The sequence below is a fragment of the Aythya fuligula genome, chromosome 20 (assembly GCF_009819795.1).
Source record: "Aythya fuligula isolate bAytFul2 chromosome 20, bAytFul2.pri, whole genome shotgun sequence".
Lineage (NCBI taxonomy): Eukaryota > Metazoa > Chordata > Aves > Anseriformes > Anatidae > Aythya > Aythya fuligula.
The window spans coordinates 6,337,147-6,403,042 of record NC_045578.1 but is presented as its reverse complement, the minus strand read 5'-3'; the positions used below and the strand labels follow the sequence as shown (position 1 = coordinate 6,403,042).

The 65,896-nt window shown below is 54.4% G+C and overlaps 7 protein-coding genes and 1 long non-coding RNA gene across 8 annotated transcripts in view; 3 read left to right on the top strand and 5 right to left on the bottom strand.

Moving 5' to 3' along the window:
- Positions 1-1,179, bottom strand: part of RPA1 (replication protein A1) — a 22,720-nt gene extending 21,541 nt beyond the window's left edge. The window contains exons 1-3 of the mRNA XM_032200908.1: positions 1,107-1,179; positions 726-773; positions 189-267 (exon numbers count right to left, since the gene is read on the bottom strand). Coding sequence (XP_032056799.1) covers positions 189-267; positions 726-773; positions 1,107-1,139 — 160 coding nt within the window. The 5' untranslated portion in view covers positions 1,140-1,179. The remainder of the gene's footprint in view (positions 1-188; positions 268-725; positions 774-1,106) is intronic.
- A 158-nt stretch (positions 1,180-1,337) lies between these two features.
- Positions 1,338-7,918, top strand: SMYD4 (SET and MYND domain containing 4). Its single transcript, XM_032200941.1, has 10 exons — positions 1,338-1,468; positions 1,550-1,700; positions 2,360-2,449; positions 2,861-4,019; positions 4,338-4,520; positions 4,821-4,987; positions 5,439-5,571; positions 6,010-6,126; positions 6,476-6,599; positions 7,283-7,918. The coding sequence occupies exons 1-10, from the start codon at positions 1,338-1,340 to the stop codon at positions 7,431-7,433; spliced, it is 2,406 nt and encodes an 801-aa protein (XP_032056832.1). The 3' UTR covers positions 7,434-7,918.
- A 46-nt stretch (positions 7,919-7,964) lies between these two features.
- Positions 7,965-15,142, bottom strand: SERPINF1 (serpin family F member 1). Its single transcript, XM_032200942.1, has 8 exons — positions 15,062-15,142; positions 12,406-12,491; positions 11,801-12,002; positions 11,566-11,721; positions 10,567-10,770; positions 9,595-9,737; positions 8,755-8,965; positions 7,965-8,374 (listed from the first exon to the last, which is right to left on the bottom strand). The coding sequence occupies exons 2-8, from the start codon at positions 12,481-12,483 to the stop codon at positions 8,115-8,117; spliced, it is 1,254 nt and encodes a 417-aa protein (XP_032056833.1). The 5' UTR covers positions 12,484-12,491; positions 15,062-15,142; the 3' UTR covers positions 7,965-8,114.
- Positions 15,143-19,460: 4,318 nt separating this feature from the next.
- On the bottom strand, positions 19,461-25,362 carry SERPINF2 (serpin family F member 2). The gene is made up of 8 exons (XM_032201049.1): positions 25,303-25,362; positions 24,561-24,623; positions 23,212-23,620; positions 22,776-22,919; positions 22,377-22,580; positions 21,398-21,540; positions 20,602-20,806; positions 19,461-19,786 (listed from the first exon to the last, which is right to left on the bottom strand). Exons 1-8 carry the CDS (start codon positions 25,360-25,362, stop codon positions 19,461-19,463), a joined length of 1,554 nt encoding a protein of 517 aa, XP_032056940.1.
- A 1,883-nt stretch (positions 25,363-27,245) lies between these two features.
- Positions 27,246-40,170, bottom strand: WDR81 (WD repeat domain 81). The gene is made up of 11 exons (XM_032200974.1): positions 40,075-40,170; positions 35,326-38,916; positions 34,855-34,962; positions 34,557-34,747; positions 32,463-32,653; positions 32,019-32,184; positions 31,681-31,846; positions 30,661-31,359; positions 30,336-30,481; positions 29,954-30,133; positions 27,246-29,037 (listed from the first exon to the last, which is right to left on the bottom strand). The coding sequence occupies exons 2-11, from the start codon at positions 38,903-38,905 to the stop codon at positions 28,711-28,713; spliced, it is 5,754 nt and encodes a 1,917-aa protein (XP_032056865.1). The 5' UTR covers positions 38,906-38,916; positions 40,075-40,170; the 3' UTR covers positions 27,246-28,710.
- Positions 40,171-41,876: 1,706 nt separating this feature from the next.
- LOC116497347 lies at positions 41,877-44,053 on the top strand. The gene is made up of 4 exons (XR_004254099.1): positions 41,877-41,944; positions 42,679-42,801; positions 43,230-43,285; positions 44,027-44,053. It is a non-coding gene; the product is annotated as an uncharacterized LOC116497347 (long non-coding RNA).
- Positions 44,054-46,922: 2,869 nt separating this feature from the next.
- Positions 46,923-54,138, bottom strand: LOC116497411 (apoptosis-inducing factor 3-like). The gene is made up of 17 exons (XM_032201148.1): positions 54,065-54,138; positions 53,769-53,878; positions 53,574-53,683; positions 52,858-52,902; positions 52,695-52,776; positions 52,449-52,561; positions 51,937-52,023; positions 51,486-51,577; positions 51,127-51,257; positions 50,440-50,555; positions 49,947-50,018; positions 49,549-49,612; positions 49,018-49,094; positions 48,816-48,933; positions 48,058-48,156; positions 47,552-47,627; positions 46,923-47,031 (listed from the first exon to the last, which is right to left on the bottom strand). Exons 1-17 carry the CDS (start codon positions 54,136-54,138, stop codon positions 46,923-46,925), a joined length of 1,575 nt encoding a protein of 524 aa, XP_032057039.1.
- A 7,043-nt stretch (positions 54,139-61,181) lies between these two features.
- TLCD2 (TLC domain containing 2) lies at positions 61,182-65,280 on the top strand. The gene is made up of 4 exons (XM_032200890.1): positions 61,182-61,400; positions 61,840-61,922; positions 62,564-62,646; positions 64,026-65,280. Exons 1-4 carry the CDS (start codon positions 61,219-61,221, stop codon positions 64,401-64,403), a joined length of 726 nt encoding a protein of 241 aa, XP_032056781.1. The 5' UTR covers positions 61,182-61,218; the 3' UTR covers positions 64,404-65,280.
- Positions 65,281-65,896: the final 616 nt, after the last annotated feature.

The window sequence follows — 65,896 nt, the reverse complement described above, 5'->3', positions numbered from 1 at the left end:
TTCCAGAGAAGGAATTTTTCTGAGTGTTAAAATGCAGCTGCACACTTCAGAGCCTGCAGTCCACGTTTACACCGCATTCTCATCCAATACTTCTTTCATCACTATGCAACGTGACGTTAAACCTGAAACTTCAGCATCATCAGTACTGCCCCGCTTATAAAAATCTCACGGCAGCTTTTCATACTTACAGGACAGCGTGTTAACCCCATCGCTCATCAGCACTCGGTAACGAGGAGGCCCATTTCCTGTAGCAATAGCCCGTGTATTCTATGGAGAAAACAGCAGGTCATTACTTCCTGCTCATTTCCTCAGAAGCCTGTCAAAAGCATGAATCGAAACCTTCTAGATATTAGGAGGAAATGCTTTGCTGTCAGAGTACTGAGGCACCGCAACAGGCTGCCCAGGGAAGATGTGCATGTCTCATTCCTGGAGGTGTCCAAGGCCAGGCTGGATGGGGCTTTGACAACCTGATCTAGGGGGTGGCGTCCTGCCCACGGCACGGGGTTGGAGTTAGGTGGTCTTTAAAGTCCTTTCCAACCCAAATCATTCCGTAATTAATAGCCGAAGCGAACTTGCATATCTTGAAAGCAGCTACCAACTGCACAGCTCAAGTCACGCAAAACCTATTACTCTAAACGACATCGAGGGCACGTCAGCCACACTGGGCTCCGCAACAAAGCTGACCACCAACCCGCCAGCAGCAAGAGGCAGCCAGGAGTACTCACGATGACTTGCAGCACGGGCTGTTTGATGTTCTCCCCCTGCATGATGGCCTGGAGAGGAGAAAAAGAGAACCTCAGCGAGCTGCCACCGCCACGCGTGCTTGGAGGAGACCCCGAGCGGGGGCAGGCTGGAACCAGAAGGCCCCCCGGAGGCTCTGAGGGCCGGGACCACCTCAGAGCACGGCCCCGCTCCGCTCCCCTCAGGGCCGGGGCCTGCACCGGGTCCCCGCCACCCTCACAGGGCCGCGCCCCCAGCCCCGAGCCCTCTTCCCCAGGCCTCACGCAACCTTCGCACCCCCCCCACAACCCGAACCGGGCCCAGGGGGTCCCAAACGCGTTCCCCCGCCCAGTCCCGGAGCTCGGGGCCGCCTGGGGGCCGCTCACCGCGATGGCGCCCTCGCTGAGGCGCACGCTCATGGTGCCGCCGCTCCCGCCGCGCTCCGCCACCGCCGAATCCTCCCGCCGCTCCGAGCCGCGCTCCCGCTTCCGGCGCGTCATGACGTCGCCAATCCCGGCTTTTCCTATTGGCTGTCCGGCCCTGTACGGCGGAAGCGCTCCTGTGGTTCTCCACCGGGCGCCGCCATTAAGCGGCGGTGCCGGTGCCGGTACCTCCCCATGGCATTGCCGGTGGAGGAATGGCGGCGCTGCGCCGCGCGGTGCCGGGCCGCGCTGGGACCGGCGCTGAGGGAACGGCTGGAGGCGGCGCCGCTGGGCGAGGCGCTGCGGTTGGGCTGCGGCCTCCTCAGGTGAGCCCCGGGGCTGGAGGGACCGGGACAGGGCTGTGCCGTGCCGTACGGTGCTGAGCCCTCCCCGCGTTGTCCCGGCAGGCCGGGAGCGGAGGAGGCGGTGGCCCTGCAGCGGCTGTGCCGCAGGGCGAGCACCGGTAAGGAGCCGGCGGCCGCTCGCTGGTACCGGCAGGAGGGGAACCGGCGGTTCGGCCGCGGCTGCTACGGGGATGCTGCGCTGCTCTACTCGCAGGTACGGGGCTCGGGGGGTTCCCCCCCGGTGTTTGGGGTCCCCCCCGGTATTTGGGGTCCCCTCACGTTCCGTCCCCCCCCAGTATTTGGGGTCCTGTCACGTCCCCATTGTCCTCCCCTCCGTATCTGGGGTCCCCTCACACCCCTCTCTGCCCCCCGGTATTTGGGGTCCCCTCGTGTCCCCGCTGTTCCCCCTCTGGTATTTGGGATCCCCTCACACCCCCCTCCACCCTCTGATATTTGGGGTCCCCTCACATTCTGTACACCCCCTGGTATCTGGGGTCCCCTCATGTCCCTGCTGTCCCCACATCCCCTGGTGTTTGGGGTCCCCTCACATCCCATCCTTGCCCCCCCTGGTATTTGGGGTCCCCTCACATCCCTGCTCTGTCCCTCCCCACTATCTGGGGTCCTCTCATGTCCCCCCTGTGTCCCCCTCCCCTGTATTTGGGGTCCCCTCATGTTGTGTCCCCCTGGTATTTGGGGTCCCCTCACCCCACTGTGTAGGGCATCTCCCCCTGGTGTTTGAAGGGTCCTCCCCCATCTTTGGGGGTTCCCCATGAGGTGGGATCCAGGTGAGGAGGGTCCCGCTGAGGGTGCCCCCTGTGAGGCACATCCCGTGGTGCCCCCCCGTGAGGCAGCACCCTCCGTTCTCCTCCCCAGGCAGCGTCCCACGAGCTCCCCGGCAGCCCCGAGGTGTCCCTGTGCTTCGCCAACCGCTCTGCAGCCCTCTTCCACCTCGGCCACTTTGAGGTAAGAGGTTTTGGGGTGCCCCTGAGGGGTTCCTGAGCATCCTGGAGCAGGTCTGTGTGTGCAGGGGGAAACAGGGCAAAGAAGAGCCCAAGCAGCATCTGAGGCATTGCCCTGCAATGCCTGCATGGGGGGCCTCAGGTGGCTGCTTCTGTAAAGGCCACGGTAACGACTGGTTGTTAAACAAGAGGCTGTGGATCGGGTGTGCTGCTGAAGCTGTGCTCAAAGCTTCCATCATTACTTTCGTGCTTTCCTTCTTATGCTCTTAGGAGTCTTTATCTGGACGCAGATTGGCTATGAACGGGAAATTTGCCGATTAAAAACTTGGTCTTATTAAAAAGCGATGAATCTTCCATGGAGTAAAAGCACACGTGGTTTTCAAGTACGTTTAAAAGGCCTTATCTTGGTTTCTAGGTTTGCTTGGAAGATATTGCTAGGGCTCAGAGTCATGGCTATCCGGACAGACTGCTGCCCAAGGTCTTACTGCGGAAAGTGGAATGTCTGCTGTGCTTGGGGAGGGTGCAGGATGCTGCAGACGCCCTCGCTGCAGTGGAGAATAAAATTGCTGTGGATGGGATTATGACTGGTCCTGAACACCAGACGCTGCTGAAAAAGTTAAATCAATTGAAGCTTAAAGTATGTGAGGGAGAGAGCTGTCCAGAGCCTGCACGAGAAGCGTGTGGTGATGCTCAAAGAGAGTCAGAGATCTGGGAAGAGAATGACAGTATTTCGGGTGCATCCTCATCTTTGAGTTTGAAGTTCAATGCAGAGAAAGGACGTCACTTGGTGGCCTCACAGGACATCCTGCAGGGACAGAGCCTGTTGAAAGAGGAGGCCTTTGTAAGCGTGCTCTGTCCAGAAGAAGAGGAGAGCCGCCTGCTGCAGGACAGCAGTGAAATGGTGTGGGATGCTCAAGTCACTAATGCAGATCTGTATTGCCACCGCTGTCTGAAGCAGCTTTTAGCCTCTGTGCCTTGCCGGGGGTGCAGTTATGCGAAGTACTGCAGCCAAAACTGTGCAGATACAGCATGGGAGCAATACCACCGGACAGAGTGCTCCTTGGGAGGGCTGCTCCTCACGTTAGGGGTCTTCTGCCATGTTGCTTTAAGGACTGTTCTACTGGCAGGATTTTCAGAGGTTAGCAGGCTGGTGGAGAAGTCCCACAATGATGATGAAGATCTTCCTAACACCAAGGCAAGATGTAAACATCCCAGTGAGGCACCAGCTACAAGAACTGGAACCAGAGCTATCCCTGGTTGTAATGATAATGGCCAGTACCAGAGTTCTTACCGAGCTGTGTTCAACCTCTTGCCACATGCTGAGAAGCATAGCCCTGAACACAAGTTCCTCTGCATGCTGAGTGTAGTGGCTATATGCAGAAAACTGCAAGAAGCCGGCCTGGAGGCTGCTATTCTGAATCGAGAATCATCTGAAAAGGGTTCCGGACCTAAGGCATGTGAAAAAACATCTGATGAGCTGTCTCCAGAGCTGCAGATTATGGCAGAAGCAATGCTGAGGCATGTGTTGCAGCTGCAATGCAATGCACAAGCGATCACTGTAATGCAGGAGTTGGGTAAGAAAAACTTTTAAGCTCTTCCTTGTTATCCTTGTTCATCTGGTTCATGTGAAGCAAAGAGTTGTAGAAAGCTCCTGTTGCAGATGGGAACAACTTGCTTAAAATTAATGTCCTGTGCCATGCCAGCCTGTTCTCTGGTGCATACATAGATGACATTTTGCTATTTTTTACTGTAACAATATACCAGAAATCCTTCTATTAAAGGAATCTTTCTAGGGAAATAGTCTTTCTAGGGAAAAAGTCTTTCTACTGACCAATTTGTGATGGGTCACAGAGAATTCATTCTTAACATACTTGTTTTCCCTCTTTCTTTAGGGTCTGGAGATGGTGCTGTTGTAAATCGGAAACCTGTGCGCCTGGCAACAGCCTTCTTCCCTGTCCTCAGCCTTCTGAACCATTCGTGTAGCCCCAATATCAGTGTGTCATTTAGTGGGACAGCTGCCACTGTCAGGGCCTCACAGCCAATCTCAAGCGGCCAGGAGATTTTCCATTGCTATGGTAAGCGTTAACTCTCTGTCTCAAGACACAGACATCCTTTCACCTCTACTTGGCGTGCTGACTGATAGCTAATAATATCATCGTTCCCAGTATAATGTTGCTAGAGTCTTTGTTTATGTGTGAGCCGTTATCAAAGATATTAAACCAAGTGTTTATCTCCTGAGCTTGTTATCGCGCTTTCACAGTCTCCAGTTTTGTACTCCCCAAAAGATGTTCGTTTAGTCTCTGTTTTAACAAAGATAGATTTTAAGCTAATGTACTTGTTCAGTGCTTTCTACCTTTACTATTATCTTTTTGCAGGGCCTCACCGATGTAGAATGAAGGTTGCTGAGAGACAACAGCTTCTCAGTCAGTATTTTTTTGAGTGCCGCTGTCAGGCGTGCCTTGAGGAGTTAGAGTCTGACGACAAGAGCGTGGTGTCCATGAGAAACTCATTCTGCTGTCCTAGCTGCCAGGCTTTGATGCAGGTAGTTCCTCTGTAATTATGACTGTTTAACATGATCAGGATGTGTAATGTTTGGGTCTCTGGGAACAGCGGGATTTAAAGACTGTGTCCATGACCTCTGCTTTGAAGCTAAAAGTCCCTGCAGAGTCAAGGCAATATCTCACTGTTCTGAGCAGCTTCCTTGCAAAGTTCTTGCTTGTCAATCTTCCAGCATTATAGGGAAAATACTGCCCTTAACAGGGAGTTAAAATCCCTTAGAACTTGCAGAAGGAACCTCATAATATCAGGGGGGAAATAATACTGGGTGGAGGCAGATATTTAGGAGAGAAAAAAGTTAACAGTAGTTTACAACTAAGTCACTTAGATCTTCAGCTACATTTAGCACCTCTGTAGTGTAACACAGAGATACGGATGTGGAAAGTAAGCTTTGAGTTGAATGTGAGCAGGAATGATCACAGGGATGATTTCCACAGGGAGAAGACGTGCTTTGTTGTTCAAATGAAGCTTGTGCGCACTCAGTCAGCAGAGAGAGCCTGTCACGGCATTTACGAGACCTTCAGCGACAAATCAAGCAAGCATTAGAACTGCTAAGAGACAGCAAGGCTGGTAAGGCTCAGCTTTCTGCTTTAAGGTCAGCAGCTCACGAGTACACATCAGGAGGCATGGTTCTGGCCATGAGATGGCACTGTTGCTTACGTAGTTGAGGTCCTCTGGCACGAAGCCTGGTGTCCCTGGGGACTTGAGCGTTAGGGTTTTTTATACTCCTGATCTGGGTGTTAATCTAAGTCACACGTTGTTCCATAGTGACTAAAAGAACTCGGGATAACTTTGGAGTTTGCATTCTCAGGCCTCACTTTCCTGGAGCGAGTCTGGCCAGCCCTGCATTGGAGTAAGCAGGGTTGCAGAGGAAGTAGATGTTGAATCTGAACCAAATCCAGCTCTAGTTGTGTAAAATGCAGAGATGAGAGTGGACTGGTTTCATTTCATGGACCATGGTAATCCGGAGACTGGCCAGCAAGATGAACTTTATATCCTGTTTTATAGATGAAGCTATCAAAATGCTCCTAAAGTGTCAGATGGATGCTGGAAACTTCTTGTCACCGGAGCATTTGCTGATGGGAGAGATGGAGGATCATCTGGCACAGGTCTACGCTACTCTTGGTATGGCATTGTCTTCTCACTCAAGATTGTCTTTAGTTTTCTGAACTTTGAATTTAACAAGACAAGCATTTTCCCTCACTAGTCTTTTTACTTTTCCCCTACTGCATCTCTCTAGTTTTGGAAGTAGAGCTCTCAGAAAGACTGCTTTAGCCGAAACTGTGTTCCCATCTGTCAGTGAACAGTGTGATCTCACTTTCTTCTGTTTTCCTTGTCCTGGTTCAGAGGACAGCAACCTCTCAAGATTGCTGTGTACATAGTTCATCATGCTTTGCATAATGCTGTCAAACTCTGGATGACTGTGACTCTAAACAGTATTTATTCATGGTGATTTTTTTTTTTTTTCTGTCAGGAAAGTGGCAGGAAGCAGCCAGACACCTGGAGAGGAGCATTCAGATTGTGGAAACGCATCACGGGCCATCAAGTGTAGAAATGGGTCATGAACTCTTCAAACTGGCACAAATTCTCTTCAATGGGTAAAGTTGCTTTCATTCTCCCTCCCTTCCCTGCACAACTCCTCTGTGTCTGACACATGGCAGGCAGGCCTTGGCACCTTGCAGGACCCTAGGCATGGGTACAAGAGTTGTACACTACTCAAGTGCAAGTTCGTTAATCCTAATAGGGTTTGCTTGTCCTTTATGCCTCTCTTTGGACCCATTTCTTTGCTTTGTGCCTGCCTATTCTTTTCTATGCCCTGGCTCCATTTCTCCCCATCCTATTGTTTTATTCCAATAAGTAGTCACCCTTGATGTTTACACAGTAGTAAAATGTTGCTGACATCTTTCCAAACAAGGAAATAAAATCTCCTTGCTCTGTTTTGGCCCTCTTCTGACAAGCAAATCCCCAGACTACTGCATGTCTTTTAACAACATCTCCCTTTAACTGTCTGAATTTTAGCGGGAGCTGCAGTGAGGAAGCAGTGCATGCATATACTCAGAGATAATGTTTTAGTTTTTTTTCCATCCCCTTTCATTTATCTTTTTTTAACCCATCCTCCCTCTGCAGCTGTATTTGCCTGGTGTTGAAAGGCAGTGGAGGGTAGGATCTATACCCATGAACAGGCTTAGGTTTTTTGGGCGAAGGGTTGAAGGTTGTGCAAGTCAAGGGAGCTGAGTTAAGTTACTTTATATGCTCTCTTCTTACTCACTTCCTTTTTCAGATTTGCAGTTTCGGAAGCTCTGAGCACAATTCAAAGAGCAGAGAAGATTTTGACAGTGCACTGTGGTCCTCAGAGCACTCAGATCCGGGAACTACAAGAGATGAAGACCTGTCTGTTAGAGCTTCCCAGAAGCATTCTTCAGAGGACTTAATTTCCCTATCAAAGGAAGCTGCAATGTGATCTTTCATCAAAGCTAAGTTTTGTGTGGTAAGGCAGTCATGTAGTACAAGCTGGAAAATTGTGCGTAACAACAACTTGAGTGAAATCTGAAATGCTCTTTAGTGAGACTGTTGTAAATAAAATAACCAGTTCTAACCTGAGGGGTCTGCGTGTGCTATGGTGGAAATAGATGCTGCTGTAGAGTTTCTGCATGTGGGTTTGAAGCAAATGCTTGAGATGCTTATAAGTGTGTTTCTAGAGATGTGAGTCTCCCACATGTGGTACTCTGCTGGTCATGAACGCGCAGTCATCCAGACCACGTTGCCTTTTACTTCTAATACAATTGACATGCTTTCTTGTTAGCATGACAAGTAAATGAAAATGGGATAGGGGAAAATCCAGTATATACTATACTGATGTTTGCATATAGGACAGAACTGCACTGGGGCTCAGTCTAGGGAAAATGGGAATGTGAAAACATGATGGAGACAGGAGAGTCCTTCAAGGAAGAGTACTGGGGTTGTGGAGATTAATAGCAAAAGCTCTTTTATTGCAGCATAAAGGCATAAAATTTGCAAGTTGTGTCTTTGTGCAGCAGAGCAGGGAGCGAGTATCCCTCCCAATACCACCCTTTCCATTTGAGCCCTACCATTGCAAATTACTGTGAACGGATCTAAACACTCCTGGGGTCCAGGATCTTTCCAATGAAGAGGAGGGTTCCAGTGGTATCATCTCGCAGCACAAGAAGGAAAGGTCTGTCCACGTGATATTCTATGGGGAAGGTCAGACGAGCAGCATTCACCCCAGGATTTGGTGTGGATTTTTCCCCATCTTCGCTAAGCTCCAGAATTGCCTTGTGTTGCACATGAGACAGCTTAATGGGTTTGGCAGAGATCTTGGTAAAATCAGGTGATGTGAAAAGTGATTGGAGCCCTGGAGGAAAAGAAAGAAAATTCCATTAATTAAAGGCATAGATGTCAGGTGGAGGAGGGGTGCTGCTACTGCTGTGATCCAGGAGGGCATCACATAGCTGTTCAGGCAGAGTTTAATGGGGGCAACAGGGAGAAGAAGTTTAGATCTGCTTGTACTGTGCTCCTCTGCATCTCAGAAACAGTGTATGAGCTTGATGGAAAGATATGATTAAAAAGTTGAGGAGTCCTGGACCGAGGTGGTTTAGCTGATGGCGAAATCTGTGCAGACTGAGAGCAGGGCCAAGCTAATAACCCACCAGCATCATATTTTCTGTGAGCAGGAAGCAACTTGCCTCCTGCTTTCAGACCTGGCAGTCTATAGAGGGAGTGTGATGTACGTACTTGTCTCCTTTAGAGTGCTGTCAAGTGCCTCTTCGTAGTTCAGCTTTAGTTTGGGCAAGCTTAGCACCGCGTGGACTGTCTTCAGCTCCTTGTCTACGTCGTGGACAAACTCAGAAGTGAGGCTTTCCTCAATCAGAGTCATATTCTGGGTCACCTTTGTAGGCAGGAAGAACATGGCGCTGACTCCTTCTGTCAGTGGCAGCTGGGCAATCTGGAAGGCCAGTTACAAAGAAGAAAATACAAATAAAACCTTTCTCCATACCCACAGGAGAAAGTTTTATCCTCCCTGTACCAGTCCCAGACCTGAACCCTTGACTGCCTGGTCAGCCTTTCCAGTTAACATTTTGTCTCCTTATCTGGTTGCTTTTATTGTACATGATGCTCCCTGACCTTCCTTGTGTCCAGGCTTTCATCAACCCTCTGCTTCCCCCTTTCAGCTAGTAGATGGCAGGAGTTCTTTTTCACTTGTTGAGCTCTGTAGTGAACTACAGTACTGCTTTGGGGGATTCCCAGCTGGGATACCTTCTTTGAGCTCTTTCTACAGTGAGAGATTTGTTGAAAGAAGTAGAGATTGAAAAGCTCTGTGTTCTGCCCCTCTCACCCAACTTTAAGTAGAGCAATACAGGCTAGTAGGACATTATTTAAGCTTGGGACTGCTTGTGTCACGGCCAATGTAAAAGAAAAATATTTCAAAGATAAGCATGCTGCCTTTCAAAACAGGGATTGCAGAACTAGCCTGATGGGTGGAGCGAGGCTGTCTTCTGGAATAGGTTAACAGGTAAGTGTAGCTGAGCCTGTTCCTCAGTAGGTTTAGATCTTGTGCAATATTTGCTGTCTGACCTTGCAGTTGAGCTCTGAGTCAAAACCATATCGCAGTATGGCCTTGGGGTCTGACATCATGGACACCTTCACAGTTCTGTCCTCATCCAGATGGAAGTCCTTCAGAGTGGTCCTCTTGGTGTCAAACTTGGTTGCCCAAGTCCCTATTTTTTTCAAAGACAAAAGGGAAGATTTTCTGGAATAATAGCATATGAAACTGGGCTTGTGTCTGTGGCTGAGTAATCTTGTGCTTTATATATGCAGTATTTTTGCTTTAAAAGTTGAGACATAAAGGAGTGGTAGTAGAGATGGAAATAGACGGATAGGACCTATTGATTTACTGCCACTTTTAGGCCCCTCCTTTTCATCTCAGAATTGGCTAAATGAGAAATTAAAAAAAATAAATAAATCAAGCCAGCTCATGGGTGGAGTAACTGTTGGGAAGCTGATGTCCACTTATGCAATTACAAAACTATTTTAAAGGGTAACAATTGTGTCTGTGCACATAAAGCACTTCTCTTCCCACCTTTGTTTTGCTCCTTGTCTCTAAGCGATAATTCTCCAGGACACTGGATTCTGTAGGTGCTGGCTTGGAGCATGCTCTAGAACAGCTTTCCAGCATCTCCCTCCATGCCCTCTACAGTGGTACTAAGGCTCAGTGCAGTTTTTAACCTCTGCCTTCTCTAAATGTTAATATTTTGTCTCTGCTATTGAGTTTTACTACCTTACACTTTCTCTTCTGCTCCGTTATTGCAAACAGGTCAAGATTCAGCTTCCCAGAAGCAATAATTCCTCCCTTGAGGACTACTTCTGTTTAGGTAGCATGCTTTTTTTTTTTTTTTTCTGGTTTATTAAACACGTGCTCAAACGCTCTCTTCTTATATTCATCCCTGGCAGTCTGTTTGTGCTATTGGCAGTGAGATCATTCCCTCACATCTCTTCTAACATGTACTTAATAGTCCTTCTCTGTAACAGACTATGCAGCGTTCTTACCCTTGAAGTAAGCAGCCCCAGCAAGGAGAATGCTGACATCTGTGGGCATGTCCTTCATAAACCGCAGGATCCTCCCCTTCGTCTGCTGCCGTACCCAGTTGTTGATTTCTTGAAGGTCTAATTGGGCATTGCCACTTAATGCCCTCAGACGCATTTTGTAGGACTTCTCGAGTTGGCTGTGAAAAGCAGACTTCACCCTCAGTCCTGGGGAGCAAAAAGATCAATATTGCAGTTAGCTCCCTTATCAAAACAATTTCAAGGCTGCAAACTGCAATCCAAAGCCCAGCAGCAGTTCTCTCATAAAACAGATCTGTGGCTGCGTGTATCCTGAAACCTGCTTTGAAAAAGAATGAGCGGAGGAAACTGATCCAATCCCGTAGCCAACCATGCTAGGGTATGGAATAACTCTCTCTGAGAAGTAAAGATGAGAGATAACAAAAGAAGGCTTGGACACAGCTATTCCTACATCAATCAGTCTTTTTTTTTTTTTCTCCAGCTTTTTCTATATGAGCGTAGCTTACTCAGCCTATTGGATTCTGGGAACTAGCATGTTCCAAAGGATAGCTCTTAGCTTTCTCAGCAGATGTTTGCTGCATGCTGAAAGCAGATATCTCAAATATTTCTGCAATGAATTAAACAAAGAAAACTGGCTGAATGCTGTCACAAATAGGAAAATGTGATTTGTGGTTCTTGGTAGTTAGCAGCATCTGCCAGGAAACCTAGAGTGAAGGCAAAATCCTCACAGCAAGTTTCTTCTAGGTCTTGTGCATGCTAGTTGCTCTCTCACCACTACCTTTTGGTGCATGTCTGGTCTTTTCATTTACTTATACATACACAAACATTCCAGGCTTTATCTGGAGCAGGAATGTATTCCACCCTGTTGTGGCTTCTCAGTATGTGAGAGCCAAGGCTGTTATGGTGGTGCTATTTGTTCAGTGTTTTCTACCTGCTGCTAGTTTATATAGGTAAATTTTGATAGAGGCAAAGAAGGACTTGTACTTTTCTCCAAGATGATACGGGAGGCGCTTTTCAGGCTCTTCTCTGGTCCAGTCACACTGGCCAGGAGGTCCTTGTAGGTGTTGTGGACCTCAGCTTTGTTAAGTAGATCGTAGAAGAGAGCACGAGAAATCACATCTTCTGTTCGTTCTCCAGCCCCTGCCAACAACAAGGACAACAGCATGAAGGAAGGCCCGGCAAGTCACACAGCACGTGAAAAAAGGGGGCAGGAACTCACCGAGTGAGAGACCTGAGAGTGCCGTAGCCAGGCTGAACGGAGACAGTAGCACATTGGCAGTGGCTGTCCGGCTAGATTGCTGACGGTACAGGTCATAGCCAAAGTTGGAGACTGCAGCTGCCAGCTTGTTTACAGGGCTTTTATAGAATGGATCTTCCTCCTCGACCTCGCCAGCATTAGCTCCATCGGTGGTGGCAGAGTTCTAGCAAGCACAGGGAGCACTTTGTTTAGACTTGCACTTTACAAGGGCAGGTGTAATCATAAGCATTTCAGAGGCAGGCAGTCTGCAGACACTCTCCTGTGATCTGCAGAAGCATTGGCTTAATCTTCCTGATAGCGTGTAGGAATAGTGATTTCACTTTAACGTGTCCCAATAAAGCTGAAGGCAGTGCTCAGGTTGGAATCCCCTGGATCTGCCTCGCATCAGGAGATGACTGCAACTGCTTTGGTTTTATCTACGTAAAGCAGGAGTTAATCGCATTATGTTGCTAAATAAAAGCCTAGTAACTTAGGAGGGTAGCATTTAATCCTTTTGTAAGACTTTCTAAAATTAAATTACCTGCTCCAAGTATGGCTCTCACTCTTTGCTGTTGTCTTCTACTTACCTGCCCAGTAACCGAGTTCTGGGATCTGCTTGGGACAGTTAAAAGACCCAGGAAAAGGAGAACCACTGGAATCTGCATGCCTGAACCTACAGAGTAAGAACATGATGGTTTGAGCAACTGAGAAAAATACATCTCTGCTGCTGCTGGTTGCTGTACCTGGTTGTGACAGGCACTGCAGTGACATGCTGCTGCTTGTTCTTCTTGATTGTGAAGCACACACCTGACCTTAGCTGGGTTTTCTTCTTCTCTAGCTCGCTCTAAGTATTCAGCCAGCCTGGCTCCAGTGACTTCAAAATTGGGCAAACACACATGCCTGGGTGTGTCTGAACACAAAAGCAGATGTGTGTGGCCCAAACCACACTGGTGCTGGCAGCTACTGAGTGCCATGGTCAAGGAAGGCACTAAATCGTATCTTCTGAGTTTTAGACTAAAAATTCAATACATCAGCGTTTATAAAAGGTAGCAAATTCACGTTGTTGAATGGGGCAGAAGAGAATTGTCTGTCTGCTGCTCTGGTAAACAAGTTTTCTGCCTCAGGCACTAATTTACCATGTTTCTTGTGTCTGCATGTACTTGGAAGGCTATACTGAATCCTTTCCTTCTTATTTGCAGTTTGATAACAGACCAATAGAAGATCTTTCTTAGAAGACAGAGAGGAAAAGGGCTGGGAGTAAACACCTAATGCTGGGCCAGATCTAGAGACGGAGCTTGGCTTATTCCATATTTTGAATAGAGGTGGGAGAAAAGTACCAAACTTTCCAAAGCCGATAAGCTTCCTTCTTTGGAACCCGAGTTTAATCACTCCAGCTTTGGCATATGTGGCCCTTCCAGACAGATCTGTCTGGTTCAGATCTGTCTGGTCCAAAGGGCAGTGTGTAACCCAGGCTTTCACTGCGGGTAAACCAGAGCTACTGCAGAAGTGTCATGCCCCTGAGTACAGACGCCACTGTGGCTGGTCTGAGGCAATGTTTATATAGATTCCCAGAAATTAAAGGAAGAGGGTTGTATTTAACTAACCCCTGTGATCCAAGCATCCAGCGAAGTAAGAGAAATAACATGTGTTTCGGATTAAGTGCAGCTCTAAAGGAAACATGCCTGCTGGTAGAAATACAACTTAAAGCCACGTGGCTACGATAGCCAGAGTTCAGGACCCAGTCTGCTCTGGCAGAGGTTTTCCTTCAGTGAAAGACAGCTCACCGTTTCCCTTTCCTCCCCAAGCCCTTTTCTTCTAGAGGTACTTCTGTCTTGGAGAGAATGGTGTCACGGTGGAGGTTTGAAGTCCTCATGTATGTTTAGGCAGCATAACATAAAAGTGGTACCTCTTTTCCCCATGCACTCGCATCCTGTGACCTCCTGCTATCCCAGTTGCTGAGTAGATGAGATATTCTGGGGCAGGAAATGCTCATCAAGAGGACTTACTGCACTGCAACAAACCACGTTTGGTGGTATGACAGTGGATATGATGCTGGGATGGCTTGTAGCACTGCAGAGCTTTAAAATGAATAGGCACCATGCTGAAAAAGATGACAAGCCCTGCGTGCATCTAAGCAAAGCTAGGACATGGCTAGGGCTTTATGAGGACGCCTGCACCAAGCAAGCAGTGTTCACGCATGCTGAGCAGAAGAGGTTTGGCCCAGTCTACTTTGGAGATGGTTTTCCATGGAGCGTAACCTTTTCTCTGAAAAAAAAAAGAGGTTCTGCACAATCCCTGCTTCCAACTATACTGAGCTCCTGGGAGTATAGGAGCGGAGATTGGTTTTGCAGATTTATATTGTTTTTGCCAGTACTGTCACCAGCTTCATATTTCTCGAACTTTGCCAAAAAGCAATTTCCATTTTAGAAAGACAAAGCCTTTTGCATTTGAATTGGCCTGAACATCTGGATTCTATTTGCGTGGCCTTTAGTCCGCAGCCAAAAATGCAGAGAGGGAAGAACTTGGTTGGAGAAAAGGTGTTGGATGTTTTCAGGCATGCTATTAAAATCTGTAGCTGCCTTTTAAAAAGAAGAGAAGGAGCAACAGCATGCAGCGTGTGATGTTACAGTCAGGAAGATGCAGGAAGAAACTTGAGAAATGAGCAGAGGAGGAACTCTGTGCCTTGGAGCTGTCTGTTTGTGAAGGCCTGCAGGTGCAAAGTGAAACGTTTTGCTTTCCATCTATAGTGGTACAAGTCTCAGATCGTTTATGAATGCTTCTGATTTTAGGGCTCCTATGAAACAGCACCCACGAGCTCAGACCTCTCTGTGATTGCTCCATCCCCCAGCACCACTTCCGAGGCATCCTGCGACCACCAGCCCTTGAAGAGTTGCCTATTGCCAAAATTGCTACCATTGCAAAGAAAAAGCCTCTTCCCAGCTGCAACACAGGTACCAGAAGGGCAGAAAAGGGGAAAAAATTCCCCTGTCACCAAGCACACATCAACCCCGGTGGCAAAGAGGTGCCCTGGGATGCTGCTGGCTGCCAACCCTCGCTGCGATCGCTCACCTACCTGGCGGGCGTCGCTGCGCCTTTTCACACCTGCAGCGGCACCGTTTATTTTCCATTCCCCAGCTCCCCAAGAGCTCCCCAGCATCACCCCTGCACCCTTCACACCCCTGGCACTCCCTGGCCGCTGGCAGCCGACACTGGGCAGCGCCAGCAGCCCGAGCTGCCCCTTACCTCGGGCTCCTCTCGGCCGCCGCTGCAGCAGCTTCCCAGCGGGTGCGAGCCGGGGCCAGTGTGAGCTCAACGCAGCCACATCTGCTTTTTGCTGCCTCCCCAGCCCAGCCTTCGGCTGGCTTCAGGTTACAGCTTCCCAGGGCGCTCTTAAAGTGCTCTGCTCCCATTTTCTCTTGCTGTGATCCTCTGGCTGGGCTGTGCGCGCTTGTGAACCCTCGCCTCCAAAGCAAATGTGCGTTCTGTGATAAGGGCAGTCCAGCGGTTAAAACAGGACCCAGCCAAACGTTCAGCCTTGTTCTTCCCTGCCGCGTTTGAGCAAGCCTTTTATCCCCTCAGTTCTGCCCCATGTCACATGAGAGACTTTCTCCCATCTCAGAGGTACCGTTACTGCAGCGGTGTTTGAAGATTTAATGGAGAGGCTGCTAAAGTGGAAGCAGGATCCAGTTTAAAGCAGTTAAGGGGAAGATATTCAGAAGTGGTTCTATCCATTGATAGTTACTAGTTAACAAGTTATTAACATAAGTGGCTGGAAGTTTTTTTTGGCCAAAAAAAAGGAAAAAGGAATGAAGAGAATGTTGTTGGACCTTATAGAACAATAAGTGGTCTGGAGAAGGGAAGGGGCAGAGGGTAATTGTTATTTTTCATAGTAGAAGAGTCATGGGGAACACTCATCAGCATCCACGTATCTGCCTATTTAAAACACCAGTGTGTTTTCCAGAAGTATTAAGTTGTAAAACTTACAGTAACTAGATATTGCAGAAGATGGAAGACATGGATTAAAAAAAAAATAATAATAGTGGAAGACAGGTCCACTGAATGCTGACGGCGGTCAGATATAATATCGAACTGAGCAGCTGAGAGATGCAATGAGAGAGCAGTTGTTTTTCTCTGTCCCTACTTACACGTTCTTAGTGGTTTTCTGATTTTTTTTTCCCCCAGTCATTTGTTACTGGGAGAGACAGAATACTGGGCTGAACTGACACGTAGCTGGCCCGAGCCACTCCAGCTGTTTGTCTACTTGGAAACGCTGGAAGTAAACTGTGGCCAATAATATCAGTGCCCACAGTTTAGGTTTTTACTGAGACATCTTTTGGGGCTGCCAGCCTTGCTGCAAACAGGTAATGAGGAATTACTCATGCCTGCTTGCACTGGACTTATACAATCCCTCAGATAATAGGAAAGGACAGTTTTGGAGAAGCACTGGCAGCTGTTTCTGCTTTCAGAAAAAGCAAATCAGGGAGCATTGCTTTGTGATTAGTCAGTGCTTCAAAGGTAACCCTATAACATGAAGAGCAACAGCTCTGCTCTCAGCTGTTTCTCAGCTTGTTCTGTGAGAAGTCATCTGCAGGAAGATGTTTGTACTTAATAGTCTTCCACCATCCCCTCAAAAATGAGGGTGTTAGCTGGGGAGATCTGATGGTTTTTGTCTCACTTGGTAACTTTTTTCGTACAAATATGATATTAAAATGCCCTTTATGGAAGGACTCCTAGAGAAGTTTTGTATATCTTATCTGTATTGTCAAATGAAAGCTCATCTGTTTAAATAAAGGCTTGGGTTTAAACCGTTTAAATTGGAGCGGCAGTTGTACAGAATGTTATTATAGGCTAAATCAAGCTTTATTCCTGCAGGTAGAGCATATCCCTGAAATGGTGTATAATACTCATCCGAATAGATGCAAGGGATTAAATCAGTTCTGTGAAATCAATGGAAATATTTTCCTGTTGATTTGTTTGGAGTTCAAGACAGTATGTTCTCCGAGCAGTGCTGTGGAAGTAAGTTCTGATGACGTTCACATGAATTTGCTTTAGTAAGGGGAAAAAAAAATACATCTCGTATTAAAGTTATTCAGACTTATTTGATATTCTCAGCCAGCGGTGCGGATGAGTTATAGAGCAGACGCCCAGTGCTAGTCGTGTCTCTTCAGAACAGAGCTCAGTCAAAATGAAAGCTTAGCAAAGCGAAGTGGAAGTTCCTGAGCGGAGACATTAATATTACTTTGCATTTTACAAGCTGCCTCTTTTGCAGAGTCAGTGGAGTGAAAAGAATCTTAAGGTAGGTGTAACTGCTCATTTGTTCGGCAAAGCACAGCCATGGAGTGCTGCTGTACTGACAAATAAGGTGAAATTAAGAGTTTGACAAGAATACTTTGGAGGAGGAGGGATGGCAGAAAGAAGGAAAATAGGGAATAAGAACTAATGCTGTTCAGGAATCTGAGAACAGGGGGAAAAAACTATAGAAGAGGGGGAAGTGAAAGGTAGAGGCATGAAAAGGAAGACTTGTGCTTCAAATTTTGCACAGGTTGCAGTGCAACAGAGTGGAATATAGGGAGGTTAGTGCTGAGGTTGTATTATCCAAAGCAAGACTTACCTAAGGCATGGGATGGTATTTCTGAACGTTAGGAATGAATCTGTATAAGTAAGTGAGCTAAAACGTTCCTGTGGGCTAGAGCTATGCCCATATAGTAGGGATGGATTCTTGTGGGTTTACTTGTTAGAATTATACGGCCCCATAATTACACACTCTTTTTGAAGGGTGCGTGTCACTGCATTGGTTACAGGGGTAGGCATTATCTTTAGCCATTTTTCCCCTTTTAGACGACTAGAAATGTGTAATTGCAGGTTTGAGCCAGTACTTTTTATTCCCCAAAGTCTCCCGCGTCCCTGAAATTCATGGTTAGTGAGTCAGTCCTTCTCTTATTCCAGCAGATGGTGCAGACTATTCAGGGACGGAGGCTCCCAGAAGCATTCTGCGCCTTCCTTTGAGGGAAGGCAGACTTCCCGAGTTAGGAAAACACTGCCAGAAGGATGGCCCTCATGCTCTGTAACTGCTATTTCACAAAAACAGAGCACCATACTTTCTACCCAGAAGCTGAGGGAGTTCAGAAGCGGAATCTGCTACGGCCAGCCGTGGTTTTATACAGAAATAGCTGCAGCATGGCAGGCAACGGTGAGTTAGTCTGACCTTTTTACGTAGCAGGGGATGGATTGCTGGGGTGGAGGGTTCCCAAGGATCCTTAATGATAGCGGTGCACATCTGGAGTAAGCTACATCTGAACAAGGAGCTAGGGAGTTGTGCCCATCTCAGACACTAGTGAAGCTGTGACAAGACATTGCCTTTTGCAACAGCAGGGTGAAAGCGCTGACATTCAGCTACAAGCATCACAGTCTGCCCCTTCTTTCCCTGGAAACCTTTGCAGACATTCATAGGATTGTGCTGTGGAGCCACAAGTATTCCAGCAGACCACCAATTCCCAGACAGATGCTGAATTGACATCTTCGAATCTCTTGGCAGCTGTCATCAGGGGTCAGGTTTTGCTCCAGGGAAAGGTAAAGGCCTGCCATATCTCTGCTTATCAGTGCACTGCTCTTCACAGGAAAAATACCCTCCTGATCCCAGCGCTGCTCAGCTCATGCTCTGTTCAAGGAATTCTGCTCTTTTCACAAAGGCAGCGCTGAACAAGTGAGTCAAACGCTTTTTGCAAACTAACTCTGCAAGTGAGGTGCCCAAAGCTTATTGGACTCCCCATTAGCATCTGTGACAAGGTATAGCAAGCAGCAGGTCCTTTGCAAATCCCCTCCTATTTTTGTGTCTTTAATGCCCGGAGTATTTTTTTTCTTCTAGTCTTTGCAGTTATTCAAGTTGCTTGCCCATTTCCATTCTCAGTTTGGTCTTTCAATGTAACACCTTAAGCAAACATCTTCTGCTTTACTCTTTATTATTCTGCCAACATAAAAATTACTAAAAAAAAAAATGCTTTATAAAATAAGCCATGAAAAATCTAGCATTATTCAAGAACCTAGAATTTCTCAGGAGAAGGACTGGAGGTAAGGATCCAAAGGGGTTTCCCTCGCTGTAGACCCCAACAGCCAAGGAGCGGGGAAAAGGCAATGTCTGAAAGGGCTCTGCCTCATCCCAGGGCAGACAACTGGGTGCTACTCCAGTTGATTTAGGGGTCATTTTCTAGGTGGGCACAGATAGTTTTTAGAGGAACACTTTGAGGAATGCATGTTCACAGGAACTGCGGAAGGAAGAGCCATATTAATATCCCTGGCTGCTGTCCAAGCTGCCAGATGCTAATGATAATTCCGGGCTATGGGGGACTCTAATAAGAGCTTAATAAGGACTCTAATAAGAGTCTGGGGACAAGGAAGCCTCCCTTCCAGGCCTGAGAGGCAGAGCAAGCTTTTCAGGGTCAACAGAGGGGAACCTCAGCCAGGAAAAGCTTCTCAGGGCTGGAATGGGATATCCCAGGGCCGGTCTCTAGGGATCTGTAAAGGAAAACAAGCAAGGAATTGCCTTCTGTGGCCTCGAAGGGAGGTCTCCAGTGACAGGAGGCCCCTCTTAGCAGGTCCAGAGGGCCAGGTGGCAGTCCCAGGTTGCTTAGGCTCTGCTCCTCTCTTATTTGGGCATGGGGTACTCCTTGTCATCTTTTGCAGCAGGTGAGCGCCGTGGCTCTTTTAGCTGGGGAGCAGCGTTGGGGTTAGGGTTCTGGACACTGCCTATAAAAAGCGGGATGCCCATTTCTTCTTCAAAGATGATGAAGAGAAAGGGCCGGTCCAGGTTGAAGGCTGAGAGCGAGCGTGATATCACAACGCTGGTAGCAGCAGATCCTTCCACCCCGTCTTCTTTGAGCTCCAGGCTGGACTGATGTTGGATACTGGATACAAAAAGAGACTCATCTGAGATCTTCTGGAGGTTTGGGTTTGTGAACAGCTCCTGGAGGCCTACGGAGAAATGAAACTTAAATTAGCCTTTCCCATTTGGTGCCACTGACTGCAATTTTCCTCAAAAATTGAATTCTAAAAGCAGTTCCCTGATTCCTTGTTACGCACGTTGTCCAGCATTGAGGACTGGAGAACTGGAAGGCAAACACAATAAAAGCTGCAGTCCAACCAGGTTCTCCAGTCCCTCACAGTATGAAGAGCTGAGGGTGCCAAAACCAGAGCATTTTTTACATGCTTGTCCACCTCTTTTAGAGCAGCGGTGTCAGAACTTAAGGCCTTCCTTAAAAAGCAACAGCAGGTCTGAAGTCTCCTTCCTGTTAGGCTGGAAACAGTTTTACAGAGGAGATTTTTTTTAAAGCAATTTACAAAAAAAGTAAACTTAATTTATTATCCTCTAGAGATTTAGTGGATAGTATTTAATTTCAATAAGCTCTCAATTCCAGGTTTTGTGATCTGCATTCTCTCGTCAATTTATATGTCCTGCACCATTTTAAATGACAAAGAAAGTTGCACACAGCGGGAAGCTGGTCTTGGCTACAAATTGGGGAATAGGAAGAGCTCATAAAGATTTTGAGGAAGTGAGAAAGCTGCCTTCCCTATAGCATCATCTCATTAGAGCAAAACAGTTGGTGCTAAGCAAGCAGAGAGTAAGGAAGAGGAGAGGAATAAGAAACGAAGGGATTTGGATGTTATCTGGAGCAAAGCTGTGAGGCACAGCTTTCGAAACAAGGCTGGTAGTTTTTAGTGCTAGTGAACAGATGCCATACAGATTGATCAGATTCGCTTATTCTGCCCAAATCCTGTTAGAGCCTTACCCATTTGACTGAGAACGTTGTTGAGTTCCAGCTGGTAATCCAATTTCATTTTGGGTATCTTCACCGTGGTGGGCACCTCTTCGGGGAAAAGCCTGCATAGCTGTATGTAAGGGAAGCTCTCCAGCACGTGAGTGGCGTTCCAGCTGTACTGGTTCGGTACAATGACCACAAAACTCACGTTACCCTTAAAGGGAAACTTGGCCACCTGGAAAGAAAACCAACCAGAAGAATTTATAGAAGGAAAGTCGAGAAAAACATATTTTTAGTGTATTCTTTTTCTGATTTGTCTACACAGCCAGTGTAGCTGTAGGACAAAAACAACCTGTTGGGAAGGAGCCTGAGTTCTTTTGGGGAGAAAGCTTGTTGGAATAACGGCATCGGATTTTAGTATTTAGCCACTGACTGGTAAAGATTAAACATGGCAGGGTGGAAGCTTACATGTATAAACATTGTACCCGTACTTGCAGTAGCTGGTTCCTGAAGGATTCCAATAGTGCAGTGTTTAGGGGAACTCCTTTCCACATTTTCTCATTCATTTTAACTTAGAGCTTTAAAGTTATATTAATTTATATTCATTTTCACTTACTAGGAATAGCTGTGTTTTTTTTTTCCAAGAGACTGAGAGCAAAAGTTCAACATTCTTGCTTGAAGCAAGGACAAAGGATGCTTATTAAAACTGTGTGCGCTATTCTTGTTAAAAAGCATTTGTATTTTGAAGAGAACATTTGCAGTCAGTGAAATAAAATAGTACGAAGAAATTCCAATCAAAACCTTCAGTACTTTTAGGGAGCCCTACCTGAACGTCGTGGGACTCCAGTGAAAACCAGCTCAGGGAGTACCTCTGGGCTTTCATCATCTCAACTGAGACCACAAAATCATCATCGAGGTGGAATACATCTGGTGAAGTGAAGGCAGCATCAAACTTATTCCTCCAAAACCCTATCAAAATAAAAGTTGGGAATTCAGTGAGGTTACTTTTGGGTAGGAAAACACAAACTGCCTCGCTGACGCTCCTATCGCGAGTTCTCAGACAAGGCAGATAGAGACCAGGCCAGTAGAAATGCAGTGAAATCGGTACAAAGGCTGGAGGAACCCTGACAACAGGAAGCCCTTATCTTCCAGAGAGGGACTAAGGGATAACAAAAGGACCTGGGATTAATCCTCATGCCTCAGCGTGGGAGATTACCGAAGGCTATGAAGATAAAGCCATGTATGCTTGTGAAATGCTTTGAAAAAATGAAAAGCGGTGTGTACAGTGAAACGGGTGCTCCAAAACCAAGCTAAAAATATTTGCAGATTTACCCTGGAAGCATTTGGTCTTTGATGCACAGCTCTCGGGGAGTTAAAAGAGGAAGACGTGCCTGACCACCGCGCTGTAGTCAGAAATAAAGCCACAGAAGCTGCCTGCAAGCTGTATGGTTGGTGTGCAGCGGGCTGCGTGTGACCTGCTTTGGTTAAGATGAGCAGTGATGTGCTGCTGTCTGGGATCCTGAACCAGGATGCAAAAATACCACAGGTTCCACCTGCTGTATCCTGCCTCTACAGTCAAGCAACGTTTTTAGCACATGTGAAAGAGTTGGGAATCATTACTGTAAAGAAATCAAAGCAAGAGGAACAGCAGATGCACAAGAAAAGAACAAGCAGATTGACTAGCAGGAAGCAATAAAAAGAGATGCCATTCAGCTACAGCGTTGGCAGAAAACTAGATTTCTAACTAGATTTCTAACTATTCCTCGAGATGATCAGGCTTGAAAAGTAAGACCTGTGGAGCTCACCATGGAAATGGATTGCATTGAGCAAGAGCATCACCGTGTTTCCAGGGAGCTGCTGCAGGAAGGTGGGTATTTGCCCATTAGTTGCCTCCTTTACCCACTGGTTTATGGCCTCGAGGTCATCCTCACTGCTCCCAGAAAGGCTGACAGGCTTTGCCCCATAGAATTTCTCTGAATCCTCCAGGAACTTCTCTTTCACCTCCAATCCTAGCAGAGAGGAAGAATTCCATAGGAAGTCACCATGCCTTGAAAAAACGTGCTCGGTAGGCATGACGCTCCCCAGGGGAAGCACTTAGGGAGACAGAAACACGTCCCCAGTACAGCAGCACGCTTCCATCTCTCTCTCTGTCACTCTGGGAGTTTTATCCCACCTCCCTAGGGAGCACCTGAGCCAGCTCTCACCTTTCTGCAGGTACACCCGCGACGCAAGGCTGAGCGTGGCTTCTGCCAGCCGTCGGCGAAGGGCACTCAGCAGGTGTTGGAGACAGGGCACAGATTCCAGGTGCATCACCTCCAGCAGGTGCTTCTCGGTCTGGTTTGCTGCTCCTAAAGCAAAGGCAAATTCCCATTAGTTCATGCCTGTGTAGTGGAAAAGAGGGATATTACTCTCGCTGCCTCCTTTTAGAAAAATAGGGTGCCTTACAAAAGATGCTGGAGAAATGGGAAAGGAGGAGACTCAACACAGGCCACAGAGAGCAGCTTTAATTGTAATAGTCCCTAATTAAAGCTGCAGGAGTGGGTTTAAGTGGAAAGTGCAGCGTTTTGCACACTGGCTCCTGGTGCCTTCAGGAGGGGGTGCATGGAAAGGAGAAGACTGGTTTTGTAGCAAGGAATTTACCCAGTGCCAGGTGGGACAAGGCGAGGGCGATGCTGAGGGGAGACAGGATCACGTTGCTTCTGTCGTTCTCCTGCTGGACCTCTCTCAGGAGATGGATGCTGAATTTCATCAGCCCGCTTGCTAGCCTCTGGCTCTTCTTCCAGGTTATGTCACAGCTTTGGTTGTCTTCATCCTCTCCATCCTCTTCAGAAGAGAGGACTTCCCCAGCCGGTTCCTCTCCGTGACAGTTCCCAGCCCCAGCTCTGGCCGTATCTTCAGGGCTCTCATCATTCTTGATTCCTTCTGGGGTGCTGGGGAAAGGTGGCGTGGGTCCGTAGGTCTCCTCCCAGGTGTCTGACAGCTTCGCATCCGGCAGGGCTGGGCCAGCTCCCGGCAGAGCAGACGCTACCTCTCCATCTCCTTTCAGGTCCTGGGGAGAAACGAGAAGGGTAGAGCAGTGGGAGAGCAGGAGTACTGCCTCCCTGGTGGGTTTGGGCTGAGAAAAACTCTGATTTCTCTGCTCTCGTGGTGGCCTTGCTCCGATTTATGGTTTAACCTTGAGGTTAACGGCACCTCCGTAAGATTGGAAGCCAGAATGTTTTTATGCCAGGAAAATGGCCTCGAGTCGGGGGCTTGCAGTGGTTCCCCCTCTGCCTGGTACATGACCTGCTGCAGGGCCAGGAGCCGCCACCTGCTCAGCACCTGCCCCGTGCCTTCGCTGTTCATGGATCCATCCTCCTCAACCTTGATTTCACCTCCTCCCCTCACATATTTTGGGACTGCGGATCTGCCTCGTGCATCGGTCAGCACCCTCTGCTGCTGTCACAGCCTTGATCCGTTCTGGCTCAGATCCTCCTCCAGGCATCTGTCTCCTCTTGACTCGTCTGTTTTATTCCATTGCTTTTCTTTCCAAAATCCTCATTTTCCACTTGTCTAAGCTTTAGCCTATAGCACTGCTGCTATTGTCCTTATATTTGCAGGGCCTTAAACATGTGCTTTTGCCTCAGATCTCCCTGTTCTCACCAGCATTTGGACGACATTCCCCTGCTGCTCAGCCACGAGCTTCTCTCCTTCTCACCCTCACATCTAGTTGTTTTCTTCACCCTCCCTTGGCAGTCAGAAGAGAAACAATTCACCTGCCAGTCCTTGCACAATCAGCTACTGACATTTACTCCCTGCTGCCCAGCTACCTGGGCTGGAGCATCCAACACAACGGCGGCAGCAGCAGGTGAGACAGGGAGGGAAATCAGCACGAAATGGACTTCTTGCACTGCCACTGCTAGCTTGCACTGCCTGGACTCACCCTGGAAAACTGCTGCAAGCACACGGTGTAAGAGCAAGCCCCTGGGATGGGACCAGTGGCTGCTTACCTTCAGGTTCACAATCTTGTCTAAGGACAGGCGCTGTTGCTCACTGGCCTGAGCCAAAGGGAGCTGGAAAGAAAAACAGCAAAGTCAGGTCCCAGACAAATTTCCTCTGAATTTCCAGTCGGTCTTCTCCGCCCCTACTCCTAGCACTTCCCCGTGGGGTCAGGTTAGAAGCCAGCAGTGTGGCTGTGGCAGTCACGAGGTGCTCGTGTGGCTGTAGCAGGGGCTTTAGGATGCAGAAATGGGGACAGTGGGGTCCACAGAGGGGACGTGGACATGAGCAGGAGCTGGGAGAGGCTGCAAATGCTGCTGGGTTTTTTTAGAGAGGGACTGGGTAAGAAGGGTATGAAATAATGTATTCTTTAGTCGGTTTTGCAATCTCAGATCTGAAAGGGATCCAGATTTAAAACAGAGGGGAAAAAAAAAAAGTCATAAAACAATGTCCTATTAACCCCTGAATGTCACGGTCACTAAATACAGTTGAAGCCAAGTTTCTAAAGATTTTCTACAGAAATCCCCTTGAGTAATGGGAACATCCACCAACATTTTAGATAGGGAAAGGCAGATCAGAAGCCTTCCTGCACTGGGGCACAAGCTAACGCTGTAGCAGGGGAGCAATGTCCTCCACAGCTCACACAGAAACATCAGGCAGTATTTGCCACAGAGGCTGGAGCCCAACCTCGCTGCCTTTGCCCTTTTGGCTGGCCAGGAGAGGCCCCAAAACCACGGGAGGGGAGCGACTTACCCGTAGCTGAGTGTGCAGAGCAGATAGGCAGAGCAGCAGCAGCCCCCAGAGCAACACCATATTTCTGGAACAGAAGGACCAGCTGAGAGAGGAGTTATTTCCAGCTGCCTGGCAGCAGCAAGCTGAGCTTATTCAGGTCTACAGGGAGAAAATTATCAACCTGGCCAAACAGGTTGGCGCAGGAGCTTGCAGAAAGCAGCAGGGAGATGAACAATGCTGCAAAGAAACAACACAGGACTCCTGGCTCCAACGCCAAGGCAGAGAAATCAGAGAGGAACAGGGGACCGGTGGCGGAGCAGGGCTGTGACCACAGCCAGGCTCTTGCACGACACTTTCCTGCTTGGAAACTGCATTTCTGACCCCAACACCCTCGTTCATCTGGATTGCAAATGGTGTTTCCCTAATCAGCCCTACACACATTGTGCCTCTGGAAGAAGACAAGAGCCTCTGCTCCTTCCCTGTGCACAGCACCGAGGTGTGGGCACGGCGTCCTTTTGTCAGCTGTGCCCCAGCTCTTCGGATAAGGGATACCAACCTGCCTCTGCGGGGCCACGGGCACTCAGCAAGTGCTGCCTGGGAGGGAATTTGCAGGTAGGAAGCACGATAGCAGCGCAATTTATCAGCAATTTGTCCGGGAATAGAGAGTCCTCCCCTTCCCAGCACTTGCCTTCCCCCTTTGCCGGCAAACCCGGCCTCTCCCACCCCTGAGCTTCAGTTCCAGTACAGGACAGGGGGAGCTGTCCTTTAACTCCCTGCCAGTTTACACCCTTCCCCAGGAAAGCACTATTGCTCCTTGGAAATGCCCCCGTTTCTCATCAAATCCTCTTCTGCCTGCCCCTTACCTGTTGTTGGTGTCCACGTTGGAGCTGGCACCTGCTTTGGCCCGGCCGATGGCTCTGCGTGGGGCACAGCCTCTTGCCCAGCCCTCCGACCCACCGAGAGCGACCTTCAGCACCACCCCCCTGTTTGGGAATTTGGCAAGCAAATATTGACTTACAGCATCCGGTTAAACATTTGTTTGGGGCAGAAGAGTGAGTCTGGGGTGTATCTGGAGATGGGGAGACACTTTGTGCTGCTGCACCTTCAAAACAGCAGTTTTGAACTTTGAGTTTACCAGCTCTGAAACTTTATTTCTGCCGGTGGGAGAAGTCAGCTGTCCGGGCAGGGGCTCTGCTTTCCGTGTACTCCCTGTGCTGGGAATGCACCCTTTTATTCATAACTCCAGTGACAACGTAGGGCTTGGTATTTACTGCCACGGGGCTCTCTCTGGTTTGGGAATTCTCTTTGCGGGAAGCCTCAGCTGTTTCCTCCCCGCAGCCCAGCTGCAGCGAGCACCAGGCACAGATTTTAACAGCGAGCAGGTGCCCAGGGCCCCGTGGCCATGGACCATGCAGGTTGGGCATCTGAGAGCAGCTGCTGCCTCCCCGGGGCACAGCAGGAACCAGAGCCCTGGCAGCAGCTGGCCCCACAGCGCAGGCACTGCTCAGGGATGGAGGAAAAGTCCCTGGGACAGGCAGAACTCCAGCAGTGCTGTCCCGTTTTGTGTTGCATGCAGAAATAAGTGATGCTTCCCAGCATGGGATACAGCCACGTCCTCAGCCTGACTGTTCCTAAGGATTGCAGGAGTTGCAGTCATCCTTCCCCCGTGCCAGCTCATGGTTTCCAAACTCACCCCAGGCAGTGGGAACGGAGCTGGAGCCGTGCTCTGCAACCCGAAACTCCCTCGGGATGTAGCACTGCAACACAGGGAGCTTCTTCCCCTCGGAAAGCAGATCCAAGCCCTGTGCAGCAGTCCAACCTTAGGGCCAGGGCATCTTCGCAGCATCCAAGTCCAGGACCACGAGTGGTGCCTGAGTGCAGAGCTGCAGCCAATGCACCGAGCCACCCGGGCCCCCCAGCGCACCCAGCCCGGCACCGAGCGCTCCCCCAGACACTTCTGCACATCTCTTTCAAAGAGTTTATTAGAAGTAAATATTTACATCTATTGCAAATGGTTAATAGGCAACGCGGGACTGAGAGCTCCCCTTGGGTCAGGATAGCCAGGACCAAGCGCTCAGCTCCCCAACCCTCCTGGAAGCGGAGGGCAGCCTGCCCAGCTCCCTGGCTCGGAGGGACTGGCAGCTGGGGGAAGCCCTTTCCCCTTCCAGGACAACTCACAGCAGGCTCCTCCTCTGCCCAAGAGCTTCCCATTCCCCCGATACTGGCTCTGACTTAGGCTGAAGGATAGATGGGAAAAGCGCTGGAAGAGAAGTGAGGCAACTGCTCCTGCTGCCGGGTCAAAGAGCGTTCTCCTCACCTTTGGGTTACAGAGGAGTGGGAGCAAACAGTGCTGCCCCAAAGGGGAGGCCAGAAGGGGACCGTGCTGGGTTGTGAGAAGGGGCAGAACCGAGCACCCTTCTGCTGCTCTGTCTTCCCCAGGAGTCACCAGCACAAAAGAGAGGAGAGAGGATGAGAAAGGGAATTGCTTGAGAACCTCTGCCAACGCACAGCACGCAGCACTCCTCACCCCGCTGGTAATTACGGGATGCAGTGCTGCCGGGGCAGGAACCAGCAAAAATCCGTCCCCACCTTTCTACTCCAGAAGCAAAATCCCTGCTGGAAGCACCTCGTTCTGGCCTCTCCAGAGGGTCACATCCCAAACCATCCCTCTGCAGCAGCACATTCCCAAATGAACCCGTGGAGCAGACACGAGGCTCCTGCCTTGGCTGACCTGCCTTCCTACCTGGCACTGGGACCAGTAAAGCAACAGGAGTGCTCCAGTTAACCTCTCCTCCTCCCAAACAGGCTTCCACTTGAGCAGCAGAACCTCGAGTTAACAGATTGCATCCTCTGGGCCTCGAACCCACAGACCAGAGGAGGAGGATAAGCCTAGCACCAGGCAGCAGTGCCCACCTACCCTATCCCAGTAAGACCGTTCAGTTGGTCGGGGTGGAGTGCGCAGGGTACGTGCAGATGGCAGTAGCTAAACTTCTATTCGTGTCAGCTAAACTGTTGTATTCGTGTCGAGGGCTACCTCTTACCCCCTAATGGAAGGAAGGAGGACACCCGTGGTCCACATTTCTCTGGAGGGCAACTCACAGTCCCCTGGGGATCAGGCACACGTGGTACAGAAAGCTCCAGGCCTCTCTGCAGGGGTGACAGTGACCTACAACACCCAGTACTTCTCCCAGCAGCAGTGGAGGTTTCTCAGTTATGGCTTTTTTCTTTTTTTTCTTTTTTTTTTTTTTTTTTTAAAGATAGAGAAAGAGGTTAGAGATGCTTTACCAAGTGCTCACTGACGAGTACATCTCCCCCCTGCACCGTCTGTTCAGGAACACCTAACCCTGCCTCTTCTGCGAGCGGCGCTGCCGGCTTTCAGCTCTACAAACCGGAGCTGTGGGACGGCCACGAGCTCCTGGGCTGGGGCTGCTATGCCAGGAGGCGTATCACACCGTTGTCCGAGCCCAGCAGGAGGTGGCATTTTGTGGGCAGCACCGCCAGGCTGGTCAGAGTACCCCGGAAATTCTCCGAGCTCAGCTTGGTCGTGCTGATGGGCAGGGCTGAGGACTCCAGCATGGAGTAGACACCAATCTTGTTGGCCACGGTGCCCGTGACCACTTCGTTGCCGTAGAGGTCGAACGCGTGGATGGGTTCGGATGCGGATTTGTAGTGGTGCAAAGGTTTCTGCTCCAGTTCCTTCCAGACGGTCAGGGAATGATCCGAAGAGGAGCTGATCAGCACATTGCCCTCTGCAGCCTGGTGGAGATGAAGCGCCAGTGAACCAACACTGTTGCGGTAAAGATTCCCAAACCCACCCTGGAAATGCTGGAAAAGCTACCAGCAGGTAGCTGCCAACAGTCCAACGGTCTCAGTGCAATCCCCAAGGACAGCCCCAGACATTTCCAAGCAGCTGAGAGTACTGAGCAGTATTCACAAGGTGTCCAGGTGGACACCACAAGCTACAGGACTCTCAGGTAGCTGCTGAACTCCTCCAGCATCACTCAGAGTGTCCAAGAGATGGGCTGCCTCTCTTCTTAACAAGCTGCTGATACTCAACTCATTCATCATCTCTTTCTACTGCAGTGGGTAAAAAGATTTTCATGTGGTCTCCCCTCTCTGCGAAACCACCCGCCAAGTTATTTTCCTTCTCATGGACAAGGAATTGGGGAGCTCTCAGTAGAAAACACTGCTAAGCCTGGAGAGCTTATTAGCAGAGCTAGTGAGAGGGTAAACAACCCACCCTAGTGAACTTTGCTTAACCTGCGTTTGGGTCGAGGACACTGGAGCCCCATTGCTGCTCCCTGGGGATGGGTAAATATGGACAAGAGTTACTCATTAGAGTGACACTTTCCAAGAGGGGCTGACAGCCCCGAGGAGAAGCAACATATTCGCCTCTTCACAGGACATGTGGCTACTCCCTGCCCCGTCACAGATCTTGGGAGGGCTGATCTCTGTTCAGCACAGGTTGAACTGAGAGCATCTGCCTGTGGCACAAACTACGGGGCAGGAGAGCCTGAGTAGCCCCTTAAGGACACAGCAAGGGCTGGAGGAAAGCCCGAAGGATGGAGCAGGTGAGCTGTGCCAAGCAGCACGTCAGGATGCTCCACACACCCTCCACGGACCAGCAAGGCCCACGGAGCAGCCCCCCGCTGCCCCCAGCTGAACCTCTCACCTTGATCTGCAGGATGTCTCCCTCGTGGGCAGGCCACCCCCTCATGATGAGTCCCGTCCTGGTGTCCAGCAGCACGATGAAACCAGAGGAGAAGCCAGCCATGACGCTGCGCCCGCTAGGGCTGACAGCCAAGCAGCGGATGAGCCCGGCGCTCACCCCACTGGCCAGGCGAAACTCATGCTGCAAGAGAGAGAGACCAGTTACCAAGGGGCTAAAGGTCCAGGGGATTTAGGAATTTAGGGGACAGGAGACCTTGGGGCAGAGCTGGCTTCTGTGGAGTCATCTCAGCTGGCTTTGGACCAGCAAGGAATGCTTTACTAAGCATATGGAAGCCACAGGGAAGCCTGAAGGAGGCTGGCTTGCAAAGCAACAGGCTCCCTACCTGCAGGCCTGGCTTCCTGTGGTCAATGAAACGCAGCACGGAGTCTGCACTGGCCACGGAGATGCTGTGGTAGGGAGGTGGCATGGTGGTGACAGCTGTGATGGGGACCTTGTTGTCTAACTCGTCAAAGGTCCGGAGAAGTTTGCCTGTGAAAACACGACAGGTCACTTACAGCAGTAAATGTACAGAGAAGCTGCACGGCAGATATCCAGTCTCCGGTTTTTAGCAAAATCCATCAAAATTTTTATATAATATTCAGCATATAACACGCAATAATCAATCTTCCTGTCTTTAAGGACTGGACCAGTTCACCCCCAGCCCCTACCTGTGAACTGGTCCCAGATGTGCACGGTGCCGTCGCAGCTCACCACGTGCTGCGATGCCTCCAGCTGGCTCACGTAGAAGACAGACTTCTTGTGCTCGGAGTAGGTGAACCGCGGCGGCACCTCGCTGGTGCCGTCCCCGTAGTTGTACAGGGGCCAGAGGCGGACGGTTTTGTCCTTGCTGCCGCTGAGGAAGAAGTCCTCGCTGCCCAGCGGCGCCACGCACTTGATGGCCCCCGAATGCCCTGAGAAACTCTGCAGCTTGATCTGGTGGAAGTGGAAGCGGGGGTCGTGCTGGCTCACCCCGATCTCGTACTGCCAGTAGGCCAGCCAGTTGCCGCACAGCATGTGGGTGCTGCGAGGCAGCTCGTGCTTCAGAGCGTTTTCCTCGCTGGACGAGCTCGGCATAAAGCCGTCGGCGCCAGCGCCGAGGCGAAGCAAGCCCAGACCTTCCCTCTGCGTGTCCACAGGAACCTGGATGCGGTTCCCCACCAGCACGCTGCCGAAAGTCCCGGAGTGGCTGTCCTCCTGCTGGCTGGGGGGCGGCTCGGGCCCTCGCGTGTCCTGGTCCGAGCCCGCCGCGCTCGGCGCTTGCTCGAGGCTAACCGCCTGCAGGCTCTTTGGGTTCACGTTTTCCAGGTAGAGGCTGGCCAGCTTCTCAACCAGCAAGCAGTTGGGCACAACCGTGCGGATGACATCGCCTGAAAAGAGACAGCACGGCTCCCAGGGAAGGGATTTCCTCGCCTTCATCCCCTACCATCAGCATCAGTGACAGAACGGGGAGGGCAGCACCGGGCCGCGAACACAACGCCCCCCCAGGCAGCCAACACGCCGTTCCCAGCCAAAGCAGCCTCAAGTCCCGGTGGGTTCCCGACACCACAAGCAGACCAAGCCACCACGCAGAAGCTGTGAGTTTCCCCCAGCAGCCCTCTGCCCTCTGATTTCTCTTGAACTGAGGTCGCACACGCATGCACAGAGCGAGGAGCTCTCGCAAAGCCCAGGAGGAGGGAGCCAAGCCGTACCTAGCAAGCAAGAGAAGGGGATGTAGGTGATGTAGGCCATCTCAGGGTTAAACACCTTCTGTAACTCCATCAGCACTGCCGGGTCCAGGGCCAGCAGCTTCCCATCCGAGAGGGGCACCTCCATCACTGGCACCTCGCAGCTGCTCAGCGACTCCGCCGTCAATCCCTGGACAGGAGAAGACAGCAAAATTCCCAAAATCAGACGCTCTCACCACGTAATGACACGCACACGGCCTGGGCTGGGCGCTGCTGACACCGGTGCTGGTGTAGGCAGCTGTGCCCACGTTACGGTGGCCGCACGCAGGGCTGAAGGCAGGAGCACCTCGCACATCACTGACCTGGTCCTGCAGCTCCTGCAGCAGCGAGAAGGCCCCGAAGAAGTTCCTCACCGTGTCGCTCAGATGCTGCTGCACCATCTCCTGCCCGATCCGCAGGCAGATCAAGGCAATGAGGCTGATTGTCTTAACGCACAGGACAATACGGGCCTGGGCACCGCTGGGGAAACTGAAGAGGACATCCATTTTACAAGCTTGTCCTACACATACCCCTTTTCCCCTCCTCTGCTTCCCACCTCCTGTCTTATCATGTTTTCAGGCATTATCAGCTCTCCAGCAGCACAAGCTCTATGCATACACTGCAGACCAGCACAAGGATGTGCACACCTGGGTAGGCACAGCCCCACAATCCCCAAAACTCATCAAACCATCACAGCACCACTTCCACACCCCAGATTTTGCATTGTGCAAGCTGTGGCTGAAGACACCGCTTACTGCAGCGCTTACCCGACGGCCAGTGAAGTGAGAAAGCCCAGCACCGGCAGCAGCACCTCCTGGCTGATTTTGGGGAGGATGTCCATGAGCGTGGTGTCCGACAGGCACACCACGATCTTCTGCGCCAGCGTCACCGCGGCCAGCAGCCCTGCTTCCTTCCTGCTGTTCAGCCGCCCGCCGCCGGACCCACCGCCGGGTGCAACCTGCAAAAGGAGTCCCTCCAGTGCTGGGGCCAGCAGGACACATCGAGGGTGATCCCAGGATTGCCTGAGCTCAGCCTCAAAGCCCAGCACCAGCCACAGCCTGCGGGAGAGGAACCTGAGCAGCGACGCAGTTCTGGAGCTCGAGGGGTGAGCCTGAACCAAAGGACAGGTGGAAGGAGAAAGAAGGAGCCTGGAGAGGAGCGGACAGCCCCAAATTGCACACGTCTTCTGGAGGGCATCTCCCTGCAGAACGCTCCTGGAGGCTGAGGAACTCAACAGGGGAGACAGACAACCGTGAACTGGCCCAGAGCATCACCAGCCTGGGCACCGCATCCTTCGGCAGCGCAGGAGGAGGGGGAACTTATGTCGAGCGTCTTGCAGCAAGACCCAGCGCCTTCATCTCATGCCACGTCACGCCTGGATGCGCAGGCTGCTGAGGAACTGTCCTTGCATGAAAAGATCCAAGGCACAAAGCCCGGGCAAACCTGCCAGCTTCGAGAAACCCAGCTGCTAACAGCTCCTCGAGGCAGAGGAGCGCATCCTTTTTTGCTGAGGTCGTGCCCGTGGTGGTTACAGCAACGCCAAGCAGCTCGCGGTGCCAGCAGCAAGACTAAAAGGTTTGTCTGGATTCTCTTTCCTAACTCCTAGACAAACCAAACGCCCAGGAGAAGAGAGTCAACAACAAAACCCGCAAACAATTCCCGGTTTCCACTACACTTCTTGTACACCTGCCATCTTCCAGCTCATCGCAGAGGCTCTTCCCCTCGCAAAATAGCTGCCAAATCCTCCAGGAAGGACTGACTTTATCCTAGTTGTGACCCCTCTGCTTTCAGTGCTGTTATATCGGGTTGCCAAACGCTATTCACAGGAGCGTTCATCTCCCCATCACCCCCGAGCAATAACTCGAGCACAGCAGAGCAGCACAGCTGGAGCCGCGAGCGCAGTTGGGTGGAGAGTGATTTTGCTGAAAAACACAGGATTTTTTTCCTTCTCCTCCCCCCCCCCTTAAAAATCTCCCCTTCCACGCTGGAAAAACTGACAGCGCTTTTTTTTGTTTGTTTGTTTTCTTTAACTGAGCAGCTGTGGCCTCCTTCCCTGCGAGTTGAAACGATCCGAAAGCCATTGAGGTTTTCCATTCGAACAACAAGCAGTAGCCCGAGCGTTTCTAACCGCTAAAAAGGAGCGATGCGAAAAAATAAGCCTGCTTAAACCATTCAAAAAAAAAAAAAAAAAAGGAAAAAAAGATGACAAATGGTTTGTTTTTCAAGCAGCTGCATCACACACACACACTTTCTTCTTGCTATGCAGCTAAGAATTTCAAAATGAAAAGTTTCAAAGTCTCGCCAGTGCTTTTTTATATGGATGAAAAAAACTCCTGTGACACCTCCCCTGCCTATCCCCTGTAAAACCTCTCGCCCCAGCGATCCCACCACAGTCTGCCTGCCCATTGTCACAGCTCCACCTCAGCGTGCTCGCCCCGTAAAGCAGAAGAGAATATTTTTCTCTGCAAAAGGTCTGACGGGGAAAGCCCACTGCTGAAATGGGGAAGGAAGGGCTGCGGCAGCCTGCAGCTCGGTGCAGATCCGCGGGGTCCTGGGCTCGCTGAGCAGCAAATCCCATGTGCACAGCCGTGCCCTGGGCTGGAAGCAGCCTGGAGCTCGTGGCAGGGGGTCAAGGCATTGCTCCTGGCTGCACCAGCACAGCCCCTTCCCAGCCAAGGCTCCTGCACGCTCTGACATTGAGATCTGCTCAGCCCTCGCTGCCCCAGGGGGAGTTCAGCTGAGCACAGCTCTCACGAAGGAGGCTGGAGCGCATTTTCCGTGCATCCTCTCCCCTCCTCGGCCACCTGGACAAAGCTCCCACCCCGACACAGACCAGAAGAGGAGGAGAAGGCGATACTAACCAGGTAGCTGATGTAGGGCAGGTACTGGTAGGTGAGGACAGGCTCTCCGTACAGGTACGCCACGTGCACCAGGCAGGCCAGCACCGGCTTGGACACCTGATCTCCCAGCACCGGCCGCTTCTGGTAGATATTTCCCGTGCTCAGGGGACCGTTCTCATCGCTGCTCGGTACAAATTGCTGCCTGGTGGGGCCTGCCCGGAGACAACACCACGAGCTGAAGCAGCAGGCTAAGCCCCAGCCATGAGGCACCCTGCAGAGCCCACCCCGGGGACCCCGGGCTGTGAGGAGCAGACCTTACCCACGTAGCAGGACGTGAGCAGACGGAGCAGGTTCCTGGCGATGAAGCGGGAGGTGACAGTGGGGCCCAGCTTGGCCGAGAGCCACCTCACCATCTTACAGGCCGTGTCTGCGAAACAACAAACAGTTGCAAGGCCAGAGCCCGGCCAGGCACAGATTAGTTATCACCCGGCGCTTCCCAAGCCCTGCCCGCCCCGCAGGTGGCTCCCCGGGCCTCTGGTTTGTTGGCAAACTGCAGAAAGCCGTGCTTTCACCCCAAAACGCCTCCTGCTGCAGCCCCAAAGCCGTGCCAGGTCCACATGCTTCAGCGGGATCAGACCTTTAGGGTGGCTCCGAGATGGGACAAGAGACACCCCCAAACCTGGATCCACCTCTCCACAGCGGGTCTGGCTCCCCCCTTCTCCCCCTCGCTGCTTTTCTGTTTTTTTTTTGCCACACCCAGCAGAGAGCCCAAACCCCAGCGGGGCCTTACCCAGGAGTATGCTCTGCTCTTTGTCATCCGAGTGGTCCGGCAGCTCCTCTCCCTCCCCATCCTCTGGCTCGCTGCTGTCATCAGCCAGGGTGACATCCACGGAGGCGCCAGCGTCCCCAGCGGCGCCGGCATCCACGGCCACCGCCAGCTCCGCCTCGACCGCTGCGTCCTCGTGCTCCTCGTCCTCGTGCTCCTCCTCCTCCTCCTCCGACTCCTCGCTCTGCTTCAGGTCCTGGCTGCTGTCCACGGACTTGAGGCTGCTCTTGTCCTTCTGCGAGTCCCCGTCGGCGGCTCTGTCCTCGCCCAGTGACACCTCGCTGGCGCTGCTCTTGTCGCTCAGCCTCCCCAGGCTCAGCAGCTCCTGCTCCTGCGGCTGCAGGGACTCCCCGACGTAGAGACCGCTCTGGAAATCCTCGCCCTCGGGCAGGTAGGCCTGGTCGTGGAAGCTGACGCCGGAGGTGTAGTCGAGGAGGTCGAGGGCGGCGGAGCCGTGCTCCACATCCATTTTGATCTCCTCCCCGAACACGCACGACACCGGGCTGCCCCCTCCGCTCTCGTCGTCCTCGGCCGCGCCGAGGAGGGATTTGCTCTCCTCCCGCGAGCTCTCGATGCCGACGAGGATCTGCAGGATGTGGGGCAGCAGGTTGAGGAGGAAGGACTGCAAGCCCAGGCGCACGATCAGCTGGGCCACGAAGCAGTCCGTGTAGAGGTAGAACCTGCCGTGGCGGTAGCAGGGGGTCTCGTACGCGCCGATCAGTGGCTTGAGCAGGTATTTATTGGCGTTCTTTGGGCCGAGGGATTTGGCGATAGGCTCAAAGAGATACCACGCCGCGTAGACAGCGGTGTTCTCCTCGGACATCAGGGACAATACGAAGGGCAGGAGGATCTCCAAGCCTTCGGGAGTGATTTCGGAAAGGATCCCCTCCAGCTGCTGCCACAGCTGGAAAACGAGCTCCCGGCCCTCACCTTCATCCTCCACCTTCTTCGCCTGGTAGGTGAAGATGAACTTGTGCAGGGCTGGGAAGTAGGTGGGGAAGGGGACGATGGAGCTGAAGGGACTGAGGAGCTGCGTGGGACACGGCGGGGGCAGGCCCTGGGAGATGGGTTTGTACTCAAAGAGCTGCACCGTGCCCTTGCCCAGCCTGGGCTTGAGAAGCTTCTCCACGGGCACGCTGAGCTGCAGCAGGACGTGCAGCACGTGCTGGAGCGGGGCCGGGATCTCCTTGGGGTGGTAGCGGCACAGGTTGCGCACCATCAGGAACCGCTCCAGCAGGGACGCGTCGGGCTTCGAGGGGCGAATCCTCGGCGCAAAGATGATCTCAGCCACCAGAATGCCCAGCGCCTGCATGTCCCGCTGGAAGAGGTCCGAGAGACCCAGCAGCGGCTCCTCCCAGGGCTGCTCCATCAGCTGCATCTCGCTGCTCAAGCCTTTCACTAAGAAATTGTCCAATTTCTCCAGCTCTTCCAAGGCCTGGAGAGGATTGAAGCCTTCGGGCAGGGAGATCTTCACCTCCTCCCTGTCGGCCTGATCCACAGCACCCGCCTTGCTCCGGCGGAGGGGCCGGACCCCCGAGGCTTTGCCTTCAGCAGCATAAGCAGGGAGGGCGGCGGGCTGTGCTGCAGGCACGGCGGGGCAGGGCTGATCGGGAGCCCTGCCTGGTGCAGAAATCGAATCCAGAGCCTCCGTGCCTTGCTCCAAATCATCCTCACCGCCGACGGATTTCTCGCTGGCCCAGGTGGTTTCGCTGGGAGTAGCCTCCAGGACCAGCCCGTTCACTGCGTCGGTCACCGGGCCCTGGATGTCCTCCAAAACCACGGCCTCCCTGATGTTCTGGAGCAAGGGCCGAGCGATGGCCGGAGCTTCGGCGGGCGTGTAGGCAGGTCCCACCATGCGCCTGGGGTGGGGCTGGTCGAAGAGCTGCACCACCCCGTAGGTGGTCAGGTGCGTGTGGTTGTCTACCAGGTGGAGGCAGACGTTCTTCTCCTTGACGGCGTCCTTCCCCAGCAGCTTGTACCCGAAAGTGAGGTCGATCCAGTGGTGGAGGTCCTGAGACACCTCCCGGCTCTCCAGCAGCATGCGGTGGACTTCGATGAACTCCTCGTAGGAGCTGCACCACGACGGCACGTCCAGGTCGGGCATGTCCGGGTGGATGGATCGGAAGATGGAGGGGTCGGTATAAAACTCCGGGATGCACTCGTCCGGGGTCCAGCTCTGCATGCGCTCCATGCTGGCCGGGTACTCGTTGGGCTCCCACTGGGACCTGACGTGGCAGCACAGCACCGACTTGGGCGTCCTCCGAGCCGTGTACACGTAGTAGGTGATATCCGAGAGGACGTCGGAGATGTGGTGGGGGACGTGGAGCTGCTCCCCGCTTGACCCGCCAGCCACGAACGCCTGCTTGGTCATCTCGTAGGTGAAGTCCAGCTGCTTGTCCCCCTTGTTGAGGCGGAATTTGGATTTCCTCAGGTCCCTGAACTTGCCGTTTTTGGTGGTGAAGTCCACCACCCAGGGGAGAACCGGGTGGTAGTTGGGGTCTCCCATTCTCCTCCCAGCCAAGCTGTTTAAACGCATCAAGTAGTCGAAGTTGCTCACCCGCCCGTGAACCCACTGCAACACCAGGTCCCGGAGCTCCTTCTGGCAGGTGGAGCACCTCACCGCCTCCTCTCGTGCCCTGGTGCCGTTTTGCTCGCTCAGCCTCTCCAACCCAGCCTCCACGTTGGCTTCCTCCTTCCCGGGCCCCTCGTACTCCCTGAAATTCACCCGGAGCCGGCTGCAGAGCTTCTCATCCACCGCCACGTCGTGCAGGGAGAAGGCACCGCAAGCCAGCCCCGCCTGGTGACAGGCCCTCATGGCCTGCAGCACGTGGAAGAGGAGGAAGAGGATTTTGGCGTGGCTGTTGGTCAGCTTGGCCGGGCTGAAGGTCACGATGTCGTGCAGGCAGTACTGCACGTAGGGGTAGACGACGTACAGCATCTCGGCCGACTCCAGCAGCGCCTCGGCCTGCAGGACGTTGGGGCAGGAGGGGCTGCCCCTCGCCGCGCTCTCCTTAGCGGGGGAAGCTCCGGGCACGTTTTTCCCCACCGGGAGGACGGGGCAGCCGTACGCCTTCTGCAGGGCCGCCCGGAGAGCGTCGAGGGCCAGCACGGCGGGCGGCGCGTGAGCGTGCCGGTAGGGCCGCACGTAGCGGCCGTGAGCCCGGCCCCAGAGGTTGCGGTAATTCTGCGAGGCCACGCGGTGCATGAAGCCGTGCAGCGTCTCGGGGCCGCCGTTTCGGGGCTCGACGACCACGGGAGGGACGCGGAGGGGCTGCGCCAAGCGCTCCTTCCTCAACCCGTGGATCTCCACCCGCGTCCAGCCCGCCGGCAGCTTCTGCACGGAGCGCTGTAGGAACGTCCTCACCTCCACCTCGCTCAGCCCCTCGGGTCGCGGGCACAGCCCGGGCAGCACGCGGCGCTCCTTCAGGCTGCCCAGCCATTTTTGGGGGACCAGCGCCGTGACGTGCGTCCCCTCGGCGGCGGCCGCCAGCTGCCGGCGGTCGATGTTGAGGTCCCTCTCCACGCTCCGCAGGAAGGCCTCCATGGCGGCTCCTGCTGCGAGAGGGAAGGCAGCCCCAAAAGGGCTGGGGGTGAGCACGGGGAGCGCGTGGCACCGTCCCCACGGAGCACAAAATCGTCCCGGTGAGCCCCCAGAGCCCCCACGGTTCCCTCTTGTTCTCCAAGGTGCTTGGAGGGGCTCGGCCTAAGAGGAGGGGTTGAGGAGGGATGGAGGGGGCTGAGAGGGGATGAAGGGGACAAAGAAGGGACCAAGAGGGGATGGAAGGGACTGAGAGGGGACAGAGGGGGACTGAGAAGGGATCGAAGGGACATAGGGGATGGAAGGAGACAGAGAGGGGATGGAGGGGACACGGGATGAAAGGGACCGAGAAGGGATGGAGGGAGACCAAGAAGGGATGGAGGGAATACAAGGGATGAAGGGGGCTGTTAAGGGATGCAGGGGAACCAAGAGGGGATGGAAGGGGACCGAGAAGGGATGGAGGGGACACAGGGGATGGAAGGAGCTAGAGAGGGGACAGAGGGGGACCAAGAAGGGATGGAAAGGGACTGGGGGGGGAATGGAGGGGACTGAGAGGGGATGGAGGGGACACAGGGGATGGAAGGGGCTGAGAGGGGGTGAAGGGGGACCGAGAGGGGATGGAGAGGGCCAAGAAGGGATGGAAGGGGACTGGGGGGGATGGAAGGGGACAGAGAGAGGATAGAAAGGGCTGTGAAGGGATGGAGGGAAACCAAATGGGGATGGAGGGAACCCAGAAAGGATGGAGGGGGCCAAGAAGGGACCGAGAGGGGCCGGAGTGGGCTGTAGGGGGGGCACAAGGGGCCCTCAGCAGCCGCAGTGCCGGTATCAGAGAGCACGGGGGGGGGCCCACAGCACCGAGCACCCCCGGGGCCCTTTGGGCTGGGGGCGAGTGGGGAGAGGCGGCACCGGGGGGGGGCAAACCCCGAACCCCAAAGAACCCCAAAAAACCCCAAAAGACCCCAAAGGACCCCAAACCCTGGGGGGGGCCTCCACCATCCTGGGGGGGGCGAGACGAGACCGGGGGGGGCCGAGACGAGACCGGGGGGGGGTGCACGGGGGGAACGGGGCCACGGGGCCGGTGCGGGGGGTACGGGGATGGGGTGGGGGGGGTTATAGAGCCGGGGGGGGGGTTATAGGGCCGGGGGGGGCCCCGCTGCCGCCGTTCCCGGCGTTACCTGGCGGCAGCAGCGGGCTCAGCGGCGGCGGGCGGCCCCGGCCATGTTGGTCAGGTGACGGCGGTCACATGCGGCCGGGATAATGGAGGGGGGGGGTTAAAAAACGGGGCACAACGGGACCCCCCCCGCCCCGGGACATCAACCGGGAGCCCCCCCCGGGGCTGCTGCAGCTCCCGCAGCGGGGGCAGGACCAGGAGGAGGAGGAGGAGGAGGAGGAGGGGGAGGAAGGCTCCGTGCCCCCCCCCCCCCCCCCCCAGGCTGGGGCCGGGCTCCCCCCAGCGGCCGCCACCGGGGGGGGGGGGCGGGGAGAGGGGGGGGGGGACACCGGGAGGGGGGGGGGCTATAAGGGGGGGGGGTGTTGCGCAAGAGCCCGTCCATATATGGGCAGGCGGGCGGCGTGACGCGATTGGCTGAGGTCACCGTGACGTCAGCGGCGCCCCCGGGCTGTCAGCTGGAGCCGGGCGCGCCGCCGAGGCAGCCGGCCTTAAAGGGGGCCCCGCGCGCCAAGGGGAGGCCCCCGGGTGGGGCCCACCGAGGTGAGTGATAAATAGAGGGGGGGGCGGCGAGGGGTGAGGCCGCCTCCGGGGTCCCCGCGGGTGCTCAGCGGCCGCCTGAGGGGGCTCCGTGCGCTGGGTGCTGGGGAACGCTGTGAGGCGAGGGGGGTGCGGTCCCCGTGGGAGCAGCCGGGCACTGCCTGGCCCCGCCGCCCCCCGAGCCCCGCAGGGCCCCGCCGCCTCCTCCCGCCCCGCGGGGGCCGCCCCGGGCTCCGGGAGCAGCCCCGCAGCCGGTGCCGGTTCCCCTCCTCCCTCCAGCCCCGCGCGGCCCCTTTAAGGCGGCGGGAGGCTCCCGCCGGGCAGCGCCGCGTGGGAGTCACGTGGGCGGGACGTGCAGGCAGCCCATTGGCCCGCCGCCCCCCCGCGCGCGGCAATCAGCTGTTACTGGGGCGAAGGGCAGGGGGCGGCCTTAAAGGGGCCGCGCCGCTCCCCCCGCACCCGGCCCGGCGCCTGGCAGCGGCCGCGGCTGGGGCTGGGGGAAGGCTCCGAGGCCTCCCGCGGGGTCGCGGCGGGCGCTAGGGCCCGGCCCGCTCGGGAGGCCCCACAGTGAGGGGTGGGGGCGCGGCCCCTTTAAAGAAGTTGTCCAGTCATCGCGCCGCGCTGCCAAGCCGCGGGGTCAGGCGGGTTCGCGCCGCCCCACCCCCGCCGCGCTCCCATTGGCTGGCGACCCCCGGCGCTCACTTGTGATTGGCTGCCGACTTGAGGCAACTTCTGGGAAGCGGCCGGCGCCAGCCCTTAAAGGCGCCGCCCCGGCACGCAGGGAGGGGGCGGCCGGGGCAAGGCAGCGCCGCGCCCCGCGGGGACCGAGCGGCGCCGGGCCCTTTAAGCCGCCCCCCCCCCCCCCGGCTCCCCTCTCCCCTCCCCCGCCGCCTCTTCGCCCTCTGGAAAATGCCAACTCACAGCACGCGGGGCATGCTGGGAACACCGCGCCGCACTACAACTCCCAGCATGCCCCGCGGCGGGGAGGAGGGGGGCGTGGCCTGTTTCCTAGGCAACCGCCGGGCCGGCCGGCACCGACCCCGCGAGCCGGGTGGGCGGGGCGAAGAGCCGGCTGTGCGCAGCGATTGGCCGAGCGGCGGGCAGAGCCGGCTGCCTATTGGGCGGGGGCGGAGAGGGGGGCGTGGCCGGGGCGGTGAGGGGGCGTGGCCGGTGGGTGGCTGCGTCATGGCTCCGCGGGCCCGGCCCAGGCGGCGGCGGCGGCGGCGGCGGAGCCGGGAGGGGAGGGGGCGGGGGGGGGGGGTTGGGAGGTGTCGGGGCTGAACCCAACCGGAGCGGGGGCACCGGGAGCGGGGGCGCCGGGAGCGGCTCGCACTCAGGTGGGTCCCGCCCGGGGCTGGGTTTTGAGGGAGCCCCGGTGCTCCCGGTGCCGTACCGGGAAGGTCACCTTCCCTATGGGGGGGGTGAAGGGGAACCGGGAGGGCACCGGGGGGGGAACCGGGGGGGCACCGGGAGGGCCCAGCTCGGTCCCGAGCCGCCCCGCAGCCCCCTCACGGTGGGGTTTAACGGGCGGGGTGCGGGTGTCGGTGCCGGTGTCGGTACCGAGGAGCTGTGCCCGGTACCGGGAAGGGGCGGGCGGGGCCGCTCTGGGCTGTGCCCGGCCCCCCCCCGGGGGTGACCTTCAGCACGGGGCCGGGCGGGGCAGACTTTGCCCTGGGGGGCACGGAGCGGGAGCATCCCGGGGAACGGAGGGGGGTGGGGAGGAGAGGGGGGGGGGGGGCACCGGTTACCGGCAGAGGGGGGGGGGGGAGAACCGGGAGGGGACCCCCACGGGGAGCACAGCACCGGGGAGGGGTCCCCGAGCACCCCCGGGGCTCCCCACGGCTCCTGGGGGGGGTTGGGGTGGGCTGGGGGAGCCCGGTCTCGGTGCCCCTTCCCCGGTAACCCCGGTCCCGGCCTCCTTTCCTCCCTCCCTCCCCTTTTTTTCCCTCTTTTTTTCCTATTTTTTTCCTATTTTTTTCCTCTTTTTTTTCCCCTTTTTATCCTCCCCCCCCCCCCCGCCCCGTTTTCCCCTTCCCGGTGCTGATTCACGGCCCCGGCGGGGGTGGAGCAGGGCCGGGACCGGCGCTGGAATCCGGAGCAGATGGACCCGGCACGCCAGGAATGTGCGGCATCTCCCCGCCGGGCCCCGCCGCCCCCCCCCCCCCCGGCCCCTCCGCCACCACCCCAAAACCCGGTGAGCACCCCCCGACCCCACTGGGACCCCCCCCCGGGGCACCCCCACCCGTGGGGTTCAGCCTCGAGCCCCAAATCCCTTATTTTCGGGGTTAAAGATGGGGGGAAAAAGGGGGCGGCGGGAGGATGCTGAGGGGCAGCGGGGTGCGTTCCCCGGGGTGGTCCCGACCCCGAATTAACGCCGTTTTCCCCCAAATCTCAGCCGGCTGCTTGGGAGGGCCGGCGATATCCCCAAAATTGGGGCTGGGGAGGCGCTGAGAGATCTTAGGGGGGCAGAAAACGGGATTTTTTCCCCCAAATTAAAAAAGGGAGGGGGAAAGGGAGAAAAGGGGGGGCTCGGGGCTTATGGGGGGGGTTGTTGAAGGGCTCCTGCGCTCCCCAAATTCCCCTCGGCGGCGGCGGCGGCTGACGAAGTGTCTTCCTTGGCAGGCGGCGGCGGCTGGCCCCCGGCCAGGTGGGACCCTGCCAGCGCGCGGATGCCTGAGGTGAGAGGCCGGGGAACGCCGTAACCTGTACCTGCTGCCCCCCCGTCCCCGTTGTCCCCGTCCCCATTATCGTCCCCGTGTCCCCCCCCCCCGCGGTGGCCTTGCAGCCCCGGTGCGGTGGGAGCGGGTTTCCGTGTGGCTCGGTTCCCAGCGGGAATTGGCCTCGGGTTCCTGCGTGGTGTGGGGCTGGCTGCGGGTGCCCCAGGTCCTGCTGCGGGAAAGGGGAGGGGTAGGGGGAGATCCGAGCTGCCTCCGGGTCCCCTCTGTGTCCCCTGGGGCTGGGGAAAACCCTGGGATGTCACCCCAAAAGTGAAGGTGGTGAATCAGGGCCCTGGGGTGGGGGAAAGGAGGGCTGGGGGGAGTTTGGAGCTGCCTCCGTGTCCCCTGGGGCTGGGGGAGACCCGGGAATGTCTCCCTCTTGAGCAAAGGTGGTGGGCTGGGGCTTTGGGACTGGGGAGAGCAGGGATGGCGGGAGCTCGGAGCTGCTTCCGTGTCCCCTCTGTGTCCCTTGAGGCCTGGGGAGACCCCAGGATGTCCCCATTCCTGAGTGAAGGTGATGGATCAGGGCCCTGGGGCGGGGGAGAGGAGGGATGGGGGGAGCTCAGAGCTGCTTCCATGTCCCCTCCTTGTCCCCTGGGGCGTGGGGAGACCCCGGGATGTGGGTGAAGGTGGGGAGCGGCTGGGCTGGGCGGGATCCCTGCGCCGTCGATCCCATTTCTGACGCCTTTCTTCCCTCCCCAGCTGCCGCCCCGCTGCCCTGCTCCTGGCTGCCCAGCACCAGTTCTTCAGTGGCAAGCTTTATGTCCTCTTCTAGTAGCTAAAGCTGCCAGTTGAAGAACTGTTGAATGCAGCCCCTCTCTTCTCGTCACCGAGGTGCACCCGAGGGACCCGAGGGATCAGCGGCGTCCTGCGGGCTCACCCCTCTGAGAGCCGAGGATGAGGAAGGGCGGGGATGAAGAGCGCAGCTGGCAGCATCCAGGCAGAGCCGTGGCTGGAGGAGCTGTAATAACGGGGCTGTGAAACGGGGAGCGGGGTGTCCACGCCTGCCGGGGGGGTGGCGTTGAGCTGGGACAGCAGGAGAAGGCTCGGAAAGAGGCATTAAACTCTCAGTTTTCCTCCACAGCTCGTTTGTAGGATCTTTGTTACTTGCAGGGTGCCCGGGTGGGCTCGGGACCTGCCCGGTGGCGGCTGCGGACCGCGAGCTGTCCCCGTGGGGTGGCAGGGATGGGACGGGGTGGTGGCATCGGAGCTGTCCCACACGGGGTTGACCTGCGGTGCCGTGCCACGGCAGCGGGATTACCCTCGCAAAAAACCCGGCAGCGGGCCGGAGCTGGCTCACGCTGCCCTTTTCATGGCTGGGTGTGCCGGGGGCAGGGCCCTGCGGAGCCGCTGACTCAGGGCCGAGTCACGCACGGCCCCAGATGGCTGCTCGGGAACGGCCACCCCGGGCTGGGTGCCCGCCTGCTGCCAGCCCTGTAGGGCAGCACCGGGCCCTCAGGGATTTAGGGTGCGGGCTGGGCGCTGCTGTGCTGTGCCCTCCCGGCTGGAGCTGTGTGTGTGTGGGGTTGTGGCAGCTCTGGAGAGGTCTGGGTGAAACCTTTTTGGTTCAGCTGTGGTCCAGGCTCTGCTTCTCTGTGGGGCAGAGGTGGAAAAAAGCCCCTGAAAGGGACCTGGAAGCTGCTCTGTGATGATGGAGACTCTCCTTCGGCCTCACGCAGCTCCCTGCTCACCTTTTCCCCGGTGGATCTCGCCCCGTGCCCTGGTGCTGGGTGAAATGTCCACGGGCGAGCCCAAGGAGCGCTCCTGGGAGCCTGCTGGAGGTGGCCTCTCCCGCAGGGTGCTGGGCACCTGCACAAGGGGAAATGGCCTTGTGCTGAAATACGGCTGCACAATTTCAACAGGCTGGGTGCCCACAGCAGGGCCGCTACCGAATTTTGGCACCTAAATGGGAAAAAATCTGTCGTCGCAGCGTCCTTCGTGCTGATTAAAAGCTGCTGTGCTCGGTGTGTGCGTGGTGGTGGCTACGAGAAGCCGAGTTTCTTTGGGGTCAGCGTCACCGGGAGAGAACAGGGTGGCTGAGCACCCTTGGGTGGGGATGGAAGCACACCTCTGGCTTGGGGCGAGCCAGGCTCTTCCACCCCAGCTGCTTCGAGCTCATCCGAAAGAGCTGGCACCTGCTCATCACACCCTGGAGTGCACCGAGGGGGGCTAAAAGGGATGGTGAGAGTATTCAGGGCAGCCCGAGGGCAAGGAGGAGAAGCTCCTGGGCTTTGTCCCCCCTCCCGTGCGTTGCAGCAGGGTGTCTCAGCTCACGGGGAGTGCTTGGCTTTGCTGCTTCCTCCCATCACCATGAAGGACTGATGTGTTCTACCCAAACCCAGCCTTTTCCCCGGGAAGCTGTGGCTGTTTTGGGGTAGAGAATTGCCCCCGTGCAGCACCGAGCCCCCTGAGGTCAGGAAGGTGAAACCGCAGTATTTCAGGTCAGCTTTCCTAAATCAGGAGGTGTCGGAGCGCAAATTTGTGCGTTTAACGCAATTTAACGCGAAAATGGCGTTACAGCATCTCACCTGCTGAGCGAGCGGGCTCGGCCCTGCTATGGTTAATATTAAAAACGGAGGGATTTCAGGCTGACAAAGTGTCCCTGCGGGAACTTGCTAGATTCTCAGGGCTTACCCTTCCTCCTGCGAGGCGCCATGTGACCGGTGAGTAAGTGCAGTGCTTCCTGTAGAAAGCCCAGGCTTGCTCGCTGCTGCCTTGCAAAATCTACCAACTCTTTCCTCCGGCACCGAGGCCGTGCGTTTCCTGCAGCATCTGCCCACCTCCTCCAGCCCTGTCTGCGAGCAGGGGGATGCCACGCGAGGCTGGGGCTTCTCTGCCCGGGGCTGGAGGGGGTGGGAAGCGCTGGCTGCGGCAGCTAATGCAATATTCAAGCCCTCTGTAGCAATGCCAGCAGGTGCTGCTCGCTCAGAGGTCGGCTCGCAGCCCTCTGTCCTTAGGGGTAAGGTATCTGGCGTGAGCTCCCGCGGGCTGACTCTCTGCTTCCCAGCTGTGGGAGAGCAGCTTGCCTCAGTCAGAGCTCCCCTCGCTGGGAAAATGTGCTTTCGCAAAGCAGAAGGTCAGCATGACCGGTGTGCTCGATGAAAGCTCCCTGCCAGCAGCGAGCTGGAGGAGCAGGAAGGGCTGCTGGAGCTGCTGGAGCTGGGAACGTGCGGTCCCTGCTGCTTGCTCGGATCCCAGGACGTGGGCAGCCTCCTCTCGTCCAGCCCAGCAGATCCCCAGCTAGAAGAGAGGGGAAAGTGCAGCTCCCTCTTGCCCCAGCACACAAAGAGCAGCCAAGGGCTGTCTGCAAACACAAAATGCAGGCACTGGATCCATACTAAATCCAATTCTACTTTATTTCTCTTGTGCTAGGATGGGAGAAGGTTGAGCTGTAACCCTTGGGTGATGCAGTGCCCCTCGTGGCAGTGCATGTATGAAGCTCAGGTTTCTGTCAGCAGGGGTATTTGGTTGATATCACAGGCCCTGTAAAGGAGAGGTGCATTGGGGATGGGCAGTAAATCCCCTCAGCTCTGTGTCTCGAGGGGCTCTGTGCTGGCACGGGGAAGGCAGCGCAGAGCCGGGCTGCTCGGGGTGCCACTTACTCTGCTTCTTCTTTAGAGATTCGTTTCCCCGAGTACAAAACTTCTGCAATCAGAGACACCATGGGGTCACAGTTCAGGCTGGCAGCTGCAGTCACGAAGCCATCCCTGAAAGAGAAAGCAGAAGGACGTGGATCTCAGCACAAATACCTCAGCGGGGCAGCAGCCCCCTGCTACCCCCAGGCCAGATGTGTTTTGGGAGGCTCAGGGCAGGGTGGCCGATGCCTCAGGGTGCCCAAGGACTTGCAGCTGATCTCCTGGGTGCTGCTGGGGCTGGGCACCGAGTCTGGGGGCAGAGGGAGAGGAGACATGTCCCAGGCTCCCTGCCCAGCTGGTGTCTCCATCCCAGTGCTGGCTTTTCCCATTTTGGTTATGGGGTAGCGTGGCTTGTGTCAGATCTCCTGTGGAAGGTGCTGGAAGCTCAGCCTCTTCTCCGTGCCTGCCCTGCTTGTTTTGCTCTGAAATTGTCTCCCTGCTAGATTTCAGGGAAAAAATGCACAGCCCCGGGAGGGTGATGTGCAGCCGTGTCCCCACTGCAGGAGGCTCTGCAGGCCGTGAGGGAGAGGACAGTGCCCCATTTCCAGAGCGCCACCAGGTCGGGGCACAGGCTGGCTGTGGATTCACTCACCTGATGTAAAAAATCAGGAACTTCTGCTGCTCCAAGCTGCCCTTCACGACGGTGTCTGTGAATCCCTTCCCGCAGCCTGCAGGGGATCGCAGCAGCTGCTCAGGGAGCCCTGGGTCAGCCGCTGCCGCCCACCCCACCACAGTGCCACCACCAGTGCAGGTGGGAGCACAGGAGCACAGTGGAGGCTGTGGTCAGGCAGAGCTGACCCCGAGTCATCACACCAAGACCCTGCTTGACTTAGACGGGGAAAATCTTCCTCCTTTGTGACCTCCAAGCCACTGGAGATCGGCAAAACCCAAGAGCTGTGTGTAACCTGCTGGCACAGAGCTCAGACAGGATTCCTAACCCCACTACTCCAAAGCTTGAGCTGTTTCAGGTAAATTACAGCTGCCCCTTGCTGCAGCCTGGATAAGGGCTTCATGTTTACAAGCCCTGGGCCCACCTGGTGGATGAGCAGCTCCGCTAGGAAGCCGTTCAGCTCCTCACATCCCTCTGCCCCATCCTACCTGCATAGTGGATGCTTTTCCCAAGCATTGTGGTCCAGAAGAAGGGGACAGTGTGCAGCTCCTTCTGCTTCTTCAGCATGTTAAGGGCAGCAATGGAACCTGTGGTGGACCAGCAGGGTAAACATTTTTGTTTCTTTTAGGTGATTGGAGAAGTTGTTGAATCTTAAGCTTGCTCATCTCAACACCTTGTTCTGCTCTGGCTTCTCAGGGCCTCAATCATTCCTGTTAAGAGCTGATGTGCAGCTGCACTGCGTCTGCGTCTGGACTCACCAAAGAGTGGGCCAGAAAGCGCCTGAAGAGGTATTTCTCTCCTCCTTCACCCCAGGAATGTCTTTGTGTAAGCTGTTTCTGAAGAAACAGCTCTCTGCTTAGTGTACCTGCAGTGCTGCCTAGCTAAGGTGGTTTTCTGTGTGGGCCACAAACCCTTCCTGCCCAGGCTGAGCCTGGGTAACTGGCAGGCAGTGCCCCTTACATCTTGTTATCCTGTTGTCTCTTCTGCCTCATTTATTCTCAGGAAGAGCAGTCAGGCACTGGGACGGGTTGCCTAGGGAGGTGGTGGAGTCACCGTCCCTGGGGGTATTCAAGGAAAGGCTGGACGCGGTGCTTGGGGACGTGGTTCAGTAGTGACACTGGTGGTAAGGGGATGGTTGGAGCAGATGATCCTGAAGATCTTTTCCAACCTTGTTGTTTCTGTGATTCTATTCCCTCGGTACCCATTTGTGAGGGGAGCTGGAAAGCACAGTGCCGCACTGTCTCACCGTGAGCCTCGGCCACCTGTTGGTGGTGGATGCTGGAACGCTCCCCGTCGAGCAGCGCTACAGGAAAGGAGACCACATCCCCCGCAGCAAACACGTTGGGGATGTTGGTTTGCATGCACTAATGAGACAAAAAAAAGCAATTAATGCAATGATGAGAGAGAAGGGATTCAGCATGGACCACGGCTACTCAGCTGGCACTTACCAGATCCACCAGGATGGCACCGCTGCTGTCTCTGGCAATGGAGGTGCCCTTCAGAAACTCAGAGCTGGGCAACGCCCCTGCAGGGAAAGGAGCAAGGACAAATGCAGCAAAGGTCTGCAAAAGCAAGGAGGAAACTTGGCCATGGCCCTACAGCAAGCACGTGCCTTTGGTGCCTGCTCAGACCAGAGCAGCTCACGGCAGTGACCAGCGGTTGGGCTGGTGCTGACCTAACCCAGCAACAATAAAACCAGGCCCCAGAACAAAGCACACTCCGATAACACAGCAGTGACCTACAGAGCTCAACAAGCATGCCAAAGTCACACCGAGACCATAAGTAGCTCCTTTCCTCATGCCGAGTGATTACTTGTGGGCTGCTGACTTTCTTAGGGTGATTTGGGGCCAAAAGGAAGGTCTGGATGATGGCAGAATGGGAAAGAGGGGAGCAGTATTCTGGGAAGGGTTAAATTAGGATTTGCTGGCTGTTCTCCCTATTTCTAAACCTGCCTCCCTCTCCCAGCTGGGGTTGCTTACCTATTCCCAGCACTACCACATCTGCAGGTAGTTTTTTTCCGCTGGCAATAATGGCCTCTGTGACCTAGGAAAGGAGCAAAAATCACTAACAAAAAGTTAAAAACTGTCCTAATTCCCACAGACTCCCTGCTGCCTCGTTCTGTGCTTTTTTCTTCCACAGGCTCAGATCACCTTGTCCAGCAAACGTGTGTTGCCAGGAATGTAAGAGAAAATCAAGTTGTTGCCCCTAAGGTAGGAAGGCATACTGGTACCTTTTGAGCCTAGAGTTATGCTTAATGAAAAGAAACACAAGGGTCTAGACACAGGATGAGAAAGCCTAGACATAGGCACTAGGATACACCTCAGTTGGGGGGGGAGGCTATAATTAGCAGTTCAGGGATCCCAGCAGCATGGCTGACCTTTCCATCCTTCCCTTTCAGCTCACAGAGTTCTGTTTTCGTGTAAAACTTCACCCCGTTATTTTGCAGCATCTGAAAAGGAAAAGGAAGCTAGTTTGAGTATTCACTAGGAAATTCCAGGCTGGTAAAAGCAGCAGCCATCCAGCCAAAACCCAGGCAGGCAGCTTAGCTGCTGCTCCAGGCAGCAGAGAGGTTTCATTTGCTTCCCCAGCTGGCACAAGGCGTACTGGAAGCCTGGCTTTGCTCTGCTCTCCCAGCCAGGACTGGTGCATGAGGTGGGCCTGGCATGAGATGGGGCTTGGGGACGGAATCGAGCTGGGAAATGTGAGGTGTGTGTGTGCACAGCTCCCTTGGTGAGCTGTCAGAAGGGCGGCTAGGCACGCAGGGCTGTGACTCAGAGCAAAGGCTGGATTTCCCAGCTTGTCGTGGATAACAAGGCTGTTTAGATAGCGCATGTTCTCCATCCTAGAAATCAGCACCACATTCTCCTAACCTTCATGCAAACGCCTCCGACCTGAGGACCCAGCGTTTTCTGGAAAGGGAACTCATCTTTTTCCACCACTGAGACAGCAGCAGCCTTGTCTGAGAGGAAGGCGGCTGCTTCCATTCCTGCAAGTGAAGGGCATGTCCAAGGTAAGTCTGCTGCAAGCAGGAACCTGCACTCTCCTCCTTGGAAATCTTTTCCTCTTCCAGACAAAGAGAACAAATCTGATGTATTGCCAATGTTTAACTGCTCTTCTCTGCATTTCTGGGCTGATGTATTTAACACCCCGCCCTCCCCACCTCCCGTATTCTTTGTTCTCTTGCTCTGTGGACCCAGATGTTAGGAAATACAAAGCACAGCTCCTGGTTCTGTACCAAACAGCTCCTTTTCTGTGCCTTACCCCCTCACTTTCCCAATGCTTGAGGGAAGTCCTGCTCCTTGGAAGGACAGTGACTATTTCACAGGGCACATCTCCCTCTGTATACATTTCCTGGACCTGGATAGCTCAGTTTCTGGCTATCAGAGGTAAGAGTTGGTGTGTTGTGTAACTCACACACCCCCAGCTATAGTCTCTGGTGACAAAACAGACAGTGGATGGCTATCCCTTCCCTGAGGGCCCCAGGCAATCTGCACACACAGCAGCAGTGGGTTTTAAGGCCCCCTTTTCCATGACCTGATTGTCACTCAGCCTTTTACCTATGAACGAAGCTCCTACGACCACCACATTCCTCCCAGCTGCCAGCTCTAAGATCTTGCTAGAGTCTTCTGGGGTTTGGAGATGACATACGTTCTGCAGGTCTGCACCTGGGACTTTGAGGGAGCTGGAGCTGAGAGAGAGAAAATCCAGGTATGTCTAATGATTATAAATGAAGCTGGAAGGGTAAGGAGGGAGCACACAAACTCTTGCAGTCTCTTGGCCATCTGATCCCATCTTGTCCTATGTCATCTCATAACCACTCCCTTCCACATTTCTGTAGAAGAGTTCCAAGCTCCCAGTGTTGACCCATCTTGTTCTGGCACAAATTTTGCATGTGGCAAATGCTTCATATACTCACTGGCTGCCTGTTGCAATGAGCAGCTGATTGTACTTCTGAGATGACCCATCCTTGAAGTGGACCTTCTGCTTCTGGAAATCCACCGACACTGCCTGCAAAACAAAGGAGGCAAAGATCAGGAAGGCTCCTTTGGCCCTATGGGGTGTCCTGCCACATCTGTCCCTTCTGCCTGCCTGTCCTATTTCTAGACACCCAGGTAATGAGGAACGCTGGGGAGTTTTTCATTTCCCACAGGTGCTAGGCTTTAGGAGCACCTTATCTTCTGTGGCAGCATTGCAGCATGCTCGCAGTCCCTAGCGCTGGCCTTGGAGCACTGTCGCAGAAGATAACGTGTACCTAAGCAGAGCCCCACATTCTGGAAATGTAGCACTATGCCTGGAAGTGTGGGCTTCCCCTCCCCGTGGCAGGAACAGAGCCACCCACTGAGGACTGATCTTAGCTGCTCTTGCACCTCTTTCTCTGTCCAGAGCTCTATGTCACGAGCACTGAGGAATTCAGGTTTCCTCAGGTAGAGGTCCTCAGCTTTCATGGTCATTTCCTGGAAACAAAACAGAAATATGACACAAAGCACTTCTTAGAGCCAGCAGTACTCTTGCAGCGTTTGCTAGGAATGAAGTTTGCATAAGAGGCAAATTCTGCCCTAGTAAATCACAGCTGCTAGTATTGCCCCATCCCCATCATTTTCCTGTACCCCCTCAAAAAAATATCCACTCAACCTCTAGTGGGAAGAACTCAGCCAAAGGGGATAAAACCACTAGCCTGTGGTAGGCTTTGATCAAAGAGTTTCTGAGAGGAAAAAGTGAAACATTAGCTGGAAATTATAGCCCTTTTCCTTGCCTCAGAGCACTCCTGATGCCCTGCCAAAAGGGATCATTTTATCGCTCAGTCTGGTGATGAGTGTGGACTATGCCCCTAATTCACATGTTGTACCCGGGCATGGTCCTGCTCTTCTCACAGACAAACCTTGATCAGTTTGGACTTGTCATATGGAGCATGTTTCTCTTTGGTGGCCATGATGATCCTGCCAGTAAAGCCCTCTTGGCGAAGTGTCTCTGCGCAGACCAGGGCAGCCACACCTACAAGAGATGCTCATCTCAGCCCTATTACACATCACTATGGAGCAAGAGGAGAAGACAACTTCCCCCCAGAGACAAGACTGGCAGCTCACAGTATATGTGAGGAGGGCATGGTACAGACCACTTCACTTACCTCCCCCAAGGAGCAGCACTGTGTTCGGGTTGAGAAGACACCGTTTGCTTGTGTTCTTCACCCTCACGCTGCTTTCAAGATCCTAGAATGAAGTGAGAAATAATGAAATTGTACCTAGCTCAAGGTGCTGATTGTGCTTAGTGGCAGCAGGTATGGTCAGTACCTTCTTTTTTGCTGTAACAAACACCTTTCCTTGTTCCACTGTTACCTGAAGGGATAAAAGAAGAGTATTTAAGCACTGCACTCATGGGGTGGTGATAGGATCTTTCCTGTGAGGTTCTAATTAAGTGGGTTTGCTGCGCCATGCTTTCTGGCCCCATGGTGACTTAAAAGCTTGGGCAGGGGTCTGTCCTAGGGCTGATGTTAAAGGGGATCCTGCTAAGAGCGGGCTGTCTGGGACCTGAATGAGAAAGGGTCTAGGAGGCAAAGTTGGGGACCTGTAGGACAAATCTGGATAATGGAGTCCAGCTCTAAGGAGGGAGGATCAGTGTCCACAGGTGTTCATGGACCTGCTCCGTTGGGCTGAATGTTGGAGGGCAACCCTCTCTGACACACCAAGAGTGACCCATAGGGATTGTGAATGTCAAGTGAGCACCCATTGATGCTGCGGAGCTCATGAGCTTTTCTCTTCCTCCCAGGGGCACTCAGGAAGAAGTGTAAATCCTTTTTTCCTTTCCAAAAAAAAAGAGCAGTGCTGGCTGTGGAGGATACCAAGATGTGTGGCATCATTTTGGATTGGAAAGAGCTTGAGGACAGAGAGTTACATGATCCCAGGAAATCATCCTATGTGTAGCTCTGTGTGATGGGGACCACAGTCAGTGACAGGAACTTGTGGGTGGCACAGAGGACATAGACCAAGCTGGGAGGACAACACATCACCTTAAAGCAGGGAAGACAGTCCAGAGAAGGGTATTCCTCAATATCTCCTGTTTTGATGTTAAAGCAGGCTCCATGCCAGGGGCAGCGCAGCCTATGCCCCCTCAAGACCCCTGCAACAGAAAAGCCCCCACAACAATAAGGTGACAGCCAGCCTCCCCAGCATGGCTTCTCCCCACCACCCAGCACAAGCATTACCTTTGCTGAGTGGGGCACCGTAATGTGGGCACCTACTGCCCAGGGCGCTGAACTCCTTCTTGTTCCTCACCAGCAGCACCGGGTGGCCAGCCACCATCACCTCACAGAGCCTGCAAGAGAGGCAGAGAGGTGGATGCTGTGGTGGCGAGCCAAGGCTCAGCCCCTCATGGCCATCATGGTGCTCCCTCAGCCACCAACATGGCTGCCTCCAGCATGGCAGCCATTGTGGGGGCAATGCCAGCCCTGCGTGGCTCATGGCGGCAGGCTGGGCCTCGGCCTCCCTCCAAGGTACTCACTCTCCATCCCCAATGTCGGCTTCATTGCAGACCTCGGCGGTGATGGTGTCATCGCCGTCCTTGCCGGTGGCCATGGGTGGGTGGCTGAAGGGGTTGGTGTCTGTCTGTGTCCCCTGAAGGCAACGACATTTAGGCACATTTGTGCCATCACGGCAAAATCCCACAACAAAAAGTAGGGCCACAGCTATTTCAGGGGCCCCACACTCATGGTGCAACAGGAAAAAAAAATAATAAAATAAAATAAAATAAAATAAAATAAAATAAAATAAAATAAAATAAAATAAAATAAAATAAAATAAAATAGGAGCCATGACTGGCAGAAAAAGCACATGTCCCCATTTTTTATTTCATCTCCAAATCCAAAGCCCATTCCTTTGATATTTTTTTCACTGACTTAACCCAATTCTCATTTTCAGGTGACAGCCCTGCATCCCATTAAACTGAGCTCAAGCACAGGGCAAGCAAGCTGGCAAGCCTGTTTCACAATAGTTGTGTCATAAACAAATAAAATTATTTAAAATTATTTACAGTAGATGAGTCAGGGCAAGACACTGCTCATGCAGCCTGTGGATGCTCTGGCCTGGGGTCTGCAGAGTTGCCACAGTACCTCTGAAACCTCTCCAGTGCTAGTGCTGAGATAGTATTTGCACTAACCGGAGAAAAAATAAAAATAAAAAGGCAACAATCCCTGTCCAAAGCGTCTCCTAGGCTAAAAAGGAGCTGAAAAACTTGGTTTTTAGTGCTGCCTCTGCTTTAGCTTAGAAGAAAGTCCACTGGGTATTTAGAGATTTTCCTCTCCATTTTGGAAGGAAAAAAAAAAGGAAAAAAATTGAGACGGAGGGGAAATGTGGGGCACATTTTAAAGAGCATGTGCACAATATATGGCAGTGATTTCACTGCCGACACCAAGACATTGGGAAATTCCCACATTACCACCCCGACCCCAAGGAAAGGCTTCAACGGATACTCACAGGGTGCTGCTGCAGGGACTCAACGTTTGCCCCTGTCGAAAGCTGCCACCACCGTCTGTGAGTCCCTTCCCCGTCTGTAAGTCTCTCCCCAAACCCCGCTCCCCCAGCCCACGCTGGGCGATGCTCTCCCAGCCTTGCACAACATTCCCAGTTGGAGGGTGGCAGTAGGGACACAGCTTATCTGATTTCTGCAACTGCTCCGTGCATCATTAACGTTGTTTGTTTTCTTTTCTTTTTTTTTTTTTTTTTTTTTTTTTTTAAATTCAGATTTAGAAACTGCTTGCAAAAGAATTAAGGACATTATGAATTATGGGGTAGGTGTGGTTTGGAGGCTAGGTGCGTCATGTGAGATGCATTTCGGAAACAGAAACTGAGTCAATGCAGAGATACCTCTGCTCTTTCTTGATGGGAAGTGCTTTAGCCCAGCACATATTTTTGCCACACTTTGGATACTACTACTTATACATTTCTACAACATTTAAAATTAATTGATCTGTGTTTGTTTGTTTTAAGGCAGATCCTCTCTATCTCCCTTTGATTTTAAGGCAACACAAAGTGTTCAGCATCTCTGCAAATGCCCCATGTTCCTGCTCTGCACCTGCATGAGTACATTTCGGTCTGCGGACGTCCAGGCACCCAGTCCCACCGCTGCCATGTCCGTGTGGATTGCACAGGGTGGCATGCTGCTGACTGTGCTATTTTTGCAGGAGGGTGGGAGTTGCAAAAAATGGGAGTGACGCCTACACTGTTTGTGTCTACTCCAGTTCTTATCTCTATTTCACAGTCAAGATGTTTCAAAACCTTTAAATACGTCTCAAAATTTAGAGGGGGGACAAATCCCTAGCAGCATGTTGCCATCATTCCTCTTGCAGAAGCGGAGCAGCTTTCTGCTGTGCAGCATGCTCTGAAATCCAGCATCAGAGGGGAATGAAAACGCTTTCCCAAACCCCGTCGTGGGCATGGCAGAAAGAAGAGGACACGGACATGGATGCTCAGTAAGTGTACGCTCACTGCCTGCAGAGTGGCTCATTTTGTTGGACCCACAGAGCTGTAAGCAAGTTGTAAGCACTCATTTCAGCCCTGGGACACTTTGATGCCAGGAGTGCTCTTAGCCCACGGGTGGTGTACGCCCACAGTGGGCGCAGGTGCAGAGTATTTTCTTACAGTGCTAACAAGCAGCTTTGGGTTTTGCCTTGCTGGCCAGGCGCCTGAGAGTGAAGCAATTTGGCTACTGCACGTCCCTGTTTAAACTCTCTGTAATTATTCCCTAGGAGCGCATTCCCACGTGGAGAAGCAGCAGCCCTCGTGGAGGCATTCTCTGACTCAGCAGAAATTGCTGGAAAGCGTTTGCTCGGGGATGAAAGCTGCAGTGCACCAGCAAAGTGGAAGGTCCGAAGTCAAGCAGTGGTGTGAGGCTTCGCTGGGAGCCAGGTGGGAACCCCTGCTGTGCTTTGGGTGGCTTTGGCACTGCAGGGCTGAGTCCAATCCAGCTGTTGGATGCAGCCCAGCATCGCGGGAAGGACTTTTGCAAAACAAAATCCCCACTTCTGATGAGGGTAAAGGTGATGGCAAAGGGATCCCACCCTGTTCTCAAAGTCAGGAAGGGCACTGAGTGTAAGGGGGAGGTTTGGGTTTGCTGCAGGGTGCTGCATGCTGCTCTGACAGCTCACACCTAGAAACATGCAATAAGCCCTCGAGGGATTCAGGGAATGGGATGCTAGCAGAGGCAGGTTTTCAGCAAGATGCTCTGTAAGCATCTTTTGGTCCTTTGCTAAGTAACGCAGAGCTGGATGCTCAGCATGGTGAAGACCTTTGCTTGTAAAATGCAGCAGGATCGGAGGTAGAAACGAAGGGAGAGAGAGAAATGATGCAGTGCCCTGAAACGTGAGCTGAGCTCAGGTGGTCATCAGCAGTCCTTGGACAATCCTGGCAAGCTGTCCTCACTTTTTATTAGATATCCTCACTTTTATTATGTCTATCCAGTGTTGCCAGCACTCTGCAATATTCAAACCCAGGTGAAAATGTAATGGGGGGGGGGAGGTGGTCTGCTTTCAAGCCCCTACCACCCTCAGCCAGTGCAGCATGTTCTGTCCTGCTGTAGTGCAGCTGTGGCTGTACAGATATGTCCTTGCCCACAGCTTGCTCAGGTTGTTCCCTCCCTGCCTTAGCAGGGCTGTAGATTTTAGCAGTGCATTGCACAGAGCCCAGCGCGCTGAAGAATGCTCAGGCGCAGGAAGAGGAAGCGAAGTGAAGAAAGCAGCAGAGCTAAGATGATTAATGGGACACCGCTCTCAGAACAGCTTGGTTTGTGATATTAATAATGAGAGAATTCAGGAGGGAACCTACCCCATGCCCAGCTGCAGAGCCAGCAGCAGCAGGAGCTGTGAAGCTCCAGCACTTCTATTTGTAATGCAGGAGCAATCATGGGGGCTCAGCAACAAGCAGTGCTGCACAGAGGGGTGTAGGGCTCTGGGATGTACTTCCACCTTTCAAGGCTCATTCTGAACCTGTCTGAATTGCAAAAAGCACGGGGTCATAAATACCTCATAACGTAGCCAGCAAGCACATCAATATCTGTCAGCAATGACTTAAGCTTGAGCACGGTAAACCAGATAGAAGAAACATGTTTATCCCACAGGGGAAGGAGACATGGAAAATGAAATATTTAGAGGGACTCAATTTGCTTATAGAGTATATATGTGCTGTTTATAGAGTATATATGTGCTGTTTCATATATTCTTCCTGAGCGTTCATGTCTGGCCAGGGTGAGGAATGGGATATAGGCTGGGCAGCAGGCGCCTGGCCCCACATCTCACCGTTCACCATCAGGAAAGAAGGAAGCTGAGCTTCCAGGAGATGCCAAAGTTGTTGAAGGGACAGTGTCAGAAAGGATCGGTGACAGCGGGACGCACTCGGGGCTGCTCAGAGCTTGGGGAGAGCAGGGAGGGTTTTCCCCTCTTGGGCTTGAGCAGGGTGAGCGCGGATGGGTGGTGGTGCAAAGCCAGGCGAGCTCCTCACCATCCAAGACCAAGTCCTGAGTTTGGTGGTTAACCAGGAAGGTGTTCCTAGCTGGAAGGGGCAGATGCTGGAGTCTGCATTGATTTCAGTGCTCTCCACAGCTACCTCTGCAGCTCTTGGGCGTGCTCTGCCACATGCAGCACATTTCTCACAGTAGGTCCTTTCATAAGCACAGAGTTCACAGACTTTCTGAATTAAAAGCCGGATATATAGAGTAGAGCTGCTCTGTATCGTCTGACTTCCTATGGCCTAGCAGGGCCCTGACGTGCTTTAGAGGGGGGTGAAGAAGACAACTGATTAAAATTTGGAAGTCGAGCTGCTTGATTTGCTTTGAGATCTCGGACTCCCCAAGCTCTGTGAGGTGTGAGCATGGCATTAGATGAGCAGATGGGCTTTCCACCTCCCTGGTTGGAGAAGGGTGAGTGAAGGGAGCGAGACTTCCCAAAAGCAGGAGCAGGACTTTACCCAGAAGGACTTTCCATGTCACAAGCTCCCACATCTGCTGGCTGCAGCGAGCCCCGGGCGGTGTTTGGGAGCAGAACGGTGCTGGGTAAGGAGCACCCGCACCCCCATCCAGGAGCAGCATCTGGGAGAGGACACCGTTTATCTGGCAGAGTTCATGCTGGCCATTATCAGCAAACTGCTGGGGCTCTTTTGGGGAAAATGGTTTTATCTGTCCCAGATGTGCCGCAGGGAAACGCCGAATTGTGAGAGGGAGAAAAAAAAAGTTATCCAGGCTATTAAAAACACTGCTGCACCCTCGCTTTACACCTCGGCTGTTGTGGAGCCCCTGCTAGGGGATGAGCTGCGTCCCCACAGCGTTATGGGATGGCACGTTATGGGATGATGGAGTTATGGGCTGGGCACATCCTTGCTGACACCCGGAGGGAGCCCCTGCCCCGCTGGGAGCAGCCCCTGGGCTGCATCCCTGCACCCAACGCCGCCTTTTGGGAGCTGCTGGAAAACGCCTCAAAAATGGGGTGAAAAAAGCAATATCTCCAAATAAGGTGTGGCTGCAGAGGCCCTTTCCGAGCGGGTCGCCCTGCCTGGCTCTTCAGCGAGCGTGCAGGGACCTCTTGTGGCAGCGGTGCCGGAGCGCTCCCCTCCTGCCCTGGGACGAGCCTGGCCCTGGAACCTGGACACGGAGAGGATTTGGGGCTGGGGCTTGTGTCAGGGGACCTGTTTGTCACCCCTCCATCCCTAAAACCCCCTAAAACCGTCCCTCCATCCCTAAAACCGTCCCCTGGTTAGTGCCATAGCTGCAGGGGGCGGAAGGAAAGCAGGAAAAGCCAAAAAGAGGGCTTGTAGGAGAGCATGCCCGATGGCAAGTCCTGGAATAGTTGCGTAAAATCTGGGCCAAAAGTAACCGAAAGATAGAAAGTGTGCGGCCGCTGGTGGTGCTCCAGCAGCGGGATTTCAGCCGCCGAACCAGAGGCTCAATTAATCACGGCTTAAATTCCTCCCGTGTGCAAGTGGCCGGTAAAAGCTCTCCAGTGCCCAGAAGCATTTTAACTATTCCTGCCGCCACGGAAAGGGACAGTCAAAGATTTCTGCGGCTAAGACACCGCAGATGAGTTTCATCAGGAGCCGGCTCCCTGCCATTTTACAGCACAATTAGGCACCAAACAATTTTCCTGCCCGGTGCCCTGGGCAGCCCAGCACGTCTCCGGCTCTGGCTGGGCACAGGCTGAGCACCCTTCCCTCTGCATCTCTTCCACCAAGCAGGATCGTCTCCATTTGGCCCTCTCGGTAACTGATTAGCCCGTGTGATCCCTCCAGTCCTAATACACGGGGTTATTTATAATCCCCCCAGCAGTCGGGGCTGTGGATTACTTCAGGCGACGTCTCCTCAGCACTTAATGGCTATGAAATTGCATTGCTTTTCCTGGCTTTTAGGCAAATTTCTGCAGCATGAGCAGCTGCTTTGCTATCAGTGGGGACTATCTCACCCCTCTCTTTCAGCTCTGATTTAATCTCTCCCCTCTGCAATGTCTCTCCCATCAGCGTATCGCTTGTTGCTGTTTCAGCGTGCATTACCCCGGAGAGGGCAGTGACTGAGAGCTCAGGCTCCGCATGTTCCCGTTCAAGCGAGGAGAACGAAGACGATTTCATCCCAAATTAATGCCTCAAAGAGGAGGCAGCCTCTGACATTAATCGGTGTGTACGCGGTGACTCATCCCGTCTGCAGGAGCGACGCGAGGTCTGGGCAGCATCCGCGCTTCTGGTGGAGACATCAAAGAGCAACACGGGAGCGATCAAGTGACGGGCAGGCAGGAGAAGCAGCGCCGCGGTAGGATGGAACTGAAGAAATTGGGGGGACACCACCCCTGAGTTCCCCCAAACCCCCAGAGCAGGGGTATCCGGACACCGGGGAGCTGCTCTCGGGAGCAGACACGGGACAGGGGGGTGGAGGGCAAGAGCGTGGTGGGTGCAGAATGGATTTGGACCTTGTTAATCACTTAACCTGCAGCCAGATTTGTTGGTGTGTGCTTGCAGGGATCCTGTGGATCCGTACCCAGGGTGAGGGCTGTGTCCCCAGCACATCCCAATGATGTGCAATGATGTGCTGCCTCACTGACAGCAGGCACTGGGGATGTTTTCGGGCGAAACACCCCGACTGCAGCACCGTAGAGGAGGGGTGTTCATCCATCCAGTGCCACTGAGCTGGAGAAGAGCCCTCGGGAGGGGGGACAAGGAAGGTGTCCCCACGGTGTCGGGACGCCCCACAGCATCGGGACACCCTGCCCCTCGTTTCACAGCAATGCCTGCAGCCGTTTCTGACTCAAGGCTGCCACCGGCAGCTGACACACACCCCAGGGGCCTCCTTTCCCATTCCACCCTCTTCCTGAATCAGGCGCTGCGAGGAAGGACAGCCCCTCCGTGTCCGTCTGCGTGGAAGTGGAAAACCCACAGCAGCACGGGATGGGGGCTCCCACAACCCCCCAGCACCCTCGGGACCGCTGCTGGCTGCATCTCCCCCCTTTTTTCCCTTCCCACCCAAGCAATGGCGATGCCCAGAGCTGGCCCCAAAACAACGGGGCCACGGGGCGAGGCGGTTCCCGGTGCTGCCGGGGCGGTGCCGGTGCCCGGGGCGGCGCTGGTTGGGGCGAGGCGGAGCGGTGGTGGAGCTCCCGTGGGTGCCCCATGGGGTGCTGAGGGTTGCCCATGGCTGTCGGTGCGGGGTTGCTGCTGATGGCCGGTTCTTTCGCCGCTTTCCGCTTGTTGAACCGGGGTTTGGAGCGCTTGGTGCCGCCGCCTCCTTCGGCTCGGCGCAACCGCTGGAAGTGGCGAAACATCTGGACCTCGTTGGCACACAGCGTGCTCAGCAGCAGCGGGGCGCTGCTGGGGTGAGCGGCTCTGTGGGGGCACCCAGAGGGTTTGGGGGGACACGGGACAACCGGGCTGTCCGGGGATCCCAATGGGAACTTGGGGCTGAAGTGCGGGGAGGGAAGCGCCGAGGGGGTTTGGGTATGTGGAAGGGGGGGATTGGGGTGTTAGGGGATGCTGGGGGGGGTTGGGGAGGGGGTGGATGGGATGCTGGGGGACTTGGGGGGAGTGGAGCATGTGGGGTGCTGAGGGATGGAGGGGTACAAGGGGATTTTGGGGTAGCAGGGGACAGGGAGGCTCTGGGGAGGGGGGGAGCGGGAGGACAGAGTGGCTATGGGGAGGGCAAGGGGGACAGGAGGGTGCCGGGGGGGTGAGCAGCACCAGGTGGGCACCCGGGACGCTGGAAGGGAAGCGGGGGGCAGAGGCACTGCCCAGCACTCGCAGCCCCTCTCCCCGCAGGTTCTACCTCTACCCCGAGCTGCACGAGGACCTGGTGGGCACGCAGCCGCCCGGGGCGCGCAGCTTGGTGGCCGTGTCCGTAGGTGAGGCCGGGGGGGGAGCGGGCTGCCCCCTGCTTTGTCCCCGGGGGTCCCCAGGGGCCCGTCGGTGCCTGACGGTGCCACGTCCTGAGCAGCGATGTCTCAGGCACCCCAGACAATCGTCTTATTCTTGGCAAGGACAGTGGCTCCTTTCTGTCCCACGGCACCCGCAGCCGGGAGGTACTGGGCACCAGGCTGCCCGCCACCGTCCTCGTTGGACAGCCAGGGCTTGGAGAATCCTAAAAGTGCCCAAATATGGGGTCAGCGCAGATCCCCCTAAAGCCTGGTGCTAAACTATCTAGCACGGAGGCCAGAAGTTTTGAGTCCTGCGGCTGCGTGAAGCCTGTCCCCCTCCTTGTCACCTTGCTGATCTGTCACTAGCTATGTGGTCAGTGCTGACAGGCTGCCCGGCATTGCCACAGCTCAGCAAGGAGATTTAACTACCCAAAACACCACCGTGGGGTTGCTTTGGTGGCAGCAAATCCTGTAGCTGCTAGGGGCTGCAGGGATGTGGGGTGGGATCCGATCCTGGGGTGGAAACAGGGGTCGAGTGCTGCCCTCGTGGCCAGTCAGGTACTGAGCCTGCTGGGGAGTCCCCACATATTGCCCCCCCCTTTCCTTGCTTACGGCCTCTCTGTCCCCAGGGTATTTCCTGGAAGACTTCGTGGACATGCTGTGCAATCAGAAATTTCACCAGTCCTGGGAGCTGCTCTTCCATCACTCCGTGGTGAGTCCGCCGGCTGCTCCCCGGGGCGCAGCGCTGGGTGGCAGCGGGTCTGAGGAGTGTCCCGCTCATCACGAGGGAGGTGGCGAGGTGGGGACAGACCCCGATGCTTGTGGGACCTGAGTGGTCCGAGCCACAGCCTTACCTTTAATGTTCTGGGGGGGCTGATCCATGCCCCTGGCACAGACAGGCATGACCCAGGTGTCCCCGTTGGCACCAGCAAGCACCTCAGCTCCTGCCGGCTCTCAGCCAGCTGAGCAGCCACAGGAAGGGCTGCGCACCCCAAACATCTCCTCCTTCCACCTCCTGCTCCTGGCTGCTCCCCGGGGTGCTTTCATTCAGGTCAAAGCTGTGGCCATGGGGCTTGGGTGGCTGCAGGCAGCTGTGATGCCCTCATATAAGTGCTCTCTGCCTCCCCCTGCTCCTCTCTGCACCTCGTATGGGTTTCTCCTTACTTGCCTCTGCTGTCTGGGTGCCTGAGCACTGCACACGCTGCAGGGCAGGGGGATGGCACTGTGCAGCTGAGCAGCCGAGCCTATTTTCCAGCAGACTCCAGGGGAGGCAGGGGGCTTTGCAGGGCATGGGGGACAGGAGGGCTGGCGGTGGGACCGTGCTGGGGAAGGCGATTTTCAGCCCTGCAGCTCTGCTGGCCACCGTTCACGAGTCAAAAGGTCATCTGCACAATAGAGCTAATTCAGGCCAAGACAGTGATTTAGCAAGCAGATAATCTTATTAGAGAGCCAATACAAATAACAGCATTAAGGGTATAAACTGCAGGAAGGTCTGAGCATGGTAGGGCACGGGCAGGCAGGGAGGGTGCAGGGCAGGATTGTACCCACTTAGCCCCCACAGCCCTGTCCTCTGGGGCATCCCAGAGCTCCCTGAGAGGTGGCCACGGGGCTCTCATGTACCAAAGCTACTTAATTCCTGCCGTGTGCCTGTCCTGGGGAGAATCCCTGAGCCAGCAGCAGCCGTAGCCCTGGGCTAGGCATCTCCCTCCCTGCCAGTGTTGTTCGCTGTGTGCAGAACCACCTTGCTAGGCCACCACCAGCTGCGCCCCCCAGGCCACAAAAGCAGGGTTAGGTCTGCCTGTTCAGCTTCCTCTTTATCCCAGGGTTTATACAATTGCTTCCTTCTTCTTTTTTTCTGGGGAAAAACAAAACAAAACAAACACACACTCAGGTTTCACGTGGTGATGGAGAGACCTTATCTCGTGCCTGCAGCACTGCAGAGATGAGTGAAGCGATGACCAGCGGTTTGGCTTTGGCGTGACAACTGTTTCCAGCTCTGCTTCACGCGGTGCCCAAGCATGAAGGGCTCTGGCTTGCAGCAGCTGAGAGCAACCAGCACTCGGGCTCAGCCTCTCTCCTTTCTCCTCCCAGGTGATTGTCTGCTTCGGTATCGCGGTGCTGCTCCATCAGTACATGGGCTTTGCCTTCGTGGCCTTGCTGGTGGAGATCAACTCCATCTTCCTCCACCTGCGGCAGATCCTGCTCATGGCCGACCTGGTGCACACCACCTGCTACCGCCTCACCAGCATCGTCAACCTGGGCACCTACGTGGTGTTTCGCATCACCACGCTGGCCTGGATGACGCGCTGGCTGCTCCTCAACCGGCAGCAAGTGCCCCTGGCAGCCTACACTGTGGGCATGGTGGGCATGGCAATCATGATGCCCATGAACATCATCCTCTTCTACCGCCTGCTGCGTAGTGACTTCTTCAAATCCAGCCGGGATGTGCGGCGGGAGAAGGAGAAATAGCTCCATTCCCCGCAGGCCCCAGGGGATGAGCAGCTGTGAGCCCGTGGATGAGGACAGCGGAGAGCTGTGGAGAGTGAGCACGGCTATTTCAGTGTCTTGCTTGGAGGGGCTGCACAGACAGAGCTTCTGGGCTTGTGGCTGCGGACGCTGGGCAGAGAAGGTGCTCACGGACCAGGCACTGGGGCACTTCAGATGATGTGGTTGGATGACCCGAGCTGCAGAAAGAAGCCCCAAGGGCTCTCACAGCTCCACAAAGCACTGCTGAAATGAGAAGGGAGCAGGGAGCACCATTTCCCTGCTGCTCTTCTGGACATACAAACACCACCATGTGTTTATAACCCTTTTGGAGCTGCACCTGCAGCATCCCAACACCCCGGGGGACACTGCACTCAGTCCTCTGCTGTCTCTGGCACTTCCCATGGGAGCACCAAGGCTTCACCCTCGAGGCCAGGGCCAGTAAAAGCCAAATCCTGCATTCATGAGTCCTCCCCAAAGAGATTGTCCCAGGTGGGTAATGGAGGGAGAGGCTTAGGCTGTCCTTGTCAGATGCTGCCTGCTGCAGGTTCTGGGGTGGGAGAAGTGGAGCAGCAGAACTGTGCTCGGGGACAGGCTGCTGACTTCTCCTGACAACTGGAACTTTTCCAGTGTTGTTTTGTTCCCAGACCTTTTAATTCCCCATGTGTGTGGGAGAGCACGAGCTGTGTGCCAGGATGCTATGTGACGGTCACTTCCCACATAATGGGGCTTTTTCAGATGGGCCAGATTTGGCATCTATTAGGAATGAAAAGTCCTGCTGCAGAGCACAGTGTAATGGTCTTTAACCAGCAGCACGAGCTCTTATTAACACAAGTTTTTTAATAAACGGCTGCAAATGAAACAGCTCAAGGCGAAGAGGCTTAGCAGGGAAAAAGGGGCTCTGCATTCCAGTCTGCTCCAGGGGTGTCATTGCTCAGCACTGGCTTCCTATCCTGTATCTCCTTGCTCCAGAGTAAAAATATATACCATACACTGGCCCAGACTACCTCTCCAGGGATTTTTGTTCCCTCTCCTTTCTATGGAGGAAGATTAAGGTTTCTCCTGTTCCCTGAGGCGAGGGAGGGTGCACTTTCTGCAGGCTGGCACCTGGGAAGGGTTGCAGGCATTCGCAACCCACAGGGCGAGGAAAGTGCCTGGTGAGAAATAGGGCAGGCTGCAGGGCACTCGCACGCAGGGTATGGATCTCACGGCTTTGCTGCTCTCGTTCCTGATACTGGTTGCAGCAAAGCAAGAAGGAGCCTTGCAATTTGCTCTGCATGTACCTCAAGCTTTCCTGGAACAAAGAATTAGAAGTTTTAACACACACACACACACGCACACTTTTCCTTTTCCCCCACTTATTCCCCCACACTGAACTCTTCCCAACAGCCCAGCACCACATAGCAGGGCAGGATTACCCCAGTCAGGGTTATGTGTATTTGTTTTCAGAAATGCACTGGATCTGTTGTGCTGTATGC

Excerpts from the sequence above, each read along its gene's own strand:
- SMYD4 (XM_032200941.1), top strand. The coding sequence starts at position 1,338 with ATGGCATTGCCGGTGGAGGAATGGCGGCGCTGCGCCGCGCGGTGCCGG. Across the intron at positions 1,701-2,359 it reads CTGCGCTGCTCTACTCGCAG|GCAGCGTCCCACGAGCTCCC; the intron begins GTACGGGGCTCG and ends TCTCCTCCCCAG. Across the intron at positions 2,450-2,860 it reads TCCACCTCGGCCACTTTGAG|GTTTGCTTGGAAGATATTGC; the intron begins GTAAGAGGTTTT and ends CTTGGTTTCTAG.
- LOC116497411 (XM_032201148.1), bottom strand. The coding sequence starts at position 54,138 with ATGGCCACCGGCAAGGACGGCGATGACACCATCACCGCCGAGGTCTGC. Across the intron at positions 50,556-51,126 it reads CGTAGGAGCTTCGTTCATAG|GAATGGAAGCAGCCGCCTTC; the intron begins GTAAAAGGCTGA and ends CTTCACTTGCAG. Across the intron at positions 48,157-48,815 it reads ACAGGTGGCCGAGGCTCACG|GTTCCATTGCTGCCCTTAAC; the intron begins GTGAGACAGTGC and ends GGTCCACCACAG.
- SERPINF1 (XM_032200942.1), bottom strand. The coding sequence starts at position 12,483 with ATGCAGATTCCAGTGGTTCTCCTTTTCCTGGGTCTTTTAACTGTCCCA. Across the intron at positions 12,003-12,405 it reads AGAACTCGGTTACTGGGCAG|AACTCTGCCACCACCGATGG; the intron begins GTAAGTAGAAGA and ends TGTGCTTGCTAG. Across the intron at positions 11,722-11,800 it reads ACTCTCAGGTCTCTCACTCG|GGGCTGGAGAACGAACAGAA; the intron begins GTGAGTTCCTGC and ends TGTTGTTGGCAG.
- SERPINF2 (XM_032201049.1), bottom strand. The coding sequence starts at position 25,362 with ATGGTGTTGCTCTGGGGGCTGCTGCTGCTCTGCCTATCTGCTCTGCAC. Across the intron at positions 23,621-24,560 it reads ACAAGATTGTGAACCTGAAG|GACCTGAAAGGAGATGGAGA; the intron begins GTAAGCAGCCAC and ends GTTTCTCCCCAG. Across the intron at positions 22,581-22,775 it reads GCGGGTGTACCTGCAGAAAG|GATTGGAGGTGAAAGAGAAG; the intron begins GTGAGAGCTGGC and ends CCTCTCTGCTAG.
- WDR81 (XM_032200974.1), bottom strand. The coding sequence starts at position 38,905 with ATGGAGGCCTTCCTGCGGAGCGTGGAGAGGGACCTCAACATCGACCGC. Across the intron at positions 32,185-32,462 it reads CTCACTTCACTGGCCGTCGG|TTTCCCCAGCGGTGCCCAGG; the intron begins GTAAGCGCTGCA and ends TGTCCTCTTCAG. Across the intron at positions 30,134-30,335 it reads ACAGGAAGCCAGGCCTGCAG|CATGAGTTTCGCCTGGCCAG; the intron begins GTAGGGAGCCTG and ends TCTCTCTTGCAG.
- TLCD2 (XM_032200890.1), top strand. The coding sequence starts at position 61,219 with ATGGCTGTCGGTGCGGGGTTGCTGCTGATGGCCGGTTCTTTCGCCGCT. Across the intron at positions 61,401-61,839 it reads AGCAGCGGGGCGCTGCTGGG|GTTCTACCTCTACCCCGAGC; the intron begins GTGAGCGGCTCT and ends CTCTCCCCGCAG. Across the intron at positions 62,647-64,025 it reads TGCTCTTCCATCACTCCGTG|GTGATTGTCTGCTTCGGTAT; the intron begins GTGAGTCCGCCG and ends TTCTCCTCCCAG.